Genomic DNA, 72089 nt, shown 5'->3' with positions numbered 1-72089 from the left:
TCACAGAGTCTCTCGCGTGAAGCCAGGCTCACTGAACACGGGCAGTCCAGCTACAGTGACTGTGTGGAGAACGTAATTTGTCTGCAGTGTTCCCAACATAACAGATGACGGTATCAGTAGGAGGGAGAGACAAGAGGAGGATGGGATAAACTGAGAGCAGGAAAGGCAAGCAGGTGGACCCCGTGGGGGCTTCTGAGCAGCGTGGGGTCAGCGCAGCAGTGTCTGATTACAACACCACCTTGGCCACATCTCCCATCTGGTGGGAAAGCATTAGGGACTGTAGTGGAGACAACAGAGACACTTGGTGCAGACAGAAGTTACAAGCCCTGCTCCATGCAAAATTTGTACTTCCAGTCACCAGGCAATTCCAGAGGCATTTTTTTAAATGAAAGGATAATATAAAATAAAGCAAAAATACCTAATAGATCTTTTCCCATAGAGACAGGATCAGAATCAAAGTGTAATGTCAAATATGGGGTGAGCTGCATAGCTGCTGACCATGTTGGGCTCTCTCTGAGCTCTGCACGCCGGGAAAACGGGAATGGTCAGGAAATCCCACCACTCCCACCACCCCTTTGTATTCCACAAAACAACTTTTTGCAAAGAACCATCCTTCCATGTACGACTTATCTAGGACCCACGATGACCCCTCTGTATCTGTGAAAAGTACGGATCCTCCAAATCCTAATCCTTCATCTCCTAAAAGATTATACAGTGGACTCTTTGTCCCCACTGACCAATCTGGACAAAATGACCACAAAACTGACTTGACCAAACTTTAGTCTGGCTTCTCTCCCTCTCTGGGCCCCTGAACTCTTACCCACCCTTGAACTGCAGTAAGCACAGAGGACTTAGGAAGCACTAGACTGCACTGGACCACAGAACACCACCTCAGCAGCCTCTCCTGAGTACCCGCTGTCCCCAGAGGAGCTCTTTCTAGCCTGTTGACCCTTCCCTATGAAAGATGAGCCCGTCCACCCTGACCTCTGAAACTCCTGTAGGCTCCATCAGTGTTCGCCTGTTGCAANNNNTCTTTCCCCGTCGTAATAGTCCCCCTTCCCCAACTGCAATAGTCTTTTCAAATCAGGTCCCTACTCACCTTCTGGATTTGTTTTCTATTTGACACTGCCTAAAGATAGAGTTTCTGATATATTTTAGAAGTATATTTCTCCTCAGTCATATTTGCTTTTATTTATGATTTCTTTTTTCTGGATTTTAAGTACTCATCCCTGAATCAGAAGCCACCTGGGCAGAGGGGGCAAGCCCTCTGAGGGTATTAACAGCTTCCCACATACCTCGGGTTAAACCAGAAATGAATAGACAGGAGGGCTGTTCCCTATGCAAACACCTCCGGATAAGTAATTCTATTCTAAAATCTTGCTAGCTTCAGAATCTTCTTGCTGGTTTCTGGGGCCATTTAGCTCACTTCCAGCTAATGCCTGGGGTGGTGGTGCATAACAAAGGAAAAAGAAAAAATAGATCGAACTAAAATATCCCATTAGAGCACAGCAAGTTAAAAGCCTGGCCAACTCCATAGAGCATCTTGTCTATTATCCCTGGACTGACCCAAATAAAAGGTTTGCAAGTGTTTACAAACCATCAGCTTTGCACTCTTGAAAACATTTATGTCCTCATCTAAGGTTCAATAATATTATTTTCCAAAACAAAAGTAAGGATAGACTGACAATCTTTTCTGACCTGTGAATTTGGTAATAGGTAATAGGTAAAGTCACAGGTAAGTTAAAAACTTGCAAATCGCATTTAATTTGCAAACTTAAGGAATTGTTTTACTCATATGTGGAATATAAGAAACACTGCAGAGGATCACAGGGGAAGGGAGGGAAAACTGAAAGGGAAATCATCAGAGTGGGAGAAAAACCATGAGAGACTCTGAACTCTAGGAAACAAACTGAGGGTTGTTGGAGGGGAGGTGGGTGTGGGATGGGGTAATTGTGTGATGGGCATTAAGGAGGACGTGTGATGTGATGAACACTGGGTGCTACACACAACTAATGAACAGATGAATTATCTACATCTGAAACTAATGATGTACTATATGTTGGCTAATTGAATTTAAATACAAAAAATTCAAGTCAAAAAAGATTATTCTCAGGCAATGTACAGTGTAGTACAGGGGCTACCATCAAAAAGGCTTTGAGGGCCACATCAGAGGCATTCACAAAAACATGAGAGATCGCACTGCGCCTATCATGGTCATGAGTGTACACAGAGACTGAGCAAACGGTCTCATGAAAGAGGGGTCAGGACTGTGATCTTCTCCTGATCTTCACATCTCACTCTACTCTTAAGGACAAAAAGTCTGTCTCTGGGTTGACCTCTGTCCTTGACTGTCCATTTTCAAGGGAGTTAATGATCATGAGCATAAGTGTATGTTCTTCTTTGCAGTCCCTTGATTTCTTGCAGCTGGACAAAGGGAGACAGGAACAGGACCTACTCTTTCCTGGGGGAAAAAATCCACCTGTCCATCTCTGTTTCATTTTGTGCCCCCTTTCCCTTGACGGTGGAGGAAGGGTGAGCATGGAGATGACCCCTTCCTGAGGGTGTCCTCTTATTCACTACTGTGTGCTCTGATCCTGCCATTGAAGCAGAAAGATCTGAGATTCAGTAGTGTACTGATGGAAAAGAAACAGGATGAACTAGTGGTTGTTATCCTCGACTACAGGTAGGTTAGAATCCACCTTGTTAGGTTTTTAAAATTCTGTTGGCCAATCACATATTATACAGATCTAGCCAGTATCTCTGGTGGCAGGGGAGGGAGATCTGAAGCAATAATATACTTTTTTTAAATCTCAGATCAATCCAATGGACAGCTAGTGAAATAAACCACATACCTAGTTTGGTTCTAGGCCCCAGAAATGCCTTAGGATGGAAAAAAAAATAAGTTGTCTATATAGCTAAATATAGACATGAGAGTTCTACAATAGGTTTTGAGTCCAGAACATTTTAAAAAATGCTCCTTGGGGCTACCATATTATTCTATTAATGGTTCCCTTTGGGGACTTTGAATGATTAAACTGGAATATTAGTCCAAGGTTTGGAGTCACATCAAGTCTCACCCTCTTACCCCACATTTCTCACTAATTACAATAGTGTCCTCCCCTTCCCTCAAGTCTTCAACATTGGACTGAAAATTGACTTCTATCTCATTATGATATGATTCCATGAAATACCAGAAATAATTATTTAAAGTGAGGAAGAAATGTTTGCATTTGACAGAAACATAAGAGGTCAGCCAAAACTTCTATTTATGTGCATCATAAAACAAAACTAATGGTTCTGTTTGTCCTATAACTATGAGAAAGACACACTTTATGTTCCACAAGGAAGGTATAGTCATAAATTATGCCCAGAGGGCGATATTAAACAGCAATATCAGAGTAAAATGTCTATCACCGTAGACAGTAGCTCTAAACTTAGTTCATACCTTACAATCTCCTGATGAACTTTTTAAAAAGTAATTAAAGCACAATCCGTACAGATGGTACCCAGGCATGTGTTCTGTTTTGTTTCCTTTTGAAGTTCCCCAGAGGAGTCCAATATTCAGCCAAGATGGGGAACCAACACTCTAAGCAGTGTTTCTAGACAACTACGCACAGCCTAGGTATTACAAAGAAAAAACGACAATAAATGGAGACGCCGCTTTTGAATGACTACTTTTTACTGAAGAGAAAAACAAGTAGAAGAACGCAGGAAGGGGGATAAAACACAAAATATCAAGGAGAAAGCCCCATTCCTGTTTCAGTTCATGTTTCCAAACCCAAATGACTATAGGGTACAGGTAGAAAATGTCAGGAAAAGAAACAGACAAGGTTTTTACACAATGGTGTTATAATTTATTCTTTTGACAAAGACCTACTTTGCATATGGACTACTCTTCAGTTTCTCACACGCACACACACACGCACACACACACGCACACGCACACGCACACACACACACACACACACCACGATGTTATTTAATTTTTCTAGAAAAGCTGTGACCTTCTAGGTCTGGATGTTGCTTTTCCACTTTTGATGGGAAAATATTTACAAGCTATAATTGTGTTTCCTTTTTAATTCTGCTATGAGAAAAGCAAGAGATAATAAATGGAAACTTTGTGGGGCCATATCATGAAAGCTACACAGCACATATGCAGGACGATTTGGGCATATATAACATCAACTTGTAATTAGACGGCATTAACAGAATAATGTAAAATCTATGAAATTTTATTTCTGGCTCACTTCACAACTGAATTCAAATTAATTCCCAGGCCATAATGTGCTATGATTTATGGGATATTTAAGGGAGAGAGATCTCTTCACGATTTATCATCAACTTTCTTACTTCCCAGTCCAATTTTATTAACAAGTTTCCACACCTGGTGGCCTGATCGCTGACGCTCACACAATGCAGAGAACTGTTACAATTGCCCAGGCAATTCATAATGAGCAGGGCATTTGAATAGCATTCAGGACACTCCATTCTCATTTTCATTACAATATAGGCAAATTATTTATTGGAAACCAGATAAAGCAGTGCACATTTATCAGGGAAAACCACAGAGGTGCTATGCAAATATCTCAACCTTTTCTGTCAAATGTGGTATTTCAGTCCGTTAATCACTGAAAGCCCCTTTTATTAAGCAAAGGAGCCTGCCTGCAAAGGCCTGCAGCCAAGCAAATCTCCTTTTATCCAATCAGTCATGAGAAAATAGAAAGTGCCCACATTACCTAACTTATTTATGACTGATTAGTCACTGAAAATCAAAAACAGGAGAGAAATTTGTTTTCTCCATGAATACAGTAAATCATTTCCTTTTTTGGGGGGGAGGACGGTCTTTCAGGCATCTGGTTCATCTTCTCTATGACAATTGACCTTCTGATGATACTCAACTTTTAGCTTTAGAGTTCAGCCTCACAGCGTCAGAAGCCAGTTTCTCAACCCATCCCTCCGCCCTCCTGCTCTGACGATGAGCTTCGTGTACCGCCTTCTCCAAGGAGGGTGGTGAGCACAGGACAAGCTTCTTGTGACTGTGAAGAGGAGGCACGGGAGGCATCACATCAGAAATATCTACAGTTGCCAACAACTCCCTCTCTGAGCTACAGTTACAAATACTTGACTAAATTCTAAAGGAACATTTATGAGATTTTTTTTCCCCCGAGAAAGAATTGCAATCCCCAAAAATATCTGTTGTAGGGGCGCCTGGGTGGCACAGCGGTTAAGTGAATGCCTTCGGCTCAGGGCGTGATCCCGGCGTTCTGGGATCGAGCCCCACATCAGGCTCCTCCGCTATAAGCCTGCTTCTTCCTCTCCCACTCCCCCTGCTTGTGTTCCCTCTCTCGCTGGCTGTCTCTATCTCTGTTGAATAAATAAATAAAATCTAAAAAAAAAAAAAATCTGTTGTAAAGAAAAAAATTTAAGTTTAGGAAATAGGTGTTTCTGGTGTCACAGAACTTTGGAATCTGTGATATAAAAGCCCCAGAGCTCATCTCCCCCGTCGTGCCTGCTGCTGGACGCTGGATGCAAGCCTTCAAGTCTGGGATCCGCCGAGAGCTTGTGTAGCTGCCTTGGTTGAAGACCTCTTTGGTAGATCCTGATTTTTTTTATTGTGGCTAAAAACTGCCCGTTAATTAGGAACTGGAACAAGATCGTTATAAATATTTAAAGCTGAACAAATCGGTTTTCCAAAGCACAGACTTCCGAGGTGGAAGGACCACACGGGTAACCAGAGAGAACCAAATGTTGGGAGCACACAGTTCATCCTATATCCTGGTCTATGTTTGCGTTCTTGGAGCGTAAGAAAGACCATCACAGAGAAAGCACCTTGTGACTACGATAAAGACAGAGCAGACGGCTCACTTAGCATTCATAGATAGGACGCTTTCCCCTAATTGGGACACTTTGCCCTTTGTAGTTGTGTGTGTTTATTGATGTGAAACTCAGGGAGCATAAGTGTAACCATTTTAAAGTGAATGACAGAGGGTCTCTTTCTAGGTATTTTAAAGCCCAGACTGGCTGCCTTTCTAATGTTGAAAGTGAAAGCTATGATCAGTTGGAATTCTTTTGTGCTTCACATTTTTGCTATGTGTATGCCAAATGAAAGTTTGGACTGATTTGTTTTTCTGTCACTGCACTGACTAGTTTTAGACACAATTGACTTAAATTGACTATTTATTCAAAATGTGCTTACCTAACACTAGAATAACAGATCAACCACAGGAAAAATAATTACCAGGTAGATTGTGTTCTCATGCATTTGACTGAGAGATAACATTCTCACTTTTTAATCTACCATTAGAGACACAGCCTCAGCAGTGACACTATGATATCTTGAGACCTCCACAAAGAGTAGCCCTGTGCTCAGACAGAGATGTGACTTCCTCTCTATCACTGCTCAGAAATTAGAACCTGCTTTTGACACCCCTGGGGTCGGCTTCTCCAGTCCCTCCCCGGGAAGAATTAGGCCATTACACTCAACTCTTCAGTGCTTAGCAGTGAATCTGGGCAGCGCACCACAGAATTGGAAAACATAGAAAGATTGCTATGGGGAACGTTGACATCTGCTCATGGGACTCCTTCCCCTGTCTTGTTACACTCTGGCGACTAGTGAATCTCCACGCCTCCCAAAGTCAGAGCTTCCTGAGAGGATGCCAAAATCCTAAACCTTTCTCAACTCTGATCAACCTAGTGCTTTATGCTCGGTGCCTTATTGAGTGTATAATAACTCAGACCTGCAAAGCTGAAGGCTACTAATGAATGACACCCTACACCGCTGCTGTCCTTCAGCCTAGGACACAAAGGAGGAACCATTCAGAAGACACCCAAACGTCCTACCAGCCTGGAGGGGAGAATGGCTATGGGAGCCCCTGGGCTCTTTCTGCGTTGCTGAAACCACCACCGGGGGCTGTTACGGTGGTAAGGCTGATCCAAGAGTGTGTTTAGTTCATGCTTAAGATTACAAATGTTACTCCTTCTCAGAGATTCTAATCATTAGATGATCACTGAGGGCCAACCTGCCTCTGGAGTTCCATCAAGTGCAATGAAACATTTCTCTCTCCACAGTCGTGACGGAAAAGTACATCCCACTGTTTGTTCACTTCGCCTCTTCCAGGACACCAAGATTCTTAGGCAAAGGTTTTTAGTATCAAGCATAGCGTCTGTGTTTAAAATCAGATCTCATTTTTTCCCAATGCTCACCATTATTAAATGAAAGGTCAGTGAGAGGTGGTGGTCCTCCTGACCCCACTCCATTACTGAAATGAATAGAAAGGCCTCAAAAAAAGCATCCCTAGCCAAGCCATCAATAATGGAAAAACATGATCTTCATGGATTGCAAAATCGATGCCTGTCTTGACAAGAATATCCTGTGCGGCCTTGGTGTGTGAGGGGCGACTATTTAATTAAGAGAGCACAGAGTCTCCGCCAGGACAACTTGCTGTCCAAACGCCATCATCAACCCTTTACAAGAGCACGTCTGCCACCCTGTGTTGAAAGCCAGCAGGAAATTCCATCAGCATTCCAGAGGAAGTGGCTTCTTTCCCTCCAGCCCATTTCCATTTTACTTTCTTTAGCTAAGGTCTGTTCTGGGATTCTTGGGGCAATAAGGAGAGGTAGTTATTTCTGGATGAAGCGTATAAAAATACGAACACGTGTACTCGTTACTCATTCACTTACTCGCTCACTGAAGACAACAAAAATCAATCCAAAAGAGTAATGATCCATCTGCTTGACCCTCATTCTCATCAAATTGGTTCCACAAAATCGGTGAGCAGAACTGCACATCTGCAGAGACAGAACCTTGCTGTAGTCAGATAGGTAGTTTCTCCATGCATATCTACCATCTTGAGGAATCTGGGTTGCTCGTTTGCTGAAGGTAGTTGGCCCAGTTACAGTAACTGATATTTCAACAATAACAGTAAAGATTGCTGTGTTTCGGTGCTAAAATTTACATTTCACAAAATATAATTCACATCAAGGTGTTCTGTCCCTGGAGAATGCCTGGACTCACAGCTCAGTGGACTAAACATAAACAGTCCTATCTCCCAGGGTGATAACGATAAAGACACTGAGTATCTTCACCTCAGCTGCAAAATAAGACTGACTTTACTTACAAGGAGGTGTTAAGGAATAGCATTATATGCAAGGGTAAAACATCCATTAGAATTAAAATGCAGATGTACCTTACCTGATATAATGCTTTTTCCCCCAACTAGAGCCAGGGAGGGTTACCAGCAGGCATTCAGTGGGAGGAGCCTATGGGCATGACCAGCCCATCTCCCTCCTGGTTCTACCTCTACCATGAAGTCTATCCTCTTCCCACTAGACTAGGTTAAAGATAAAATAGCTATGGCCTACTAGCAACAGATAAAGGACTAATGGCCATCATGGGAAACTATCCAGCCCCTGCTATGACCGTAGTATAAAAACTGAGTCCTCCCTTAGCTACCAAATTTCACCCAAGGGGAACTAACCAGCATTCATCAGACACATGCAGTGTACCGGTCACTGTGTTTTACCTACATTATGACTCCCATTTACCAGGGAGATCGTATTAACTATCTGACACCAAAGACCATTAAGACCCTGAACCAGTCAGTCTGGAAGGATCTAGAAGTCCTCCCAACATCCAAGGAATCCTTGGTTCCACTTATCCTTCCCACCAAGCCACCAAGGCATTAGGGGAAAAAGTTTTTGAGAACTCCAAATCAATATGCCTCGAGTATTACTTAATCGTGTTTACGTAGTCTGGTACTGATACTTCCACGATCTAAACCCATATGAACAAGAAGTCACTCAAGACCCTTTCACCTCATGACAGGATTTTAACTACCGTCTCCTAACTGATATCCTTCAGTCCATTATTCTTTCTTCCCAATCCATTAGTCTTTAAATTAACTTTTCTACATACCTCCTTCATCAAAAGACATTTGAGCCTTTGTATTTTTCCTGTGGTCTAGGATAAAATCTAAACTGCTTAATGTGGTGGCATTTGAGGTTTTCCTTAACGTTACCACAATCCAGAAGTCCAGCTTTTTCTGCTGCTTCTTTTCGTGCATTTTCCTTTTAATCAAGTGTGGGTACCTATTTATGAGAAAAATGCCCTTGCTTACATTTCTCTACTCCTTCACCTACCATATTCCTCAAATCTGAGTAAACTTGCTAATCTTCTCTGCTCGTTCAGACGCTCCTATATTTTTCCAGTCTCAGCTTTAGTCCCTTCTCTATGAGAACTTCCCCATCGTGTCAGTTCTCAGTGGGGACTCTGACCACAGAACTCCAGCCCTGTCAGCCTCACTTGGTAAAGTGTGTGTGTATGTATGTGTATACGTGTGTGTGTGTGCACTGAAGCAGCATTGGGACAGACAGCATGCTTCCAATTCAAATTTAAAATACATTTATTGAGAAATACTTTGTGCTAGGCACCATGCTCCATGCTACCTTATTTATACTCTTTTTGAGCCCCTTAGTAACACTTGACAGGCAGCTGGATGTCAAGTGGTTGTTCAAGAAATATTTGTAGAAGAAGGAAAGAAAATTAACAGTTATGATGGGCATTAAAGAGGGCACGTGATATGATGAGCATTGGGTGTTATACTGAACTAATGAATCATTGAACATTATATCAAAAACTAACGATACCTTGGCTAATTGAATTTAAATTTAAAAAAAAGAAAATTAACACTTATGAAGGCAAATCTCTATAGTAGATGCTTTGTGTGTGCTCTATTATTTATCCTAAAATTTCAGTTTATTTATCCTAAAGACCACCCTAGAAAGAAGCTCTTTTGCCATTTTTGCATATGAAAAACCAATACTCTAAGACCTTAAATATTTGCAAAAAGTCACCTAAAGTGTGGTCAAGTTTGGATCAAAGCTAGTTGTTCTTGTCTTTAAAATATGGGGTTTTTTTTACTGCATTATGGAGTTATCTTGTCTTTATCACAGTTAAACATATCCTCTGACTTACTTCCACACCAAACTAATATTTGAATAAGTTGAGACCCCACGTAAGAACATCTTTCTTGGGGACAGCTTAGCCTGTCAAACAAATGTTATCTTGTGGGGAGAATCTTTTTGTCGCCAGGCTGTTCCCTAAATTACTCGATATATCTGAGCCTAAGCTATAAATTCGATGGTGCAAGCTTATTACAATAGTTAGAATACAAGCACGAATACTGTGTTTGAATTTTAAGAATGAAATAGCATAAAAAATTTGTTCCTAAAAACTAAACTTCTAGATGTAACTACCTGGTTATGGAAAATATAGGGGTCTAGGGACAAGCTGAACAATGCCATGAATAACTGATCTGCCAAATGCAGAAATGTGGAGCATTTTATGGGACAAATGACCCAATTGGGACAATAGAGTAATGGCACAGTGATCAGTGGCTGAGCCAGGACTGAGTCTAGGCAGACTGCAGCCAGCTTGGGAATCTGGCTCTTAAACACTCAACTTCACTGACCTTTGTAGCACGATGTTGTACATCCTTCCTTGACAGCTTTTTCTCTGGCCAATAGAAACAAAAAGAAACATCTCAATATGATATCACTGAAAGTTAAATCAGAAAGTGAACAACTTCACTTTCCTCAAAAAAAAAAAAAAAAGAAAGAAAGAAAAGAAAAGAAAAGAAAAGAAAAGAAAAGAAAAGAAAAGAAAGAATGAAAGAAAAACAGAACATCTAATTCTCTCCCCAAGGTATAAATGTGCCTGATGGCTGGTTCTTGAAAGCGTGACCCCGGGCTGTGATGAGACATGAAACCACAGAACCATGCCAGGGCCACCACTGCTGACATCAGCAAGCCTGGCGGGCTGTCCTGCTCCAGCTACGGTGTCATCTTGTCTCTCAGTCCTGGTCCTTCCCTGGTTATACAACATGACCCTCGTGCAATAACCAAGCATCCTTTCTACCCACGTCAGATATTGGTGGTGAAGCCACCAGACACTCATGTAAACACTTCCAAACTTTTACAGTTTCTTTGTCAAGCAATTTAAAACAAAATGTTAAAGACAACCTAATTTGATAACTAACTATTTCCTATGGTTTTAATTCCTCGTACTGGGTTTTTTACTCATGTCCTCCCGGCAGACAAAATGTATCCCTGGAATGTGAGAAAGCTTAAGGATGACAGAGCTCCCAGGCTTCAAGTTCGTGATTCAAGACCTGACTAATCACCAGAACTTCCTGCTTAGATTTCCAAAAACATAGGCTCCAGGCTATACGGTGGAGCATCAGAATATGATTTTGGTGAGGCCCAAGAATATGTGATTTTTTAAAGCTCCCAGTGATTCTGATCCCCCCCTGCATGAAAGTCCCAAGGTCTAGACGGGTGCAGGTAACAGGAGGTTCCTATACAGACAACAAAATAGCTCCCGTGTGTTAATTCCCCCCGGGTTCCTAAATCTATGTGCCCACTGGCTCCCCCGGAGCTCCTGGGGCAGACCACCTGACATCAAACACATCCCAGTGGCCCCACGCTGCACGTCACCATCAATCACGAGCTGGGCATGACAAGCTCCAAGGTAGACAAAAAATTGGAGATGAAGCAGGCAAGAATTTTGTGAAGGGTGCCCTCTGCATTGCTTCTTCCAAACCTCGCCTATGGGATTATGAAGTCTGGACTAGGGAATGGTGAAAGGGAGGATGCACAGGTTAGAAATGTAAAAACAAAGGGATTGCAGGGGACAACACAAACAAAGACTCTCTCCCAGTTATCTTTCCCCAGTGGAGCCAGATTCAGCAACATCTGGGGGTAGAGGGCTGATCCTTCCAGCAATTCTTTTCTCTTTCCCGCTATACACATACGCACACACATATACACATGCACACACACACACCCCACACATACACACATTCACACATGCAACACATATACATATGTATATACAGGTATACAAGGTATACACGTATGCACACATACACACATGCACACACGTGCACACCCCTCATTTTTAAGGGCATTCCTATGGCTGGGTCACCTGACCCAGTAAAAACATGTGACTTGGACATGCCATTTTGTGAATGTGTTTCAGTGTGAATTTCATATGTAATTATTGCACAACAGACCAATAGCCGGTTTTTCAAAAGGACTGCTATAAAAAAATACTCCAAACTGATTTCATATCTGCTTTCTGGATACAAACTCCATTACACTGCAGGTAGAAGTGGAGAGTTTTTGTTTGTTTATTTGTTTGTTTGTTTTTGTCACTTACAAAAAAGATGTGCAGGTTTTTTAAGTTTAAAGATAAATACTCTTTGTGGAACCAGATAGAGTTCTTGTAGAGAAGTAAATACATCTTTCAAAACTCTTCAGCCCAAACTGTGTTGGGGATGTTTTTATGAAGAGCTCCAGAGCATACTGGCAGAGTGGCAAAGAGAAAAAGAAAAGTTGGAATGAATCATTACAGCAGGGAGCAACTCAGATGCCCAAAGATAGAACTAATGTTTCAAATTATCTTCCATCAGAATTTAAATAACGTCTATACAATCTGCATGTATCCAGCTTGACTTTACCAACTTGAAATTGATTATAATTCACAGAGTGGCTAATTTTTAAATTTTCTTGTCTATGGGGAGAAAGGGTTTATGAAGAAAATCAATGGTGTTGAGAGCATATATGGGAGAGTGATTCCTAAGTTGTGTGAAGAAGGGAGCTCTCTCGTACAAACCACTCACGGCAGCCTGCATCATCAGCCGCGAGAAGGAAGAGAAGAATTGTTCTGATAAGGAAGGACATTTTTCACATAGGAGCTTATCTCCTGCTTCAAGGAAAAGGAAGGAAGATCCCTGCCTGCCCAGCACCAACACAGTTATCACTGCTTTCAGGTAGTAGGAAACCAGCACAACCCTGAACTCTTCTTCTTCTCCAGTTTTGTTCAAAACAACCCTCTCCAATTTCCTCCTAAAACTTAGGAAAAGCAGACCTTCCTTTTTCTCTTTGGACTTGCCTATGGTTCACCACACCTGGCTTGTTCCAAATTGCAATTCCTCTGCTATTCCCAAATAAACTCATTTTTACTTAAATAAAATTGCTCTTTGCTTTGTTTGAAGTTAACTCTTGAAAAACAAAAAGTGGTCACTTCATATAATTCTTTTGCAAAAACAGTATTCACTTAAGAAGCAAACACGATTGCCTCCTAGCATACAAACATCCAAATGCTATTCTTCAGTAGAACGAGGACAGCACTGATGTGCCGTGAAGAGTTCCTCCCAGCGCAGTGAACGTGATTGGAGTCATTCTCATTTTCCTCCATGAGCCTCCTCCTGACCAATAGGGCATCTGAGGAAAAATGAGACCAAACAGAATAAAACCAACTGACCAATATACAGATGGTCCTGGCCAGCTGAGAACTGTGCCCTGATGGGGTTGGTGTATCATCCCAGTCGAGACTGAATGGAGCCCAGTTCTAAGAGACCTCACTCTTTCGTGTGCACGTGCCTGTGTTCACAGGGCAACTACAGCGAACTGAAATCGGTGGTTTCGGGAACTGATCTATTCATCGAAGTAAGCCTTCTAGAATGCTTTGAGTGCAGGCCAGCCCTTGAAAAAATTCAATTAAATTCATTTGCAAATGTTTTCCTTTCAAATGTATTCAATGTACATAGACATATCAACCCAGTTCCTCTCAATGTGACCAAGAAGCTATAGTGTTGAGTTCGGAAGAATGCTCTGCAGAATGTTTCTCCATAATGAGATAAATTTAAACAGTGCTCTTTGCACTTTCCTTTAACTCAGAGTGATTATATATTGTCCACCTTGCAGCTAATATTTAGAAATAAGCGACCTCAATACATTACATATACGCATATAATATTTATCAGGGTTCACTAAGATTTGATTCTGCCAGTTTTTAATTTGCTTCACATCAAAGGCATTGATATTCTTAAGTGATCTGGCAAGATGACATCCCAAGCAAAGTATGATTTAATTAGATATTTGGAACTCATCCAACTTCATAGTAGAGCGAGGGAAAGAAAACACATTAACTGGCAAATAAAATGTATTTTCACCTATAGGAATATTGATTTGCTCATACGAATGAAGATCATTGATTTACTTTACCAGCAGAAATATCTTTTTTGGACCCATAGGGTCTATTTTGCACTATAATTTCATACATTTGAAAGTTAAATTCTTCCGCCAAGTTCCAAATTTATTCCTTTTGCAATAAAAAATTTATTCCTCTGTGTGATTTTCCCACTGTAGCACAAAAAAATATATTGCCAGATGCCTTTATAAGACAGCAAGAATACGATTACCTCTTTGATATGCTTTTAATCAAAAAATGGACAGGAATGCATAAGGAACTTTCAGTCACATCTAGAGAAAGGAAAATTTAACAAACTTGTTATTTTCTTATGAAAGTGTCAGGAAAGGAATCCTTCTAAATAGCTTTTGCTGTTTGTTAAATCTCTTTTCCTAGAGAAAAAGTCAATAGCTAAGTGATGCTGACAAGAAAAACATATTGTATTCTTACGCTTTTTCTGCATGGCTCATGTGAAGAAGGATAAGAAGGAAAGTGTCAAAGTTCTGTCCCACAGTCAAGAAACAAGGTCACAGCTACACCAACAGTGTGATGTGCTGGGGGCCAAATCCTTGGAACTGTGAAATGTGGACAGACATAAATCAGCATCCTCATCCACTGCAAGATGACGTTCGATCAGACAACTGATATGACATCGTATCACAGCAACACTGAAGGAGTTGTGCTGTTCAAATTACAATGTATTGTAGGGATTTTGATTAAAGATGGTGACAGAGGAAACTACTATATGGAACAATTTCCTGTGGGAAAAATACCCTAAAAACAAGTGGCCAGATAAGGGGAAAAAGCACATGGAAGGGGTAGGAAGGACTGAGACATAATCTCCCCATAAACCACACCCCCAGTACCGAGACCCATCACGAGGAGAGAACTGAAAACCCTGAGCTTCTCCCTGAGGAGCAAAGGGTTCATGCCCCACATTGGGTACCCCAACTTTTAAGACCTGCACCTAAGAGATGATGCCTCCCCCCCAAAAAAAAACCCATCGAGCTATGAAAACCAACAAGGCTCACAACCACGGTGCCAGCAGGCTGTGAAGACCTGAGAGACAACTCTTACATGGGCTTTCGCAGACACAGCACATTGAAGGGTGCCCAGACCTGCTGTGGAAGAGGCTTATTTGTTCATTTTAAAGCATTGCCAGGGCGCCTGGGTGGTGCAGTCAGTGAAGTGACCAACTCTTGATTTCGGCTCAGGTCATGATCTCAGGGTCCTGGGATTGAGCCCCACATCTGGCTCCCTGCTCAGCAAGGAGTCCGCTTGAGTTTTTCTCTCCCTCTTCCTCTGCCCCGCCCCCCTTCACTCGCGCTCTCTCTCATTGAAATAAATAAGTAAATATTTTTTAAAAATATTCTATTCTCATGAACTCAGGAGGAATTTGGGTATATCTGAGGCCCACATTAAGCTGAGTCCTGACACAAGGTAGCCCATAGCAAGAAGAGAGTCTGCCCACAGGAGCCCTGTTGCCTGAGGATTGATTTGTTAATTTATTAACAAACTATTAATTAACAAATAACTAACAAATTTATTAATTTATTATTAGAGGGAGCATGGCCCTGCCCCAAACCTTGAATTCAGAATTCCAGCCTGCAGAACTGTGACAGGGTCAGGATCTCTGTTCATGACAATTTGTTACAGCAGTCTTGGGAAACTAATGCAGATGATTGTATGTCTGGGTCCAATATTTATATTGCATCATCAGGAGGTCATTGCCGGCAGTAGACTCTCAGGGAAATGGAAAAATCTGGCATTGGTCTTTGGGCTGAAGGCAGTGGAAACCATGTTAATGCTTGGAAATGAGACCACAGCAGCCCATAGCATGCTGTGGTGAATCACCTAACTAAATTAACTCCTGGGATCACATGGGATGAATTGATCTTTGAAGGACATTTAGGGAAACTGAGCTCCTCTCTGGCCATAGAAGAGTGTGAAGACCTTGAAAAATTCAAAATGGTGGGGTGGGTACTCCTAACAAAACCAAAATGTTTAACTAGAAAGAAGTTCAAGGTGCCTGATTAAGGGACTGACTCTTGGTTTTGGCTCAGGTCATGATCTCAGGGTCGTGAGATCGAGCCCTGGATCTGGCTCCGTGCTCAGTGTGGAGTCTGCTTCAGATTCTCTCCCTCTGCCCTCCCCCCAATCTCTGTCTCTCTCTAGAAAAGAAGGAAGGAAGGAAAAAGGAAAGAAAGAAAGAGAGAGAGAAAGAAAGAAGTTCACATCCTGAAGTTCTCTGGACTATGATGAACTAAAGACTCTTCTTGATTGTCACCATGGCTGAGATAACTGGGGCCCAAATTCCTTCACCTTGTTGACAGCAAGATTTCTCCTTACGGGGCAGTTATGGCATTGGTCACCAAGGAGTGGGATATGAAGAATTTAAGAATATATGGCAGGATTTAGAAGATTTGGACTACCCCGCATCTTCAACATGCTCCCCTCCCCCATGAACCTCTTCGGCCCTTGCCTGATGGGCTGCACCCACCTTTTTTTAAAAAAGATTTTATTCATTTATTTGAGAAAGAGAGAGAGAGAGAAGCACATAAGCAGGGAAGGGGCAGAGGGAGGGGGAGAAGCAGACTCCCTGCTGAGCAGGGAGCCCAATGCAGGACTCAATCCCAGGACCCTGGGATCATGATCTGAGCTGAAGGCAGACACTTCACCGACTGAGCCACCCAGGCATCCCTGCACCTACCTCCTTAAAGACACTGTACTTCCCTTACTGGAGGGAGTCCCTTTGCCAAAGAAAGTCCCTTCTCATTGCCCATCCCTAATTCTTCCTTTGCCATCACTCTTCACAGTCTTCAGATATTAACTAGAGGAAGTTGACGTCTAGGCTAGGGCGCTGATCCCAAGAAGAAAGGGTTTAATTGTATATATGGCGGAAAGTTCAGGAAAGAGACTATATCGTGGTGGTTAGGAGCACAGCGCCAGACTGCCTGGGTTCAAACTTCCCGAGACACTCACTGTAGGACCTTAGTCAAAGGCCTTTACTTATTTTCTCCTCAGTTTCTTAATCTGTAAAATTGTTATACTGCTAGTTTTACCCTTTAGGGTTTCTGTAATAATTAAAATGAGTCAACATATATAATGCGCTTAGAACACCAAGCATATAATTAGTGTTATTATTGCATGCCATATTAAACTACTTGTAGGATACAGTCTACAGGGGCTGCAGCCAAAAAATCATCCCTCAGTGCAGCTACACTCAGACCTTTTCTGGCACTCAGACTCTAACCCAATGTGTTTCCCATCTTTAGATCACTCCCACCCCAGCACAATCTGCTTATCTTCTATGCTGAACAGGTGCATGTGCCTGAGGAAACAAAGACAGCAAGCTGTATGTACAGCTACCAAATTCATCTCATGTGGTCTGCAACATGGAGAATAAGTAGAATTATGTGCTGACACCCAAATAATAAGGCTGAGATTACAGCTCCCCTTTATATGTAACTACTGTTTATTGAGGTCCTTTGGTGTGACACTGTGTGCTTCACATTTTATAAGCTGTTATGCACTGAATTCCACCCCCCCCCAAATCCATATGTTGAAGCCCTAACCCCAATAAGATGGTGTTTGGAGATGGGGCCTTTGGGAGGTAATTAGGGTTAGAATTAGTGTCCGTGTAAGAAGAGACACCAGAAATCTCTTTCATTCTCTCCCTCTCTCTCCTGCTCTTTTTCCCCCTCCACCCATATACTGTTCTCTCTTACATGTGAGGACACAGCAAAAAGACCAACATGCTGGTACACAGATCTCACACTTACAACTCCACAACTGTGAAAAGTAATTTCCTATTGTGTAAGCTATCCAGTCTATGGTACTGTGATATGGGAGCCTGAGCTAAGATGTAGGCATTATACACGGTCCTCACAGAGTACAAGCCACAGGCTCTGCCCACAGGGACCTTGCAGTTTAGTAATTAGGTGCTAATCTCAGTGTGATTCGATACCGTGATAGGGAAGTACAGCAAGGATAGCTTGAGGGAAGAAATATATAAACTGCCCCCTAGACACACACACCACTCTCTGCCAAATGCAAGGTGTCTTGTGACACCAGAACTAATATGAGTTCACTCCTTGGTGAGTTACAGATAGAGACTACTCCAGGGGGATTGTCACACAAAGGAAACTATTTGCAGCAACGCAGGAGATCATGGGGAATAACTTGCTGAGCAGGGGTGAGGGGATTAATTTTTATTCAGGGTTTAGGATAAATAGTCAGAAAGGGGAGCTTTGTCCTTGCATGAAAAAGTGTTCTGAGGTTGCACAGGTGTACTTAGAAAGCATGTCTCCACGTGTGTTCCATGTTATGGTAATGAAGCTTGTGCTCCTTGTCAGAAATAACTGTCTGACAAGGGCCTGTGGGCAGCTTTCTGAGAGCCAGTAGAAACTAGATGGGATCTTGGGCTCCTTATCTTGGGTAAGGAATGCAGGTCTTAAACGTTTGCTTACTTTTAAAACAGCACTGGGAGTTTTACCATTGATTTATTGTCTCTAATATGGTTAGGCTATTTCCCGACCTGGTAGACACTTAGTTTTTGTACTTCCTTTGTTCCCTTCAAACCCTTAACTACTGAGGTTTTTGTATTTCTTTGTAATTCTGACACCTCCTAGGAAGGTCTGCAAAAATGTGCTTGGACATAGATCACAGAAAATAGCCGGGGGCTTAAAATGACTTGTCTTGTGTCTGGTCTTTCTTTTTCTGGGGACCCCTAAGTCTTTCTGATCATAGTTTGTTTCTTCCTTCCTTCCTTGATGACAGCAAGCAATGTCATTTGGAAACAATGTCAAACACTGTTTCTTCTCACCCCTCACCCAGGCAAATTCTCAGGAGCTTATGCTCTCTCCTTCCCTCTCCCTCCCTCTCCCTCTGTGTGTGTGTTGGTGTGTTCACGTGGACACACATATTTCCCTCCACTTCTACTCTCACTTGCTTCAAAATTGTTGGGAGAAGTTGGACCAGGAATCACGTATCCTGAGGTTTCAAAACAATCTTGCTGTGATGCACAGGGTAGTTTCAGCACCAAGGACAGCACCATACCTTGTTTCCTGTCTACACCCACTGGAGTGGTGTGATCAGTTCTCCCAAGTCACTGGATAAGCCGCACCACTCTAGGAAAATAATACTAATAGTAAAATAAGAGTAGCAATATTAACATTTGTTGAGTGCTTAATATATGGCATACATGTATTATTTAATTTCTATAACAACCCTGTGAACTAGGTATTTTTATTATCCACAGTATACAGCTGAGAAACAAATTCAGGGCAAGGAAGTCAAAGTGTCTTGCCCAAGGTCACACAGATAGTAACAATCAGAGCCAGAACTGGAATCTAAATTAGGCATTTATTATTATTCAACTTGATATCTCTAAACACATAACTCTTTGTCAAGATCATTGTTTCTCTAAGTAATTTTCTTGCAATAAAGCACTGCTTTCTAGTCACATTATCAGAAATCTCTGCATTTCACTATAATAACACTGTTGACCGTGATTTAATTAATCTCGGGACGCTGAGCTCCAATGAAGCCAGGTGGAGTCCCCAGCAAGGAGTCATACTGGGAGGCTGAGACAGGAACCCCTAACTGACCACTGCCCTCAATCTTCCCCTGTAAGCGATGTACTTACTACCACCAATAAGAAAAATAAGGGAATAATTATGGAAAATCACTGTTTTTCAGGGATGTTGCTGGACATTTTTGCAATATTTTGAAATTTGATGTTCACTTTTGAAAATTGAGCTTATTAGAGGTTTTTCAATTATAAATACATACTCAAGAGAAAAATAAAATCAAAAGGAAAAATTCACTCATTTGCCAATCCTGGAGATAACCACTTTTTCTATATTTGTATATTTCTCCAGTGTTTTCTTTACATTGTTAATTGCATCGGGTCAGGGAGCAAGTAGGCCAGATTCCTGCCCTCCTGTCCCTACCTCCAACAAGGCTTTTAAGCATCTATCGCCAAAATGTATTGAAGCCCCAAGTAAACTCTCATTTGAAGAAAGGATATCATTCGCTTTTAAAATTAAAGTTTTAAAAATGTATCTAGTAAGGATCTTCTTAATATTTTGAGTTTGTGAATATTTTCAAGATAAGCTTGTGAATATTTTCAAGTTGAGTTTCAATTATAAACCATAAATATTTGTAGCTGATTTAGTGAACCTGTTAAAGGATCTCAAATCTGAGGAATTCCTAACTCCAATACCAACTTGCTATCTACTTAAACACCACTAGGTGGTACTAGGTGATTTTTCTTCTCTCTTGAAGCAGTAAGAGAGAGAGAGAGAGAGAGAGAGTGTGTGTGTGTGTGTGTGTATGTGTGTGTGTGTGTTCCTCTTGCAGGCCTTTTAAGAATTGTGAAATGTGCAAATGGATTTGAGGGACCATTTGGGGGTGATGGAAAGATTATAAAACTGGACTGTGGTGATAGCTCACAAAGTTAAATCACAAATTTATTAACAAGTCTTGAATTACACTTTAATAAAGCTGTGAAAACAAAAAAGATAAAGATAAAATTTTCCATACGTGGTAATATCTTGAGAGCATTCATATACTTTGTCTATATATTCATGAGAAATCTTTCTGTTTAGCTGCAAGTTAAAATTTTAATTTCATGTATATAATCTGAACATGATTCCACCATGATACTTCTACTCCTTTAATCTGTGTCCTTTCAAAATTGTCTTACAACATCAGAAAACCATCATCATGCTGCAAATAACTAACTAACCTATATATTTAAGTACATATTTAAAATCTCTGTTCCTGGGTTATGTTGTACACTTGGACGAAGAAGAACAAACCGATTTTTAGTTTTGGCCTTTTAATAACGTTAACATGCAGCCATCTCCGTGAAGAGTAAGAGCTCATAATCCCACATTTTAAATTTGGGTAATATTTTCAGTGTTTAATTCGATTATAGATGTTTTTTTCTACAAAGATAGCACATGGTGCAACATACTGTTACTAATCCAGATATCTCTCATCAAGGAAGTCAGAGCTTTGGGAAGCAGGCCAATTCTGTGTGGTAACTGAGCACCTCGGCCTCTTAGATGTAGGTGGAACTCCTCATAATAAACTTTGAACTTGGACAAGTTACTTAATCTCCACATTCCTTTCCCTAATCTGCAGTTTTGAAATAAAACTTTCACAAAAAGATTTTGTGAGGAATAAATGGGTTTGATATCAGTAACATAAAGGGGGAAAATGGTACTAACGCTCCCACGGCCAATTGTGCTTGTCAAAGAGTGGTTATCGTAATTCATTGTAGTAAAACTAAATCTTGGTTCTTCTATTTACAGATACCGCTAGGAAAGAGGGAAAAACAAAGACTGAAAACTCTAGCCAGGGCTGTTAAGTTTAAGATCTGAAGTAGGTAGGTAGCACATGTTTTTAATAAAGACTCAGGTACAGTACCTATTAAAAATTCCAAGAGAGGGGCGCCTGGGTGGCACAGCGGTTAAGCGTCTGCCTTCAGCTCAGGGCGTGATCCTGGCGATCCGGGATCGAGCCCCACATCGGGCTCTTCCGCTATGAGCCTGCTTCTTCCTCTCCCACTCCCCCTGCTTGTGTTCCCTCTCTCACTGGCTGTCTCTATCTCTGTCGAATAAATAAATAAAATCTTTAAAAAAAAAAAAAATTCCAAGAGGGACGTCTGGGTGGCTCAATCAGTTCAGTGTCCGACTCTTGGTTTCTGCTCAGGTTGTGATCTTGGGGTCATGGGATCAAGCTGAGGAAAGGGGACTTATGAAGTAAACAGACATTATTCTTAAGAATTTTCACCCTCACTGGTGTTGTATATACTACTAATAGAAAAATACAGTAGGGAGAAAATGACAGCTAATAAATTAATGTGAAATTCTAATTAACAAAAACTAAAATCCAGTTAAACTAACAATGAAACAGCGCATTGAGGTTCAAATAGTATTTTAGATTTAAGTAGCTCCTGCTCCTAAAAACTGAACCAAAACTACTGGTTCAATTAAAACAACAGTTTTAACATCCACTGGTGAACTGGTAACTATAATATGTAATAGAAAGTACTTTTTTGCATCATTTTTTGGTCATGGAAACATTGTACTTTGTACACACTTGGAAGAAAATCAACTGACTTTCAGTCTTCACCAAGGAAGCTCATGGATAAGACAAGGCACCTTTGGATACCAAACCAGTCCCCGCGGTATAACATAGTACAGCAGATCGAAGACTGCAGCACTGGGAGACTGCCCAGTGGCTTCTACTCAGGAGAGGGAAAGGGTGGAAACCTGGATAAGATAGAAAGAGAGATGATCAAAGAGATTTAAAATTTGCATATGCTGCTTGTCCTGATGCCTCCGTTCTAATCAGTAGAATTAGTATCCACATCGTCTCACTTGATCTGACCTTGCTGCCTGATGAAACCATGGACCATGGCAAGCTAAGACTCAATATTTTGCTGCCCTACAAGAGCTGGTCTGAGATCAGAGCATGTGGTTGATTGGGCTGTGGCCTCCCTGAATCATGGCCTCTTCTCATACCCTCCCACAGTGACTCTGGATTTGGCAATAATAGCAAACCTGACTCAAACAAGCTTGAAATCTGTTTGCATGTTTCCAGGCCTTCTCTTGGATCCCTACTACCCGCAAAAGAAAATGCTGGGGTTAGCCTGCTGAGAGGATGTGAGAGACATGTCTTCCCAGCCATCCTAAACGAGCTCACAATTCACATCCCACTGTAGTCCCTAACTTAGCTGACCCGCCAGCTGATTGTAGAAATATGAGTAAGTCCTGCCAAGATCAACTGACTTGCAAATCCATATAAATAATAAGGGGCAGTGATTAATCCACTTACATTTTAGGGTGTTATGCAGCAATAATTGCTGATAGAGTGGTCAGGCTAGCCCATAGCTGAGATTGTTCTCTCTGCCTCTGGCATAACCTGGATGGGTTACAGTCAACTGTAATAGGGAGTGGTGAACGGAATTTAAGACTGATGAAAACTAAAATTTACAGTGTTACGGGTTATTTACAAATTCACAAAAATAAGGCTATTATTGGAACTGCGCCCAAGCCCTATAAGCTGTAAATTAAGCCTATTGACCTTAAGCTTACAATTTTCAAAATGTATGAGGTGATACTCTTTATTCTTCCATAGACTACCAAATACCCATATGATGCTTCCACATTCATCATCTTCTTTGTACCCATCCCAAATTAAATTAGCTTAATAAATAACAACTATGAATACCTTCCTAACTTCTCTTAGAAACATACAGATTTGACTTCAAACAGTTCAGAGCATTCAAACCAATTGCACCATGTCATTTCTGCCTAAAGCATCTCTAGAATGTTGTTAGGCAGCAAGTACAATGTAATTAAAGGTACATGAAGACTGTTTTCTTCAGTTGGCACAGTGGGCCACACACACACACACACACACACACACACACACCAACAGCACATATAATAGAAGAAAGACAAGTCTATTATTACAGGACTCTGAAGACCTGTAGGAGGAAGGTTTGATGGCCTGACATAGCTGATGAACTTTCCTTCCAATCGAAAATGCCCAGTATTACCTGCTGGCTGTATTTTTTCACATTCTTTTCTTTCACCATACTGTCTCCTGGCTTTCAAACAGCTCTGGTTGCTTCAATCAAAGCGCCCCAAGTTCTATTGCACACTGCACCCCAAAAGGACTTTTTGAAAGTCTTGCTACTCAACGTGTGGTCTATGGGCAGGAGAATCACAGAGCCTATCCAGAGGCTTGCTGAATCAGAATCGGTATTTTTAACAAAATCCTCAAGTGATTACTTTTGCCGTGATTTCAACTTTATTACTATTATTTTTTGCATATTATTTCATTTCAGCTTTTATTTAGTCCTTCCCCGTGGCTATAACTAGGGGACCATGGCAGTGGGATTCCTGGTTATTCTCAGCAGTTAGGCAGGCAGCCCTCACAAGAGAAGAAACTACCACACATAGTACTGCTTTTCATGCACGGTACATAGTCGCAGGCCTAGGAAAGGAGCACCACCAGCCCCCAGAGCCTTGACTCATATCGCTATGAGGCTGTGAATCACAGGACCTCTTCCCCCTCCTCTCCTATGTTATCAGAACTGACTCCCTTCTTTCACAGCCCTGCTGGGTACTGGTAAGTATCAAGCACAGCTCCAGGAACATTTTATCCCACATTTACAATAGTTTTTTCTTTCTACCAAACAATATATATCTAGAGGACAGTTACTGTCTCATGGTGCTTTTCAAAATCTCCAAAGCCAAATAGGGTAGATGTTCAATAATACCGTCTCTTTCTGATTAATGAATGAATAGAATAATTTGGTCACTGGTGAAGTAACTCATTCATGAAATTTCACATACCTGCAAAACTACAATTATAGTATATATTTTCACACCCAAGTCAATTTGTTTCTCCTGTAGTCCACTTCTCTTAAAAGATTGATTCCAAAGATTTTAATCCACATGCTAGAAAAATAAATATTCATGCAAAATTGTTCCATACCTTTTCACTTGCAGTGCATATGCTTTTTTCTGTTAACATTCTGTCTCAATCATTTTTGAATCCCTAGTTATTCCTGTAGTTTCTGGTACACAGCATGCACTCAAATATTTGTTGAATAAGTAAGTTATTTTTAAACTACCATGGGTTCGTTAGCATATTTCAATTAATGAAGAAAAGCACTAATGCAAAACATTTTAGAAGGTTGTCAAATACACAGTAACTAGAATTACCTAAATATCACTTACAAAATCAGTATATCATATCAGACTATAAAATAAACACATCAACCCCTGCAGTCCAAGAATACCCCCCATCAATAGTAGACATCACAAATACATTTCAAAAGAGGGAAATTGTTTAGACATCTAAACCAAAGCAATTTTGATTAGAGTAAATACATTTATTCATCAAGTAAAGTAAATTTAGCACAGTCACTAATAACACAATTTTTTTTAAAGATTTTATTTTTATTTATTTGACAGAGATAGAGACAGCCAGCGAGAGAGGGAACACAAGCAGGGGGAGTGGGAGAGGAAGAAGCAGGCTCATAGCGGAGGAGCCTGATGTGGGGCTCGATCCCAGAACGCCGGGATCACGCCCTGAGCCGAAGGCAGACGCTTAACCGCTGTGCCACCCAGGCGCCCCACTAATAACACAATTTTAGGTGCAATTTCACATGGCCTCGTAAACCTTCTGGTACAGCTCCCTACAGCACAGTGTCTCTGTGTGTGCCATTTTCATTTATATGCAGGTGCATTACATATCACACTTAAGACTATCTCACCTCATAATTACGTTTGTTAGTACATATTGTAACTGAACACCAGGCCAAAACTTAATCTCATGACGACAAAGTTTAACAATTAAAAAAACTCTTCAAAGTATATTTTAATTTGTTTAATCACATGAATGCTATCTCCTCTTATTAGATGCTATCAAAATAAGTAACAAGAGTTTAAACATCAGAAAAATGGAGACTCCAACCTTCCCATATATTAATAAGCATTTTAAGTAACAATACAATCACTCTGCAAATCAGAAAGTAATTTCATATTCATTGCCAAATTTAAAATATCAGTGATTATGAAGATAAGATTGAGGCCGAAAATATTTATACTAAATTGTAAAATACAACTTTAAAAATGGGCAGTAATTTGCTTGCAAATACATAGTGGGATTTTCTCACAGTAATGTTATGATAAAACATTACTCTAAACGAGCATTTAAAAATAAATGTACCTTTACTAGCAAGAAAAGCGAAAAATTAAGGCCTTTTATTCTATCTATAATTACTACCTGAACTTAAAAGTCAAATAGAGGTCACAATGCTGCAAAGTATTTTTTTTTAACCTTTCTAACATATTGTCAGTTGCTTCAGCTCAAATCAATAATAACCACCTTATCTTTACACAAACTCAAGTACTAGTTAACTACAACTAGTTAACTACAACCATCCTTAAATGCATATTTCTCTGTATCTCTATTTTAATTAGGTTCTTAACTCCACCCCATCTAGACAGAATGCTGGGACTGGTTAGGGCTTCGTCTGACGGGGTCACAACTGTATATTCAGGGGCTAAAAACACTTGGCCCATGGTAGACATCCAGGAAACATTCTTTAATTAATTAAGAAGCCCGTCTTCCATAGGCAACTCTACTGATCTTGCTACCTCTTGATCAAATTGACATTTTTAAAAAAGAAACTGATGTCTAGGCTATGAAAGCATTATGGGGTATAACGGAAGGAAGGATAACTGAGGCTACAAACGTATTGAATCAAGGTTAAAGGCACTGGATAAAGAAGATTATTATAAAACATTGTACATAATTTTCAGAGTAAATCAAGTTTTAAAGTATCAAATACCTAACTGCTAAAAGAGTACTAAAATGACAACAATGCTTTAAAATTAATGGACAGGGGCGCCTGGGTGGCACAGCGGTTAAGCGTCTGCCTTCGGCTCAGGGCGTGATCCCGGCATTATGGGATCAAGCCCCACATCAGGCTCCTCCACTGGAAGCCTGCTTCTTCCTCTCCCACTCCCCCTGCTTGTGTTCCCTCTCTCGTTGGCTGTCTCTCTCTCTGTCGAATAAATAAATAAAATCTTTAAAAATAAATAAATAAAATAAAATAAAATTAATGGACAAAATTTCTGTAATTTCACAAATACAATTATGTCATACCATCTTTTTTCATCCTACATGTCCTATAATATTCCAAATCCTAGAAATAAATGTTTTCAGTTGCATGAAATATGAAAATTGCAACTGAAATCTCTCTAAAAATTCCTTTTTCTTAAGTTATATTATAAATTTAATACATAGACATTACAGTGATAATATGAAAGCATCATATTGGAAATCATAAAATAGTAAATTATACTCAATCAAAATCAGAAAAAAGTTCTTATTCAGTTAAACACAATGTAAAGCCCCATAATAGCAAATTATGGTATAAAAAGGTATAGTAAGTACAAGCTTCACAGACACAAAAAACAAAGAATAATGCATACTGAGTAGAAAATGCCACAAACTCCATGTTACAGCCATTTAATATACACATATTTACAACTGTTTCTTGAAAAGCTATTTAGATAAAATATTTAGCATTTATCATAACTTTTTAATTTATGTGAATCTGTGCAACTTTCATCCATATTAAATATCAATTAGTGTAAAGACTTTATTTAAAAATACGATACAATTTAAATTTCTATTAGAGAAATATATTATTCACTATCCACAATTTCTTAAAGTTCTTTTTATGAGTGCGTTCCATAAGAAATACACTAATATCATTATTTATATTTCTTTGGGGAATAATCTATGATAATCCTATTAACCCAAATATATCCTCATTATGCTAACTTATTAATATGTTTAAAAATGCTTGGTGAATAGTGATCATTCAACCCACAGTGGTAAATTTTAGCATAAGGTTAAATGACTGTGTGGGATAGTAAAATATTCACATGTAGATTACATAAACAGATACTTATTCTGTGACATGTAAACTTACTTATAAAATAACATAAAATGGGCATTGGATAACAGTGATAAAAAATGTAAACAAACAGAGTTATATGTTAATCACTTTCCTATAAAACAAAAGATGGAAACATGTTTCCAAAACATGGAAAGATGTTTCCATCTTTTGTTTTAATAAAACAAAACATGATCTAGTGCATCAAAAAGGTAAGACACTAATTTCACAAAACTATACTTCCAAATATGGAGAAAGGAAATCTGGAACAGTCGATTCACAATTTACTGAGCTCAAAATGTGCAAAAATCTTATAATACTTAAATTTATTAAATTCATTGTACATAGGCTGATACCATCCCATACACAGAAAGCCTCTTACAACTCAAGAAGTTAATTATCTGAGCTTAAGATTTAGTGCCTCACTCACTATTCGAACAACAAAAACAACAAGAACAAAAGTCTATATAGTGGGCAATAAAAAGTAAAATTTAAAAAATTTCTAACTACTAATTACAACTGTCGTCACTTTATATCCAAGGACATGCTCTGGAGGCCACTTGTCACTGTCCATGTTAACGCCGGTCGGCTGGCTGCGGCAGTGTTGGTCTGACTTCCCCGCCGCGAAGTTACTCTTTCCCATGTGCGTACAGTGTTCCTCTTGAGCAGGAAGACACTGGCTGAGCCCACACTTTGGGACAGGGGAGTGAGCCCCACCTCCTTGATGGATGGCTGGCTACATCTGTTATTTGGAATTCTGAAAGGAGAGGGCTATTCAGCCCTGTTTGTAGAAAACCTATGTAATCTGTTAATAAAAATGCAACTGAGGGATGCCTCAGTGGCTCAGTGGGTTAAGCAGCTATCTTCGGCTCCCAGAGTCCTGGCCAGGATCGAGTCCCACATCGGGCTCCTTGCTCAGTGGGGAGCCTACTTCTCCCTCTGCCTGTTCTCTCTCCCTCTCTGTTAAATAAAATCTTTTTTAAAAAAAAGAAACTGAGTAATTTAAAACATCGCATTGGCTTTATCGAAGGATTCATTGATCAGATAGTATCCCACCTAGCAAATAGAAAGGAGATCTTTTGAACTGCAGGGATGGGGAAGTTTTTAAAGGCTGAGAGACAATTGAAAAAAGGAACTTACTAGCAAAAGATGTGCTGTTTTAGGAAAAGTTGCCCTCCTAATCGGGCCAGAAGGGGCCAATCAGTACACTTTCCGGGTTGACTGGTTAAAGGTTACATGGGGCACGTGTGTGTGAAATTGCAGTTAGATTAGGCATTAAACCTTGGTTTGCTGGTCTGGGTTTCTTAACATAAGTGACTCCATTTTGTGCCTGTGGCTTCCTTTTTAACCACTCATTCATTTTTACCCACCTGGGTTAATTTTATTTTATTTTACTTTGTTTCTTAAAATTTTTATTTATTTGACAGAGAGAGACAGCCAGCGAGAGAGGGAACACAAGCAGGCAGAGTGGGAGAGGAAGAAGCAGGCTCCTACTGGAGAAGCCTGATGTGGGGCTCGATGCCAGAACACCAGAATCACGCCCTGAGCCAAAGGCAGACGCTTAACAACTGCGCCACCCAGGCGCCCCCACCTGGGTAGTCATTTTAGGCTGCTGGTTATATTCCAGTAGCTCAGTGTTTGGTTGCTGGCTCATTCCTGCTTTGGTGTTTGAGAGCGCTCTCCATTGGCTCCTGTTTTCCATTGACGTAATTCCATCTTTGTGGTTTTTTTTTTTTTTTTTTGGTGCCTCCTTACTTTCTCTTACTTCAAGATTATCCTGTCTCAGTCCTGGTGTCAGCAATTTCTTCAAAGATCCCTGGCTCCTTTTATTAGGGAATGGTATTAAGGTCTCACCTGTGGGGATTGAATGTGCTCAGCAGACAATGCAAGGCAATGCATGCGTGTATTCCAACCCGGGAGAGACCAAGTGACACTCGGAGAAGTAGGAGAACTCGGATTTATTTTACGTGGGCGGACCCAGATGAGCTTGTGCTCCAAATTCTGGGCCCCCGGCAATGGAGTTACAGGGCTTTTATAGGGGACCGCAGGCAGTCAGACTCCGAGGGCTATGCTGACTGCTGGTAGGTGGGTTTGAACTGGGGGAGTGGGGCTGCTTTAGGCGGGAACAGTAGGGCAGGGAGCCTGTGGCGGGAAGCCTGTTTACAGAAGCAGAAACGGCTGGTTATCTCTTGCTCGCAGTAGGGCTTCTGGTTATCTCTAGCTTATTGTTAGTAACTTTCCATCTTCGGGGCCTCCTGGCCTGGGCCTGCTCTGGTCAATTTCCCTCTTCGGTCTGAGACAGATTAACAGGAGAAGGAAAAAAAAGCAAAGTACAATTACATGTCCCCAAGGCCCAATAAAGAAATTGAGACCCAAAGAAATGTCAAAGACAGGCAGGTTTTTTGTTTGTTTGTTTTACTTTTGGGGTAAAGAGAAAGTAAAACTGTGAGGAATTCAGAGCAGAAAGGAAACAATCTTGGAAGCTTCAACTAGTAAGGAGTTCTAAACAGAATTTGGGCTGGGGCAGTAAAATAGTAAAAAATAACAAGGGCTGTTTATACAATCTTCTGGGCTCCAGGTTTCCCATCTCTGGAGATGTCGAAGTCTCTTTACCTGGTACAGGGACATCTTCACATGGAGATAGATTTCCTCCTTCCAGGGGGACAGTGGAGGGTCTGAGTGTCCTCATTGCAGAGACTGTCTCTTAAGTAACTTTTATTTAAAATAATATGACAAAGCGGCACATTTGGTCCTTGGCTCCCTGGCCTTGGTCCCGACACCATCCTGTGATACTCCCACGTCCTAAATAATTTTAGTAGATTATGATTTGTTCTTTGGGATGTGAAGGCTTTTTGACAAATGCACGGTGGCAGGTATCCAGCATGAAGGATAGTGGGGAATGATGAGGCAACAAAAGGAAGCTGAGGACAAAGCAGAAACTGACACCCCGCAACCCCTCCAACCCCCCATGGAATGTATGTGAAATTCCTCAGGCACTCCTGTCTGCCCCAAAGGAAAAAGAAATAGTTAACCTATAGAGACCACAATCCTGCAAGACTTGTCTCCCTCAGTTTACAAATGTCTTAGCAGTTTACAAGAACAAAGCTATCAGTAACCTAGCTTCCAAAAGGGAATGTAAATACAATTAAATGTCTTTACAACCTGCAGGCCATAGACAGATACTTCCAGGAATCCAGGAAATTCCCAACTATCTTCGTGTTAATGCCTACCTAAGAGGAAAAAAACCAACTTAACTCAACAATGGCAAAGCCTCCGGTATCCTGTGAACCTTCTTTAACGTATGAAAATCTTCTTGAAACCTCCCTTTTTCCTTACCTCCCCCAACCCCATAGTATATAATCAGATATATAACCGATATCCCACAGCCTCATCAGGAATACTTCGAACCTGCGCCACTTGATTCTTTCATTACCTTGATGAGGGAGAGCCGGGTTCTTGTCTCAATGATGTAGTTTTGGAATATAGGTGAGGTTCAGTGGGTTGGAGTCTGGAGCCAAAGACCAAGAAAGAATTCTTGAGACGTCTTTGGTACAAAATGGTGGTTTATTAAAGCACAGGGACAGGACCCATGGGCAGAAAGAGCTGCTGCAGGGGTTGTGTGGGGTGGCTGATTATATACTATGGGGTTGGGGGAGGTTAAGGAAAATGGAGGTTTCAAAATGATTTTCATACGTTAAAGAGGACCTGCAAGATACTGGAGGCCTTGCCATGGTCAAGTTAAGGTTGTTTTTCCCCCCCAGCAAGGTATAAGCATTAAGATAGATGGGAGATTCGTGGAGGAACATTACACACTGCCCGCTTCAAGAATCTGTCAATGGGCTGCAAGTTATAAGGACATTTCATTGCATCTACATTTCCTTCTGGAAGCTAGGTTATTGATAAAAATGCTTTGTTCTTGGAGATTGCTGAGACATTTGTAAACTGAGGGAGACTCCTGTCTTGCAGGATTGTGATCTCTATGTGTTAACTATTGTTTTTCCTTTAGGGCAGCCAGGAGTGCCTGAGGAAAGTCACATATATCCCATGGGGAGAGGGTTGTGGGGTGTCAGCTTCTGCTTTGTCTTCAGCCAGGCTTCTGCTCCCTCATCACTTTCACTTAGCAAAATACATGTAAGATTCATCCATGTCTTTGTATGGGATTCATTCCTTTTTATTGCTGAATAGATTAACAGGAGAAAAACAGAATTTTAGTAACATGCATACGTCCTGTTTACATGGGAGACACCGGGGAAGACAGAGTAACTCCTCAAAGTGGCCCAGCCCTCACCCTAAATGCCATCTTCAGCTAAAGACAAAAAGATTTTGGTCGGTGGGAAGGCCAGTTAAAGGACATTACCAGGCCAAGCACAGTAAAGGAGGGTATGGTGGTTATGCAGATTTAAATCTGTGCCTTCTCCTTTGATAAGAGTGTGTTGAGATTTAGTCATTGTTCTGTTCCTGGTACCGAGAGGGAGAAACCCTGACAAATGGAGCTTTCCTTTGTAAGTGTACATTTCACTCACCAAGTGACAACCTCTGCTCAGCTTTCAGAGATTCTCTTGTGTCTGCTATTTATTAAAATTGATCAGCCTCAAATAATTCTTGTGCCAAAGAAGCATATTTAGGGTGGCATATTCTGCACCCCAGTTTGCTTATGGATTCATCTATTGAAGGACATCCTGATTTCTTTAAGTGTTTAGCTATTATGAATAGAGCTGCTGTGCATAACTGCATGCTAGTTTTTGTTTGGAAACAGTTTTTCAAAGCAGTTGTCTAAATATTAGAAGTGTGGGGCGTGTGGGTGGCTCAGAAGGCTAAGCGTCTGCCTTTGGCTCACGTCATGATCCCCCCCAGCGGCCTGGGGTTGAGCCCCGCATCAGGTTCTCTGCTCAGTGGGGAGCCTGCTTCTTCCTCTGTCTCTGCCATTCCCTCCACTTGTGCTCTCTGGCTCTCTCTCTTTCTGTCAAATTAACAAAATCTTTTAAAAAATAAATAAATACCAGAAGTGTGATTGTGAGCTGTTAAGGTGAGACTTATTTAGCTTCAAAAAAAAAAAAAAAAAAACTGCCAAACTTGTTTCCACAGTGGCCACAGGGAGCATTTCCCCCAGTGGGAAGGAGCATTCGTGTCATTTGCCACCTTCCAACAATTGGTATTCTCATTTTTTGGAGTTTAGCATTTCTAAAAGGCGTGCAGCATTATCTCACTGCTGTTTAAATTTGTAATTTCCTAATGATAGAGAATGTCGAGCATATTTTTGCATGCTTATTTTGTATTGGTATGTCTTCTTTCTCCAAGCATTTGTTCAGATATTTATCCATTATCGATTAAGTTATTTCCTTTTTGTTGAGTTCTGAGAGTGTTTGTATATTTTGAATGCAGATCCTTTACCAGATATGTGTTTTGTGAATATTTTCTCCCCGTGTGTGGATTGTCTTTTAGTTTTCTGAGCAAGGTCTTTCACAGAGAAGTTTTAATTTTAGGAAGTTCATGTTATCAATTTTCTTCACTTGTGGACTGGCCTTTGGTGTTGTGTGTTAAAACTCCTCACCAAACCCAAGGTCATGTAGATTTTCCTTTATGTTTTCTTTTTGATATTTTGATAGTTTTGCATTTTAAATTTATCTACAATTTTGAATGAATTTTGGTAGAAGTTGTAAAGTTTCTACCTGCATTTGATTTAATTCCATATAGCTCCCAATTGATTTTTCCTATTTCTGGAGATGTCAGGGGATATTGGGCTCGATTCCAGTCTGAATTTCCAAAATTGGGCTAGACCCGGGGCGGTGACAGGTGTCTCCACTGAACTGAGCGCACCGCATCCTGCACTGCCTCCACCGCCCGCAGGGGGCGCCGGAGTCGGACCTACTCAGGACCCTCTGTGGAGGCCTGGGGTAGGATATGGGGCTGGGACCGTGGTGACAGGACCCGCTGGGGAGGACGTGGGGCCGCGTCCACACCGACAGGAGCCAGGCCTCCTCGGGACACCCCCCCCACCACCACCACCATCACGCTGGAGAAGAAAGTGAGGAGAAGCCTCCTGAGCCAGGACTGCTGAGGGGGTCCGTGTTCACAGGACCCCGCGGAGGAAGGGTGCACTGTGGAGGTTTGGGGGGACGTGGGGTCGCGTCCACACTGACAGGACCTGCAGTGGCGGATGTGGGTCCGTGTGTACACCGAGGAGAGCCCGGCCTCAGGACCCGCCCCAGGGGGAGAAGGTGAGGAGAAGCCGCCTGAGCGGGGACTGCTGAGGGGGTCCGTGCTCACAGGACCCCGCGGAGGAAGGGCGCACTGTGTAGACCGCTGGGTTTCCTTGACTTTGCGGTGACGTGGGGTCCCGCGCGGTGCTGCGCGCGGGGCTGTCGGGTCTTCCCTTTCTGGTCTCGGATCCGCTCCGCGGGTCTGCTGTCCCGCCTCTGTGTTTATGCGGACACGAATTCGGTTCCTGGGGTTTCTCAGGCAGTCTGCGGTCAGGGAGCAGCCGCCTGCCAGGGTGCTCGTGTTCCCTCAGCCTCCGCCCTGCGGGGTCTTCCCTGCGTCCACACCCGCCTCAGGGTTGTCGGCTCCGCGTCTGTGAGGACGCCGCTGGAAGTTCGGTAGCGGCAGCGGGGACTCTGTAGACGGCTTTGGGGAGAGGAGGTATTTTCACAGGATCGGTTCTTCCATGAGCGCAGAGTCTCTTCCCATCTCCGCGTGTCTCCCTCGATGTCTGTCGTCAGTGTCCTACAGGTTTCGGAGAACAGGTCCGTCACCTCCTTGGCTACATGTACTCCTAGGCATCTTGTTCTTTTGGATGGACGTGCGGATGAGGTCGGTCTCTGAATTTGTCTCCCCCCCGCTGGGGCGTAGAAACGCAGGTGATTTTTGATGTTGATTTCGTATCCTGCAAGTTGACTGAATTTCTCAATTCTGTTAACCTTGAACGAAAACTGCTGGTTATTTTACCAGCAAGAATGGGTTTTGGGACTAGCAGAGAATTGCCATCTGGGACCTGTAAGCTACCGCCACATCACAGGCAAGTGCGAGAAACAAAGGAAAGGGACGTTATTTCTAGGAGGAGGGGGAGGAAGTTGGGAGGGTTGTTTTGCAGGCAAGTCCACCGGAGGAAAGCAGGGGTTCGGGGGGTGATGGAGGTTTCTCACTGGCTGGGCTGCAGGGGTGGTGGATTTCGTGGAGGAAACGAAGCGTTCATCTTGCGCTTTGGGGCCTGTAGCTGATGGGTCTGCCCTGCGGAGGGTTCGCTGTTGGGTCTGTAGCTGACACCGAGGGGTCGGCCTCCCCTTCCAGACTCCCCTCCGGCATCCCCAGGCCACTTTGCTGAGGTTTCCCTGCATGCATGTTCACAGTTCCAGCCATTTTTCGGTGCAGCATTGTGGAAAATTGGAATTCCAAATCCCGCCGCTTCTGCACCCGAGAAACAGGGGCCACCGATAGAATCCTGCCATGAGTCTCCCGCTAACATGTGGCCTCCCGCAAGGGCGAGTGGCCTCTCCACGCTGGGTGAACCGAATCTGGGAGGGCTTGGCCTCCATCGCCAAGTTTGATGTCGTCTCTGCTTCTCTGGAGTGGTGCTGACCTGGTTGTTTGGGAGAGCGATTTCCTCTGTAGAGATCTGAAGCGTGCGGTAAACTTGTCGCTGCAGCACAAATGTCATTTCCTTACCCCATTTGCCACTTCACACGGGATACTTCGGTGTGTTTTACCCAAAACAGGGACACTCCCGTGGAACCACCACATAACCCCAAGTGAGGAAATCATTGCGGTTTCCACATTATAACCCAGACCACCGGCCCACCTCAACTGTCACCACCTGCCCGACTGTCTGAGATGTCTTTCTCCATTCTGATCTAGCTTTCTTTTTCTGGAACTGCTTCCGAGACTTTCCCTTATTTGGGTAACTTTGACAGATTTAAGCAAGATGGTTCTAATCTGAGTGGCTTTTTCTGTCTGGCTTCTGTCACTGGGGCTGTTTTCAATGTCCATCCATGCTGTGACATGTATCAGTCCTTCATTCACATAAATAACATCTACCACTGAAAACATGTCAGGTACACAGTTCTATGGCCTTAGCTGAGTTCCCACGGTTGTACATCATTCTCTAGAACTTTTTCACTCTCCCTGAGGGAGACTCTGTATGCGTTAAACACTAACTCCCCTTTGCCCTTGGCCCTGCTGCCACATTCTACTTTGCATCTCTGGATACTTCACGTAAGTGGAATCATACGGTATCTGTCCTGTGACTGGCTGATTTCACTCAGCGAAATGACTTCCAGGTTCAAGCCGTGCTGTAGCCTGTGTCAGAACTCCCTTCATTTTTAAGGCTGAATCATGTTCCATTGTGTGTATACCACATTTTGTTTATCCATTCATCTGTCAGTGGACACTGGGTTGCTTCCTCCTTTTGGCTGTTTTGAAAAATGCTGTCTGTATAAGGGAACATGAATACCTGCTCAAGTCTTTGCTTTCAATTCTTTTGGGTACATATGCTGAAGCGGAATTCTGTGTTAAATTTTTTGAAGAGCCATCATATTGTTTTCCACAGATGCACGATTTTACTTTATTCCTTTATATGGCATAACAATATTGCCATTTATGGATCTACCCCATTTTGTGTATCCATTCGTTGATGGACACTTGGGTTGCATCCACCTTTTGGTTATTGTGAAAAATGCTGCTATGGGTATTTGTGTGCATGTTGTTGGTTTTCTTTGAACAACTGTTTTCAGTTCCAGGAGTAGAATGGTTGAACTGTATGACAATCCTATTTTTGTCTTTTTGAGGAAATGCAAACTATTTTACATATAGGCTGCACCACCATTGTGCATTTCCCAAACAAGGTTAAAGGTTCCAGTTTTTCAACACCCTTGCCAACATCTGTTATTTTGTTTTCTTGATTATACTGATTCTAGTGTGTGTAAAAGGGTATGTCACTGTGGTCTAAATCTGCATGTAACACTGACTAATGACGTTTAACATCTTTTCGTGTGTTATTGATCATTTTTATGTCTTCTCTGGAGAACCGTTTATCCAAGTCCCTTGTCCATTTTTAAAATTTTGTTGTCCTTTGTTAATGAGTTGTAAAAGCACTTTGTATATTCTGGATAACAGACTCTTGCCAGCTAAATAATTTGCAATATTTTCTTCCATCCTGTGGGCTATCTTTAATGCACAAAGGTTTCTAATTTTGAAGAAATTAAATTTCTCTATGTTTTCTTTCCTCGCCTGTGATGTGGTGTCAGATCTAAAAGCATTGCTAAATCCAAGGTCATGAAGATTTATCCCCATTTATTTCTTCTAGAGTTTATAATTTTATCTCTTATATTTAAGCCTTTCACTTATTTTGAGTTAATGTTTATACGTGGTGTGAGTAAGTGTCCAGTTTCAATCCTCTGCACATGGATAACTAATTGTTTAGCACCTTTCATTGAAAAGACCATTCTCTCCTCAATGTAATTTTGTCCACCCATGTCAAAATTCAGCTGACCATAGATGAAGGGGTTTATTTCTGGGCTATCAGTTAAATCCAACTGATTTGTGTTCATACCTTTATGACAGTATCACAATGTTTTATTTGCTGTTGCCTTTTTTTTTATTATGTTCAATTAGCCAGCGTATGGTACATTAGTTTTTGATGTAGTGTTCAACGATTCATTAGTTGGCGTATAACACCCAGTGCTCATCACCACGTGCCCTCGTTAATACCCATCACCCGGTTACCCCATTCCCCCTACCCCCCCTTCCTTCTGTAACCCTCAATTTGTTTCCCGGAGTCCAGAGTCTCTCATGGTTTGTTTCCCTCTCTGACTTCTTCGGTTTTCCCTCCCTTCCCTTGTGGTCCTCCATGCTATTCCTTATGTTCCTCATAGGAGTGAAACCAGATGATAATTGTCTTTCTCTGCTTGACTTATTTCACTTAGCATAATACTTACTGTTGATTTGTATTAAAATTTGAAATCGGGAGGTATGAGCTTCCATCTTTGATTTTCTTTTTCAAGATAGTTTTGGCTATCTTGTGGTCCTTGATTTTCCATACGACCTTAGATTAGTTTATGTGTTTCCTTCCAGAGGCCTCTCTGAATTTTCCTGGGAAAAACACTGAATCTGCACTTTGCATTGTGTACTATTGCCGCCTTATCAATAGTACGTCTTTTCCTCACCATGGGGTGTCTTCACAATTATTAGGTTATTTAGGTTTTCTTTAATTTCAATCAGCAGTGTTCTGTAATTTTCAATGTACAAGACTTGCACCTTAATTACATTTATTCCTAAGTATGTTGTCAATGTTGATGTTACCGAAAGTGGAATTGTTCTCTTAAATTCCTTTTTGGATGATTCATTGCTAGTGTATACAGAGAAGAGAGATTTTTTTTTTAATTTTTTTTTTAATTTTTATTTATTTATTTGACAGATGAGAGAGATAGCCAGCGAGAGAGGGAACACAAGCAGGGGGAGTGGGAGAGGAAGAAGCAGGCTCCCAGCGGAGGAGCCCGATGTGGTACTCGATCCCGGAATGCCAGGATCACGCCCTGAGCCGAAGGCAGACGCTTAACGACTGAGCCACCCAGGCGCCCCCAGCGAAGAGAGATTTTGTGTATTGATATTTTGCCCTGTGACTTCGCTGAATTAGGTGACTAGCTGTAGTCACTTTTGGTGACTCTTTAGGAAGCTTTCTATATAAGATGTTATCATCTCTGCTCTCTGAATAAACATAGTTCTATTGTTGCCTTTCACACGTGGATGCCTTTTTTCTTGCCTCGTTTTTCTGGGTAGAACTTTCAGCACATTATTGAGCAAGAGGTAAAAGCTAGAATCCTGGCTTTGTTTGTGATTTCAGAGTAGAGTTGTCAATCTTCACAATTGAGCATATCTTTGCTGTAGGTATATTGAACAAATTACCCTTTGTCCTACTTTCTTGAGTGTTTAATCATGAACTGACATTGGGTTTTGGTTAGAAACTTTTCTGCATCAATTAACATAACCACATGTTTTTATGTAAAAAAATATCGTGGCATATAACATTGCTTGGATTCACTATGTTGAATAACCTTTGAAGTTTTGGTTAAAAGACACTTGCTGATGGTACACAATACACTTATGTCCTCTTGGTTTCATATAGAAGTTATTCTGATGGGGTTTCGTGTATCTGTTTTATAAAAGTTATAGGAATGTATTTTGCTGATTTTGAGATGATTTGATTTGGGTTGGTGTTAGTGGTTTAAAGAGCATTGGCTGGGACTACAGAAAGGATTATTCAGAGATTGGGGCTGGAGGGGTAGGGATAGATATATTTTCAGGGTAAGGAATAAAATTAAGGGTAAAGAGTTAAGGTTAGTTAGAGTTAAAGACAAAGGGTTAGGGGTTAGAGGTTAGAGAGTTAGGGGTTAGGGTTATGGTTGGGTTAGGGTTAGGTCTGAGGGTTAGGGTCTCCCTGTCCAGCACTGCACAGAGCCCATTCTCCTCCAGTAACCAGAGTGATCTTTTTGGAACATAACCTGTGAACCTCTCTGTGGTCTGCTCCCCACCTGCCTGTCTTCTCCAGCCTCACCTCTCCCATCACAGCCCCCAGCCCCTCATAGGCCCCCAGGTGTGTGGTTGTCCCACATGTGCCTCAGGCCTGACTCTAAGCCTTTGCATTCATTGTGCCCTCTGCCAGGACCACTCTTCTCTCTCCCTGCTTCATGTCTGTCTTCTCCCGCATTGGCTGGGCCCGGACTTGCCCCCTGAGGGGTGTGTGTAGTTGTCCCCTCTTTAAGTGTAGTCCCTGCCTTTCCTGTGTGAGCAATTTATTAACCTACCAGGTATGGGGAAGGTACAGGGAAGTAGCCCTACCTGGTGCCTGAGCAAAATAATCAGTCTTGGGGTGCTCACCATACTTGCTGATGATGGGGGAGCTGCTGTCCCCATGGTAGGGAGTTGCTGTTCCCATGGTAGGTAGCAGGTAGTCCTCTCCATGGGAGACCAGCCACATGAGTTGAGTTGGACAAGACTTCTGACTTCTTGGGACCAGGGAGATACAGACTTGGACCCAGAGGCTTACACCCTTGGATTCAAGGCTGGGGCCTAAGCAAGCCCTGTCTTCTTCCAGGGGTCCTGTTTCCCCTTCCCTGCCCCCAGGCTGCACCTGATTCCTGAGATAGGGGAGTTCAAGGTGACCCCTCCTAGGAATACCAGAGGTTGACCGAGGACCTTGTCAGCAGGATGCCCAGTAGCCTTCAAGGGAAGACCCCACAGGAGGTAGAGACAGCTCTGTGGGGGCCAGCCACAGCCCACTCAAAGTAAAGTGGGGCAGGTGGCTGGCCCTTCTGGTTCTACCCAGTCTGTAGGGCATAGAAACAAGGGCTGTGCCCAAAGGTGCTCCACTCCTGGCAGGTGGGGACAGGACCTGCAGGGGTTCAGTCAGGGGAGGGCATCTTCGGATGCCCCAGAGCTCAGCACTTGGGGAGTGTTCCTGGCTTCAGCATACTGACTGTGTTTCCAGCCTCGGAAGCCTCAAGCTCTCTGTTGTTCGATGGGGTACTGATGGCCCCCATCTCTGGGATCAGAAGGTAGGGAGGCCCCACTGGCAGATTTGCTCAGGACACACCAGAAGGTGGCTATTGCTTAAAGCACCTCAGGGCCTGCCCCTGTAAAGAAGGTGCACGTGTCCATGGCCCCCAGCTCTGGGGTTCTGCCACCAGCCTCTGGCAGTGACCCTCCTCCAGCCCTGTCCCCTGTCCCTGTAGCTACATGGTCTTCTTGGAGCTGTTCCTGCCAATGGCGGAGAAGCACTTCATGGTGGACACAGGGTCACCTACTATGTCTTCACCGACCAGCCAGCTGCCGGCCCCGTGTGCCACTCCGGGAGAGCCAGAGTGTGGTGGTCCTCAAGGTCCCTGGCGCCCCACCCTGGGAGGATCTGTCCATGCATCGCATGGCGATGGTCAGCCGCTCCTGGGAGCAGCGATTCCTCCGGGAGGTGGCTGACCTGGTGTGTGCAGACATGGACATGAAGTTCTGTGACCACATGGGCGTGGAGATCCTGTCCCCGCTCTTTGGCACCCAGCACCCCTGTTTCTATGGGTTGGCCCGCGAGAACTTCAGCTACAAGCACTGGACACAGTCCCAGGCGTACATCCCCAGGGACCAGAGCAACTTTTACTACATGGGGGCCTTTTTTGGGGGGTCAGAGGTGAAGGTTCACCGACTGACCTCGGCCTGTCAGCAGGTGATGATGGTCGACCAGGCCAGTGGGATTGAGGCCGTGTGGCCCAACGAGAGCCACCTGAACAGGTACCTGCTGGACCACAAGCCCTTCACGGTGCTGTCCCCGGAGGACCTGTGAGACCCGTGGCTGCTGGGCTGGCCCCGGGTCATGAAGAAGCTGATATTTGGGCTGACCCCAAGAATGACCAGGACATCTGGAACTCGTGAGGGGCTGCCCCCGTCTCGGTCAGGGGGTGCTGCTCTGAGCGGAGCTGTCAGAGCAGGTTCCTACTTCTGTCCCGTTGAGGGAGACTGTGGAGCCCAGCACTGCCCACACGGCGCGTCCAGGGCTCCCACCACACGGGCTCACGGGAGGCCTGCCTGGGGGCACAAGTTCCTCTCTTTGTGGTCGGTGCATTTTTATCACTTCTGGGTCATTTGCAGCTGTGAACGGCTCTAGTTTTATGTCAGATGTTTTTCTGTGTCAATGCCGGGCAGCCATCTTTAAAAAGAACAATTGAGGGAAAAAGTTTTCTCCTTGGTTCTAAACAGACACCGCCTGGTGGGGCTGGGAGCGGCCCTGCAGCAGCCGTGGAGCTAGAACAGGCCCTGGTGGGGTCTTCCCTCCCAGTACTCGTGCCGCGCTGCGGCCACGGGGCTTCAGGGTCAGGGGTGCGCAGAGCCACCTCTCAGAACCCCAGTCCCCTGACCACCAGAGGCCTCGGCCATGGCCACGAGCTCAGCTTGCAGGGGCACGGAGGCTTCTGGGTTATTCCCGGTTCCTGCCTTGCTTTTAAATGGCTGTTTCTGTGCTGGTGTTTGTGGAACGTGGGCACTGGCTCCGTCTGGATGCACGTCCTATTGGGATTCCTCACTTCCCACGGGAGGGCTTGTGCTTGTGGACTCTCCCTGGAACATCTGCCTGCACTGCGTCTTAGCAAGCATTTACTGAGTGCCTACTGTGAGCTCAGTCACCAGTAAGGGGCAGAGCGTGAGAGCGAGAACTAAGATATAGGATCCTGGCTCCTGGGCCCTCCTGGGACTGGCGATGGCCCCATCCTCTCACTCACTACTTTCCCGTTGTGGTGTAATGGACATAGAACTGATAGCGTTAAGCACGTTGAAGTGTAAAATTCAGTGGCAATAAGTACATTCACTATTCTGCACATGCCACCTCCAACCATCATAACTTCGTCATTATCCCAAACTGAACCTCTACCCAGGAGACCCTAACCCCCCATTCCCCCTCCCCAACCCCAGCACCCAGCAGCTCCTTCCACCTCTATGAACTGGAGTGCTCTCCGTCCCTCACAAGTGGGGTCCTCCAGTATTGGTCCTTTAGGGCCTGGGTTATTTCACATAACACAGTGGCCTCAAGCTCTGTCCCTATGAGTCTGGACCTGACCCACTTTTCCCTCAAAGGAGTGGCTCAGCCCTCTCCTGTCTAAGCCGAGCCTCCTCAGTCCCCTCTGCTCCCCTCATCTTCCTCCTCAGCCTGAATATGATCCCAGCCAATCTGCAGCTTTGAAAACCTGTTCAGTCCAGATGCCAGACACACACCCCGGGGCCTCGGGCCTCACCTACCCTTTCTGCCCACCTCAGGTGCCTGCCCCCCACACCAGCTGGCCACCTGCTCCTCCCACGGGTGTCCCCATCTCAGGAGAGGGAAACACCAGGTCCAGACCCTTGGAGTCCTCTGTGACTTCCTCCTTGCCACCAGCTCTCCCGCAGTGAGGTGGCTACTGGAGGGCATTCACTGTCCAAAACATTTAAAGGCATATGTGAGTCTCTGCTGCCTAGGGCAATGGATAACAGTTGGGGCAAATAGAAACCAAGCAGAATCACTGGAAGAAAGGCTGAATGATGAGGAGCTTTAGGGAAGAAGGGCCTGGAAGCTCTGACTATCCCTAGTCAGACAGCTCATCCAGCAGTACCTTCACTTTCTGGGAGGGGGATTGCTGGAATCCTCACTGTGTCCTGCTGCCCCGCATGGATCGCTTTTTGAAGGCACGTCGTCTGGGCCATCTGAGGACCCAAAACTGTGGGTCTGTGGCCTGGAGGGATTCTGAGCAGAGCTGGTGGGATGGGAGGGCTGCAAGGCACAGAGGCAGGTTTCCAGAAAGCTGTCTGGGGTCCCCGGCATCCTACCGTTTTTGAATCAAAGCCTGAGACCTTTAAAAATGTCAGCAATGTTACAGCATGGGCTAGAAAAACAAATGTTTCTGTGTGCCCAACACCACCTAAACTATTGGCTGTTTCTTGTCACTTGAGCTGAGTATAAACGATTGGGAGTCGGGTTTTGAGGAAGAGTTCCTGGGCCAGACTTTGTGTTTGGGGGACAAAGGCCATCCAGACAGGCTTGTGGTGGGCCTGAGGAGGGGGCCCAGCTGAGGGACTGCTGTCCGCTGATACCCCTCAGCCCGCCCAAGTGCACCAGCCACTGGGGGAGCGCCTGCCCCCTCCTCTCTGTGGAGTGCTCTCTCCTGCATCAGTGGTGCCCCCTCTTCTGCCAGCCACTGACAAAGAACACAGGCCTGAAGCCCTGCAGGGGACCTCCGCTTCCTCACGTTCTCCCCAGGGCTGCTGGTCCCCAGACTAGACAACTGCTGCTGGTCTGAGGGTGACCAGCGCTGCCTCCATGGGGTTTCCTTTGCTGGAGTCCTTCCCCCGGAGGTCCCCGCGTCTCTGACATGTACTCCCCGAATGCCTATCCTCCCCCTTGGACTTGCATGTGTTTGGCCTCTGTCCCTGTGGAACCCAGTGACTTGGGTCATGGTTTGGACCAGAAGCATGGGAAACCTTTCTCTGGCTTTGGGTTGTGAGCAATAATTTTGCCCTTTGTGGTATGTCTTCCAGCTTTCTGCATTTCCCTGGTTTCTGGGTGGGCCACAGGAGGAACCAGCCATGTCCTGTCTGGGGCCAGGCTGTGGTGTCCCAGCAGTAACAGGGGCCTTGGCCCCAAGATTGTGCCCATAATTCCTAAAGAGGCTTTTGTGATTACCTCTCATCTGTAATCCATCGGGGATTTCAACATCGAGTAAGGGAAATTCTAGTCAAATAAACACAAAAAAAACGAGTCCCCTTTGAAAATAGGTGGGCAGACACAAAGGTCCCTATTGCGTGATTCCACTTACAGAAACATCCAAAATAGGTAAAGGAACAGAGAGAGAAAGCAGCTTAGGGGGTTCCAGGGTGTGGGCTGGAGGAAAAATGGTCAGGGAGGGCTCCTGATTCAGGGATTCTTTTGGGGAATGAGATATTCTGCAGCAGTGTTCTGTGGTGTGGTGGCAGAGCGTTGGAAATGTACTTAATGCTCATGATTTGGTCAATCGAAAACAAATAATTTTATTTAAAACAAATAATATACAGTATATAGAACATGAAAAGATAAAATAGGGGCGCCTGGGTGGCACAGTGGTTAAGCGTCTGCCTTCGGCTCAGGGTGTGATCCCGGCCTTATGGGATCGAGCCCCACATCAGGCTCCTCCGCTATGAGCCTGCTTCTTCCTCTCCCACTCCCCCTGCTTGTGTTCCCTCTCTCGCTGGCTGTCTCTATCTCTGTCAAATAAATAAATAAAAATCTTAAAAAAAAAAAAAGATAAAATAAGTTACTATACCAGAGAAAAGAACATGGGGGGGGGGATGAAACTGTCTGGGGAGGGGGGTGCGTCGGGATCGGGCTTTCCCTGCAGAGATTCAGGCTCTCCCTCCTCTGGTGACATCTCTCCCTGCAGAGGCTCAGGCTCTCCCTGCAGGAGTTCAGGCTCTCCCTCCTCTGGTGGCCTATCTCCCTGCAGAGGCTCAGGCTGTCCCTCCTCTGGTGGCATCTCTCCCAGCAGAGGCTCCGGCACTTCCTGCAGGTTTTCAGGCTCTCCCACCTCATTTCTCTCTGCACAGGTGTGAGGTCAGTTGCTGGCTCCCGGTCTCCTGCAGGAGTCACTCTGGACACCACCTCTCCCTCCAGAGCTGCTGATGCTGAGCAGCTGCTGCAGGTGGCCCTCCTAGCAACAGTTGGACTGTCCTCCGGCTCTGGGGGTGCGCTGGCTCCCGCTCCTGCACAGGGCTCCTCCAAATCCGTGAAAGGGGCAGTTGGAGGCAGCTCTGAGGCATCAGATGGGTTCACACTTGTGAGAGGAGAAAAGCTCACCCACGTACGTGCCTGCCTGTCCTTGTGCCTTTGCAGAGACAGAACCCAGCCCAGGGCCTCCCAGAGAAGAGGCAGCCAGGAAGGAAGCCTCACTGGGATGCCTTCCCTGACTACAGTCCACCAGCTGGGTGCTCTGAGTTCAGCCTTTGCTTCTGGCCCCACACCAGCCTCTGGGGGCTCCTCCATGCGTGATCCAGCACCGACCCATGTGCACACACCCACATACACCCAGCCCCAGCCTTCTCCCCCTCAGGCTCGGCCTCTGTGGGCTCCAGCTCCCAGACCAGAGTCCAGCGAAGGCCCACCATGGGCAGTGGTCTGGGTGGTGTCAGAGGACTTCCCCAGGCAATCCCCAGCACCTGCTCCTGGAGAGCTCTCTGCAGTCACTCCGTCTGTCAGGGAGATGGAGTGGGTGTCCGTCAGCCTCTTACCTTTGTCCTCTGTGGCACTCTGCAAAGACAGGGACCGGTAGCTGGACCAGAGCCATCACAGCCCTGCCCGGCCATCCTCACTGTCCTCTTGCCCACTCCCCCTGCTGCTCCCAGATCAGGCCCAGAACTGTGTGTGCACAGCCCTGCCCCCAGGACAGTCCCCATACCTGCAGGACTCTCAGGATAAACTCTGGGCAGAAGGGCACAGCCCCAGCACACCCCGTCCCACCCAGCCAGCCTTGACCTGGGGTGTGAACATGACCCAACTATCAGGCATCTGACCCCTCATCAGCCTGCACCCGCTCAGGGTGGCCCCACCCTACATGAGCCCTTTTTACACACACACACACACACACACACATGTACATGAGGAATGGACCTGGGGCTGCACAGGTCCGATCAGAGCGGTGTGGGGCCGGGCTGGCCAGCTCTGGGCCTCCAGGTGTCACCTTTTGGTCCTTCCTGCCGAATGGCCAGAGGCGTCAGGGAACCCTGACACGACATCCAAAGTGAGGGAAAATGTTTGCAGGGTGCATTTCCTCAGCCTGCAGCCTCTGGACTTTGGGATGCAAACACAAACGCGTTCTTGTTCAAGGATCTCCAACGAAATGAGCCGGGTAGGGGGCTGTCTCTGGAATGTGGGTGCCTGGTTACCGAGGTTCCAAATTCCGTTGTCAGGGAAGTGAGGTCACCACTGTCTGGGGTCCCCTTATGCAACTTCCTCCTCACACAAGAGCCTCCAAGGGCTCCCTTCTCCAAGCTGCTCAATGCTCACCCTCCACCTCATGCCCCATCCATGGAGTGACACCCACACAGCCACGCACAGCCCCCAGGAGGCCTGGGTGCAGCTGGTGTTCCCGCTGTGAGGACATAGAGCTGGGTTCAGATCGGGCTCCTGCTCATGCCCAGAGCAGTGACCCTGCACAGACCCTGTGCCTCTCAGCGCCTCCCCAGGCTCCTCGTCTGCACAGTGGGGTGTCTGGCTTCTATTTCTAGGGATCCATCAGGGGTAGAACCTCTGGATCTGTTCTATGCCCGCTGTCACAGGAGGCTGGGGCACACACTGGGCAATGCAAGGATGAACCAGAGGCTGGGCGGGGCATGGAACACAGCTCAGAGGGTCCCGGGTCTGCTCTGGGGTCCAGCAAAGCCAACCCTCTCCTGCCTGTCTCCCAGCCCCCATGGGAACCTTGCAATGAACTGATTCCAACCTTGTCCCCTTGCGACATAGACTTCCAGGGGCTCCACTAGGTTTAGGCTCAGGCCCAGGGCCTCGTCTGCGCCCATGTGCTGGGCAGTCCCCACAGTGGTTCCCGGCATTCCTGAATCCTGGTCACACATCCCTGTGGAATCCCCTCCCTTCCCGGGTGGATGGCCTGTGTAACTCTGCTATCAGTAATAGAATGGGGCAAAATGATGGGATGTCATTTCCAAGCTGATTGAGGAAAGTCTGTGACTTCTCCTGGTTCCCTCTCTTCTGTGTTCATTCTCTGTCTCTGTCTCTGTCTCTCTGTTTCCGTGTCTCTCCAAGGAGCAGGACCTTGGGCTTTGGGGGTGATGTGAGAAACCTCAGAAGCCTCCCTTGTCCCCGTTTCCCTCTCCTGTCCTGGTGCTCGGTTCCTTTCTAAAGTCTCCTCACCCTGGCCAGAGCACTGACTCTGGAACCTCTTCCAAATGGGGACCCTGAGGCTGCAACAAGGAGGGTCTTGACCATGGTCCCCAGACCAGTAGTCCAGTGCTGTGCCACGTTCTGCATACCCAGGTCCTCAGCCCCCCAAGCCCCCAGGCTGCCCTCTGCTCAGAAGGACCTCATGGGAGTACAAAGCATTTTCCCAGGACTGGGAACACAGTGGGTTAGGGATGAAGATCCAAGGCCAGCAGGCTCTTCTACAAGCCTGTGGGACCCTAGGTACTCCCCCCTCTACAGCCCAATTGACAGAAGAGTAAGCTGAGGCCTTTGTGCTGTAGACCTGTCCAGACTTGGGGGGTCTCTTCTTACTTCCAGGTGCCGAGGGTGGTGGTGGACACTGGACCCTGACCCTTCCTCTCCCAGTGCCCTGACAATCCGCCTGGACCCCTTGGGGACCCCCTCACTATCAGCCCGGTGTGTCTCCCCTCCCCATGCTATGGATCTGGGTTATTGCCCGGAGTCCTGATGTCCCTGCTCCGTGGCCCAGCTGTCTCTGACCTCTTTCTTCTTTCCTCGTCACCCACCCCCCCTCCCAGGGTGTCCTTCCCTTCTGTCCCCCAGCTGTGCAGTCAGAGTGCGGTGTGTGTGTGTGTGTGTGTGTGTGTGTGTGTGTGTGTGTGCACGCAGGTGCACATGCCTCTACGTGCCAGGGAAGCCCAAGGTTGTGTCCTCACAAGGGACGAGGTGGGAAACTATTCCAAGGATCTTAGGGGCTCTCACCCCTAACGTGAACCTCATGGGAGGGTTCAGGCTGGCCTAGGACTGGAGAGCAGCCCTGCTTCTTGGACTCTGCACCCCTCATTTGTCTTAGGCCAGTCCCTGCCTCTCTTGACCTCAGGTTCCCAACTGTCCCTGAGGGTTGGACATGGAAATGCATGACAGTGACCAGTCCTCCAGGGTAGGTGGAGGACAGGTGAACCAGTCACACAGGCCTCTCCACCGAGAGGGCCAGCCGGGTGTGGCAGGCCAGGTGTGCACTGGGGACCTGCCCACAGCCCCTGTGCCCTGACCCAGCCCTGCGGCTGATGTGCACGAGACCGATGGCTCCACACCTGACCAGTTCCGCATGTTCCCTCAACACCGCCAACTGCTCTGTGGCCCCAAAGTCTGCTGAGCCCCAGAACCATGTCCACCCTGGGGCGGCAAGCCTCAAGGCGCCAGGCCAGGTGGGTTGGACATCTGGGGATGTGAAGGTCACTGGATACCCCCCACCCAGCTGGCCTGGAATGCAGACTCCCTCCCAGGGTCCAGCGAAGTGCATGGCTGGGCCAGAGGACCTAGCGGCAGCAGTGGAGGCTGACTCAGGGCAGGGAGATCATTCAGCCCCTTCCCCTTCTCCTCTCCTCCTTCTGCCACATCTTCCTGGCAGGACCCCAGACAGAGGTCTAACCTGTCCCTGGCCAGAGCCCTGGCTGGAGTCAGAGGGGCAGGAAGGAGGCCCGAGGGGCGGGAGAGGAGGGGCCCGCCACCAGGATGCCCAAGTGTGAGGGGGTTGTTATGTAACGAGCGACCCCGTGGGCATTCAGGGATTTCAGCCCTTTTTAGACAAGAGCAAGGGCCCTAGGACTGAGCCCCTGCCCCATCCTGCCCCCCAACGAGGCCCCACATCCTCCCCAACCCAGTCCTTGTCTGTAGCCAGTCTTCCTTCCAGCCTCAGGACATCCAGCTGCTCCAGGGGCTGCAAAATCATTACAAGCTGGAGCCTGAGCAGCCCTATGGGGCCTGGTTCCGGGTCCTGGAGCCCCACGGTGAGGAGAGGTGTGGCCAGGCAGGAGTGGGGAGAGGGCAGAGTGGACTCTCCCTGGGGGCCATGGTTCTCTGGTCAGCACACCTGTTGCGTGCTGGCCCTAGGACACCCAGATTCCCGCTCCCGGCAGGCTCTGGGAGCGAGACTAGAGTGTGGCTCTTGCTACCTCAGACGTGTCACTCTGTCCTGTAGCTATAGCCTGTCCTGCCAGCTGGACTCCCCCTCCTAGTTGGCCAGCAACACCTTCAGGGCCAAGAAGAACAGGCCATCATCAAACTCAGGGGCCAGTGGGACTGGGCAGGCAGGGGAGGGCTCACTTTCGGCTCAGGGAGTCTGTGGCTGGACAAGCAGGGGCTTGGGAGGGCTGGCCTTCCAGCTCCTCTGCTGACCAGCCCTGTGACTGGAGCCATTTGCCTCCCCTGTCTGGGCCTTGCTCTCCTCCTCTGTGCAATGGGGTGATGCTGAATGATCCCTCCCATGGCAGGAACATGTGGGGTGCTGGTGATTGACCGAACACTGGGCTCAGAGCCTGGATTGCAGAGTGCAGTGGAGGATGGTGAGTGGCGTCGCCAGTGAGTATCCCCCCGCCCCCAAAAGCAATCTAGCCCTTCCATGCAGCCACCAGGCCCCTGGCTGGGAGCCTAGGAGCAGTGGCAGACCACACTCCTGACACCAGATTCCAGTGTGTGACTCTTCCACAGCAGTGAGGATGAGGTGCGGGCCCAAGCAGAATGAAGCCAGCTCCTCCCTCTGAGGGAAGGAGAACAAGGAACGCTTTCCCTGGGGTCGCCCAAGGCCACATAAGAGGGGAGGAGGCTGTCCCCAGGCCTAGACAGCCCTTCCCCTGCTCCCACTTACCTGGTGGCGAGATGCAGTCATCCTTGCAGCACACAGTGAATCTGGACTTGAAGAGTACATGGAAATTCTGCTTCTCTTGGAAACTGAGCGTTGGGGCTTGGTTCTTTCACTTGCTGGGGTGAAGAGACACACAGGCTGTCCATGACTCCTCCTCGAGTGAAGAACTCTTGCAGGATCCCAGGCCTCCTGGACCCTGGAGGTGGAGAGAGGGGCTAGGCCCCTGCCTGGCTCTTGAAGGAGACCCGTCCTCCCTCTCACAGGATGGTTTTGAGTTGTGATCCTGGGCCAGGGCCAGAGACAGCCCCTTACTGCTCCTAATCTAGGGCTGAGGGGGCTTTCTCAGGCACAGCAATGCCCACTCAATGCGGGGGCTTCAGAAAGAACACATGCCTGGACCAGGTGCTGTCCCAGGATTGTGGCTGCCTTCCCCAGCTCCAGAGGAAGAGGAACATCCTTTGCTTCTCTGGGCGGGGGTCCTCTGACCCACTAGCAGACACTGGAAGGTTTCTAGTCTGCCTCTGGAAATGCACCAGCACTGAGTGGGCTAATCACTGTCTAGACATGAACACCATCAACATGCTAAGGAAGCGCTGGAGGTGATCCTGTGCAAATGGCCTGCGGGTCTGCGGGGCTGGCAGCTTCAGTGCCCTCCAGGGGCTGTGGGTCCCCTTTCCCTGGATGGGAATCCTCCTGGAGCCTCTGTCCTCGCAGCTCCATTCCTGCTTGTTTCAGGACCAAGGGAGAGACTGTGGTGTGGCTGGGAAGGCTCCACCCTGGCCTCCCTCCTTCTACACACATCACTGCTCCCCAAGAAGCAGGGGCTGCTGCTCCTACATGTCCCGTGCAACGCTGGCTTAAGGCACTCATTACCTCCAAGGCCCAGCCGCTCTGGCTCCGTCATATACACTGTGGCCTCGGTTCCTTGCCTGGGCAAGGAATCCCAGGAGAGCTCTCCTTTTTCAGGGTCACGGTTCATAATCCTGGCTGGAGAAAGATGCCCCATCTGTCCTCTGTTTGAGAAGGCAAATTGCTGGGCCGAGTGGCCCTGAGGTGCCTGAGGACATGGAGGCCCCCGCAGGTCCTCTGGAGAGAAGGATGACAGGCACCCCCGTCTAGGAGAACAGTGAGCAGCACCCATCCCAGGCCGCAGGTGCACCCATCACCTAGCATGCTCATCCTCGGACTGACCCCTGGAAGCTCTGGCCTGGTTTGTCAAAGGGGAGTTTTCAGGAGTGTTCAGCACAATGGTGGTGGAGATAGCAGGGAATGGAACACAAATGCCCACGGAGATGGAAGGTGGCTCAGTTGGTGAAGCTACTGACTCTTGATTTCGGCTTTGGATGTGTTCTCGAGGTTGTGGGATCAAGCCCCATTTAGGGTCTGTGTTCAGTGCAGCATGGGCTCACAATTCTCTCTTACCCCTCCTGCCTCTCGCACCGCTCTCCCGTCACTCTCACGCCATACTCTCTTTCTCTAAAATAAATAAATAAATGTTTGGTAGAATTCCCCATCTGGCCCTGGACTCTTGCTTTTTAGCAGGTTTTTCATTACTGCTTCAATTTTGTTACTGGTTGTTGGTCTATTCAGATTGTCTCCTTCTTCCTGTTTGTCTTGGTAGTTTATAAGTTTCCAGGAATGCATCCATTTTGCTTAATCAGTTGGCATATAGTTACTGATAATAATTTCTTTTTTTTTAAAGATTTTATTTATTTATTTATTTATTTGACAGAGATAGAGACAGCCAGCGAGAGAGGGAACACAAGCAGGGGGAGTGGGAGAGGAAGAAGCAGGCTCATAGCGGAGGAGCCTGATGTGGGGCTCGATCCCATAACGCCGGGATCACACCCTGAGCCAAAGGCAGACGCTTAACCGCTGTGCCACCCAGGCACCCCTGTGCCACCCAGGCCCCCCCTGATAATAATTTCTAATAATTGTTTCTATTTCCTTGGTGTTAGTCGTGATCTCTCCCCTTCATTCATGATTTTATTAATTTGGGTCCTTTTCCTATCCTTTTGGGTAAGTCTGGCCAGAGGTTGATCAATCTTATTAATTCTTTCAAAGAACCAGCTTCTAGTTTTGTTGATCTCTTCTAGTGTTTTTCTGGTTTCTATTGCATTGATCTCTGCTCTAATCTTTATTATTTCTCTTCTCCTGATTGGTTTAGATTTTGTTTGCTGTTCTTTCTCCAGCTCCTTTAGGTGTAAGGTTAGCTTGTGAATTCAGGAGTTTTCTAATTTTTTGAGAGTGCCTTGGATGGCTATGGATTTACCCCTTAGGACTGGCTTTGCAGTATCCTATAGGTGTTGGACCTATGTGTTTTTGTTCTCATTGGTTTCCATAAATTCTTTAAGTTCTTCATTAATTTCCTGGTTGACCCAATCATTCTTGAGCAGGACTCTCTTTAACTTCCAAGTGTTTAAGTTCCTTCCAAATTTCTTCTTGTGCTTGAGTTCCAGTTTCACAGCATTGTGGTCTGAAGATAGGCATGGAATCATCTCAGTCTTTTGGTGTCAGTTGAGACCTGATTTGTGACCCAGTATGTGGTCTATTCTGGAGAATGTTCCATGGTCACTCGAAAAGAGTGAGTATTCTGTTGTGTTAGGATGGATTGTTCTGTCTTTATTTACAGTCTGCCTGTACAATGTGTCATTCAGGGCTCTTATTTCTTTGTTGATCTTGTGCTTAGATGATCTGTCCATTGCTGTGAGGGGAGTGTTGAGGTCTCCTACTATTAAAGTATTAATATCCAGATGTTTCTTTACCTTGGTTATCGTTTTCTATCATTGGCGGCTCCCGTGTTGGGGTCATAGATATGGTCTTAGATCTTCTTGTTGGATAGACCCTTTAAATACAATATAATGTCCTTCTTCATCCCTATGACAGTCTTTGGTTTAAAATCTTATTTGTCTGATATGAGGATTGCTGCTCCAGCTTTCTTTGGAGGTCCTTTAGCGTGGTAGATGATTCTCTATCCCCTAACTTATCATCTGGAGGTGCCTTTAGGCTCCAAATGAGTCTCTTGTAGACAGCATATGGATGGTTCCTGCTTTTTTCTCCAATTTGCAACCCTGTGTCTTTTCAAGGGAGCATTCATCCCATTTACATTCAGAGTAACTACTGAAAGATCAGAATTTAATGCCATTGTATTGCTTGTAAAGTCTCTGTTTCTATAGATTTTCTCTGTTTATTTCTGGTCTCTGACTCTTGCGGTCTCTCTTCACTTAGAGTATCCCCCTTAATACTACTTGCAGGGCTAGCTTGGTGGTCACATATTCATTTAGTTTCTGCTTATCTTGGAAGCACTTTATCTCTCCATCCATTCTGAATCCCAGCCTTGCTAGGTAAAGTATTCTTGGCTACATGCTCTTTTCACTTAGTGCTTGCCAGCCCTTTCTGGCTTGCCAGGTTTCTTTTTTTTTTTTTAATGTTTTTTTATTATATTATGTTAGTCACCATACAGTACATCCCTGGTTTCTGATGTAAAGTTCGATGATTCATTAGTTACATATAACACCCGGTACACCATGCAATACGTGCCCTCCTTACTACCCATCACCAGCCTATCCCATTCCCCCACCCCCCTCCCCTCTGAGGCCCTCAGTTTGTTTCTCAGAGTCCATAGTCTCTCATGCTTCATTCCCCCTTCTGATTACCCCCCTTTCTTTATCCCTTTGTCCCCTACCGATCTTCCTAGTTCTTATGTTCCATAGATGAGAGAAATCATATGATAATTGTCTTTCTCTGCTTGACTTATTTCACATAGTATTATCTCCTCCAGTGCCGTCCATGTTGCAGCAAATGTTGAGAACTCGTTCTTTCTGATAGCTGAGTAATATTCCATTGTATATATGGACCACAACTTCTTAATCCAGTCATCTCTTGAAGGGCATCTTGGCTCCTTCCACAATTTAGCTATTGTGGACAATGCTGCTATGAACATTGGGGTGCATATGGCCCTTCTCTTCACTATGTCTGTATCTTTGGGGTAAACACCCAGTAGTGCAATGGCTGGATCATAGGGTAGCTCAATTTTTAACTTTTTAAGGGACCTCCACACTGTTTTCCAGAGTGGCTGTACCAACTTGCATTCCCACCAACAATGTAGGAGGGATCCCCTTTCTCCACATCCTCTCCAACAATTGTTGTTTCTTTCCTTGTCAATTTTTGCCATTCTAACTGGTGTACGGTGGTATCTTAGTGTGGTTTTGATTTGAATTTCCCTGATGGCTAATGATGTTGAACATTTTTTCATGTGTCTGTTAGCCATTTGTAGGTCATCATTGGAAAAGTGTCTGTTCATATCTTCTGCCCATTTTATGATTTGTTTATTTGTTTCTCACGTATTGAGTTTGAGAAGTTTTTTGTGGATCTTGGATACCAGTCTTTTATCTGTAGCATCATTTGCAAATATATTCTCCCATTCCGTGGGCTGCCTCTTAGTTTTTTTGACTGTTTCCTTGGCTGTGCAGAAGCCTTTATCTTGATGAAGTCCCACAAGTTCATTTTATCTTTTGTTTCTCTTGCCTTTGGAGATGTGTCATGAAAAAGGTTGCTTTGGCCGAAGTCGTAGAGGTTGTTGCCTATGTTCTCCTCTAGGATTTTGATGGATTCCTGTCTCACTTCGAGGTCTTTCATCCATTTGGAGTTTATCTTTGTGTATGGTGTGAGTGACTGGTCAAGTTTCATTCTTTTGCATGTAGCTGTCCAATTTTCCAAGCACCAATTATTGAAGAGACTGTCTTTTTTCCACCGGATGTTTTTTCCTGCTTTATCAAAGATTAGTTGCCCAAAGAGCCGAGGGTCCATTTCTGGGTTCTCTATTCTGTTCCATTGGTCTATGTGTCTGTTTTTGTGTCAGTACCATGCTGTCTTTGTGATCACAGCTTTGTAGTACAGCTCGAAATCCGTGGCTTGCCAGGTTTCTGTGGACAGGTCTGATGTGATTCTGATGGTCCTCCCACCATACGGAAGGAACCTCCTCTCCCTGGCTATTTTTGGGATTCTTTCCTTGGCTGTAAAATGTGCAAGCTTCCCTATTAGAGGTTGGGGGTGTTGATCTCTTTTTATTGATTCTGGGAGGGGTCCTCACTGCCTCTTGGACTAAAATACTTGTTTCCTTCCCCCAGATTAGGGATGTTCTCAGCTATGATTTGCTCAAATATACCTTCTAGCCCTCCCTCTCTCTCCACCCCCTTGGGGATCTCAATAATTCTGACATTGGAACATTTTATGCTATCATGAATCTCTCCAATCCTTTTTTCATGGGCTACTACCAGCTTATCTCTGTTTTTCTCCACTTCCTTCCTTTCCATCGGCTTCTCTTCTATGTCACTAATTCTCTCTTCTGCCTCATTTACTCTGGTGGTTAGAGTATCCAGTTTAGATGGCATCTCATTCATAGCATTTTTTAGTTTGGCCTGATTAGATCTCATTTTTGCTCTTAGAGATTATATCTGGTGACTAACGTTTTTTTTCAAGCCTAGCTATTGACTTTAGGATTGCTTTCACGAATTCTGTCTCTGACATCTTGCTTCAACACATACCCATTAGTTCTGTGGCAGAGGACATTGTTTGTTTCTTTTCTTTGTTGAGGGTTCCTCCTAGAAATTCTGTCAAGCGATGGCTGAGTGAACAAGCAGAGTCCAAACTATCAACCACAACCCAAGCAAGATGCCCCGGAGTAAAATCCGGAGTGGTCTGACGCCACCACTTGCAAAAAGCAGTGTCTTTTCTGCTTGTAGAGATCCAGATAGATATTCTTACATCTCAGGCATATTCCTAAGCAATCCTATGGCTGGGATTTCTCCCGACATGCAGCACGTTCTCCACCAAGCTGCTGTCCAGCAGATGGATTCCCCACAGAACCGCAGCCCCTCGCTGCCACAGCTCGACGCTCCTGCTGCTATGCAATCATTTAATCAATCTTTTAAAAAAATTACCAGTGCATTTAAGGACAAGACAAAGGCAGAGGGGCTATTGTTCTAAATTGAAGTAGACTAAAAGGCATGACAATAATATAAATTCTGGATCCTTTTTGGATCCTAGGTAATAACAAAGCAAAACAGAACAGCTTGAAAAGACTTTTGAAACAGTTGGGAAATTGGATGCGGACTTTATAGGATTGTAACCAAATTAGATTCCTCAGGTGTGACGTTGAGTCACAGTGAAGTCTTGAAGGGCAAATTGTCATGCTTGCTGCAACTTTTTTCTAAGTGGTTCGTCCACACAGGCAAACGTGTGTGTACCTGGAGGCCCCACACTCTGCCCTGCAGTATCTGTGTCTCCTGGCTCTTGTCTGAGGGGGCTGCGTAGCCTCCACATTCTTCTTCCTGCCACTTCAGGTTTGGAGTGTCCTAGTCCGGCTAGGCTGGGCTGCAGTTGCAGACAATCCCAAGCCTTCGCAGCTTAGCGTGGGACAATTTCCTTTCAGCACGCAGTACTCCACCCTTCCCTCTTTTCTTCCTTCCTCTCCTTATCTCCCTCCCTGCCTCTCTGCCTGTCTTTTGAATGAAACGTTGTCCGTTTGGAGGTACTAAGGTCATTTGGGGGCCAGTGTTTCAGAGGAGCCCCCACAGAAGAAAGCAGAGCCCCATTTCACATATATATTTTCTCATTGGATCCACTACTATTCTCAATTACCTAAGTAGATTTTATTTTGCCTTTTTCATAGCCTTAAAAGTCATGGCAACTTAATGAACCTGTATTTACTTCTCCCTGCAAATCCTCTGCTTTTGGCTTTATGAATGTCGATACTTGTTATTTGGTACGTAGATATTTATCTTTGCTCTATCTTCATTGTAAATTTTATCCACTAGCATGATGAAGTGCTCTTCCATTTGATATTTCTATATGTATGGTTTCGGTTATTTCATTTGCTTAATGGACACTTGGTCACTTAAAAACTTCTGATCTTGATGAACCAGTTTGTTTTAGATCTCTTCTAAACATAGAACTGAGTTTTGTTCCATGATCCCATTCGAAGTCTTTCTTCCAATAGGTGAGTGCAGCCCAATTATGTTGATTTATGTAATAAAAATTTAATCTTAGTTGCATTATTATTTTATGCTACAGTTTCTGCTTTTATAGACTCAAATGCTACAGTCTTTTAAAAACTTTAATTTATTTTGATACATAAGTCTGAACATGCACATCTTTGATGCATAAACGTGAACAACCACCCCCACACAAATATTTTTAAATGAAGTTTTTTTTATTCCTCCTATTTTTGGATAGCTCCTCCCTTCCCCCTCCTCCCTCCAGAGCAGCTTTCTTTCCAGTGGAGGCAATTCATGTGAACAATCTTGCATGTATCCTTTTATACATTTTATCTGCTCTCTCCCATCACAGAAATGATTTGCTATTTTTTTAAACAAAATATGAGGTGTTTCATATACATTTTGTGTTTTGATTTTCCTCCTTAGTAACACTTCACAGAAATCATTCTGAGTCACTGGGACTAATAGGTACGTATATATTTATCTATGTATTTGGCTTGATTTCATTTCCCTATTGATGATTATTCACCGATGAGTAGTTATTACCTGTTATAAGTACTGCTTCCATAAATATCCTTTATATGTCAATTTTTGTGTATGAATATTTTTATTTTTATATTTGATTCTCAAGAATGGAATTGAAGAATATATTTTTAGCTTAAGTAGATATTTATGTACCTTTTCCAAAAGGGTAACAATTCACATTATCTTTAAAACATTTTTGTTCCTTTAGAATTTGAAGTACCATAAAAATTGTATATATTTAAGGGTTCTAGATTGATGATTTCCTATACATGTAAATTATGAAATAATCACTCCAGTCAAGCTAGTTCACATATCCATTACTGCACATAATTTGCATCTTTTCTTTCTTGTGGTCAGGGCACTTAAAATCTACCCTCTTAGTAAATTTCAAGTATACAATACAATATTGTTAGCTATAGTTACAGTGTTGTCCATTAGATGTCCAGAATACATTCAGCTTGCATCACTAAAGCTTCATTCCCATGGGCCAAGATCTCCCCATTTCTCCGTTCTCCTAGCCCCTGGCAACCACTACTCTACTTTCTGCTTCTATGAGTTTGACTATTCTAGGCTCCACATAAACGAGATCATGCACTATTTGTCTTTCTGTGTTTGGCTGATTTCACTTAGAGTAAAGTCCTCCAAGTTCATCCATCTTGTCACAAATGGCAGGATTTCCTTCCTTTTTTAAGGCTGAACAATATTCCTTTTTATAAATATACATACATAGATACAATATATATAATATGTATATACATAGTATACACTTATATACAATATAAAAAAATATGTGTATAGATTCCTCTGTTCACAGACATGTAGGTTGTATCCATATCCTGTCAACTATGAAGAATGCCGCAATGAACATGGGACTGCACATATCTCTTGAGATTCTGTTTTCATTTTGTTTGGATAGAGATCCGGAAGTGGGGTTGCTACATCATATGTTAGTTTTACTGTTAATTTTCTGAGAAAGCTTTATACTGGTTTCCGTAATAGCCATAGCGCTTTACATTCCCACCAATGATCTACGAGTTTTCTTTGCTCCACATCCTCATGAATACTTGTTCCTTTTGTCTTTTGGATAATAGCCATCCTAGAGGTGAGGCGTCATCTAAGTGTGGTTTTGATTTGCATTTCCCTGATGATTCGTATGTTTAGCACCTTTTCATGTACCTGTTGGCCTTTGTATGTCTTCTCTGGAAAAAAAATGTTTATTCAGATCCTATGCCTGTTTTTAAAATCAGATTGCTTGTTTTATTGCTATTGAATTGTATGAGTTCCTTACATAGTTTGGAAATTAACTCTACCTGATAATGGTTTGCAAATAAGTTCCCCCATACTATAGGTTGCCTTTTCATTTTGTGGCTTGTATGTATATCTTGTGTGCAAAAAGCTTTTTAGTTTGATGTAGTCCTATTTGTGAATTTTTGCTTTTGTTACCTGGGCTTTTGGTATTAAATTTAAAAAATCATCACCAAGACTAATGTCAAATTCCCCCTGCTTTCTTCTACTAGTTTTATGGTTTCAGGTCTTACATTTCTCTCTTTCTTCCTGTTTTTTTTTTTTTAAAGATTTTATTTATTTATTTGACAGAGATAGAGACAGCCAGCGAGAGAGGGAACACAAGCAGGGGGAGTGGGAGAGAAAGAAGCAGGCTCATAGCGGAGGAGCCTGATGTGGGGCTCGATCCCATAACGCCGGGACCACGCCCTGAGCCGAAGGCAGACGCTTAACCGCTGTGCCACCCAGGCGCCGCTCTTCCTGTTTTTTTCTTTTTCTTTCTTTCTTTTTTTTTTTATTTCTAGTTTCAGTCCAAGGTCATGAGAAAGATAGTTGAAATGATTTCAATCTTCTGAAATTTGTTAACCCTGGTTTTGTGAACTAAAAAGTAATCTATCCTGGGGAATGTTCCATGTGCATTTGGGAAGAATGTGTATTCTTTTTCTATTGGACAGAATGTTCTGTATGTTTCTGTCAGTCCATTTGAAGTATAGTTGAAGTCCATTGTTTCCATATTGATTTTCTGTCTACATGGCTTATCCATTGTTGAAAGTGGGGTCATGAATTCCCCTAGTATTATTGTTTTGTTGTCTATTTCTCTCTTCAGATCTGTCAATATTTGCTTTACATATTCAGGTGCTCTGATGTTGGGTGCAAATATATTTATAATTGTTCCATTTTCCTGTTGAATGGACCCATTCTCTATCGTACAGTGGCCTTCACTGTCTATTGAGACAGGTTTTTTTTAAAGATTTTATTTATTTATTGGAGAGACACAGTGAGAGAGGGAACACCAGCAGGGGGAGTGGGAGAGGAGAAGCAGGCTTCTGGCTGAGCAGGGAGCCTGAAGCCGGCTCGATCCCAGGACAGCGGTGAGCCTCAGTCCTCAACAGTAGACAAAGCCGTGACAGTGCATCTTGCCATCACTGGAGCCATTGATGAGCGGCAGGCCGCCAAAATGGCAGCAAGCTGTGACAGTGAAGCTTGCTGCCTCTGGAGGTGGTGGTGAGCTACGGTCTGCCACAGCAGCAGGAAGAAGTCACAGTGCCTCCGATACTGGAGGCAGTGGTGGGCTGCAATTGGAGACACCCAGGAAGTCATTGCATTGCAGCTTGCTGCCATTCGAGGCAGTGGTGAGCTGTAGCGTGAGACGCTGGCCTACGGTCCCTTGAAGGTTGCCACCACTGGAGGCAGTGTGGAGTTGGGGTGCACGTCCATGGAAGAAGTGCCAGTGCACCTTGAGACCACTGGAGGCAGTGCAGTGTGAGATGCTTGAGGACCTGCCAGTGCAGCTCACAGCCACTGGAGGCAGTGGAGGGCAGCAGTGCGAGAAGCTGGACGACATGCCCATGCAGTTCGCCACCGCTGGAGACAGTGTGGAGCTGCAGTGCGAGATGCTAGATGACATGCCCTTGCAGGCTGTGACCACTGGAGCCAGTGGTGGACTGCAGCATGAGACAATGGAACTTGTGCCAGTGCATTTTGTTGCCAATAGAGGCAGAGGTGAGCTGGAGCGCGAGAGAAGCTGGAAGATTTGCTAGTGTAGCATGCCGCCCCTGGAGGTAGAGGTGAGCTGCTGTGTGAGACACTGTAAGACATGCCTGTGCCTCTTGTTGCCACTGGAGGCAGTGGTGAGCTGCAGTGAGCCAAAGAACAGAAAGCCATCACAGTGCAGCTTGCTGTCACTGGGAACAATGGTGAGCTGCAGTTGGACAGACCCAGGAAGGCGTGACACTGCAGTGTGTTCTACAGGAGGCAGTGGTGAGCTGTAGTCTCTGTTCCCCCAAGCAGGTGTGGCCATAACAACCCCCAGAGCGGGCCACCGAATCAGGATTGTGCCCCGTGTCCCTGGGTTGGTGGTAGTTGGCTGTTAGAATCATGCTGGAAGGTCCTCCAGGTGGGGGCCTGGAGGCAGGCATAAACCAGACCCCACTCAAACTCCATTTGGAAGAGATGAGTTGAGGGTTTCTTTGGAAGAGTAATTTCGCTTTCCAGAAAAGGCAATGTCATTGGTCTACTTTAGAATGAAGATAATTACTACTAAGTAATAAGTGTGTGTTTCCTTTTCTCCAGAAACTGAAGCAGGTGTGCAGTCTATAGATCATAGGTGCCTTCTTCTCCCCAGCTGACAACACTTCTCTGCTCTGGCTCCACGAGACCTGAGGTTTTGAAAGAAGCGTCTGAGTCAGTGATGCAGCTTGTCACAGGACGTCAGCGTTCAGAGAAAGCTGGAGGTACGTGTGGCTCAATGCCATATCCATGTCAGGACTGGAGGTAAAACCTCTCATTAACCAAAACCTCCTGGGCTTTTTCTCTTTTCTCTGGTCGAGCCATGAATTCAAACGTAAGTAGCTTTCAGTATTCTGGATTTGGTGTAAGAGTTACATACTTTCCCTGCAGGAAGAGCACTGCAGGGGATCACATTTTCTCTGTTTATTTATTGTTTTTGAATGTATTTTGAATATGTTTCCTAGGAAAACTCTTTTACTAGAAAGGGAAGATGCGATTTACTGTGTGTGTTTGTAACATATAATTTGTTCCTTAATGTAACAGTGTTTATAGTGGGACGGGGGAGAGTGCAAATGAGGGAACAGACTCAGCCGTAGAGCACAAACCGAGGCACAGCTGGAGAGCTGGCAGAGCACCTTCTTCTGTGCCGCCAGCCTCACACAGCACAAACAACCTCACCGTCTGTCCCTGTCACTCCAATTCAGACTCCTCAGAGTTGCCAGGTGGAGACCTTTGCTGGTGCTTCTTTCTTTGCATGTGTGTCAAGTTTCAAAAATTAGAATACGGAAATGACATGTCATCAGAACCTCTGTTACTCTTTTATGTCCTGCTCTTCTTCTAATCAGTGAAGTGAGTTGGACCTGCTAGTGGAAGGGGCTGTGTGTTTTTATTTCCTGGTTTAATTAAACAATGGGAAACAATCTTCTGAAATATTAAAAGAATCCTTTGTGGGTGTTCGTGTATTTCTCTTGCGTGAACCACATGCCGATATTAGAAATTATTTTTTAATGTAAAACACAGCATCAGAGCTGTAACAGGGTGTGGTGCCCTTTGTGAGGGGGACACATGGAGAAGGAGTGTAGGTTCTTTAGGAGCTCAGGGAGTGGCTCATTGTGCTCCCAAAGGAAACTGAGCCCCGGATAGCCTTCCCTGAGGGGGCTGCTTACCTGGTAGTCCACCCTGGGTTCTGGAAGCTTAACCCAGTGAGTCACTTGCTGCTTGAACTGGGGAATTGATGAAGAAAGCAGAATGAATGCTGGAGGTTGTCTGCATTCTTTGGACTCGACAACTCTGTGTAACAAAGAAACTCTTCACCTGTGAGACCTGTTGGGATCTCTGAGTGTGTGGGCTTTGCTTCATGGGCTGAGGTTGTGTCTTCATCCTTACCTGAACCCTAGCCTTGTGGTCTGGCTGTGGAGATCTAGACCCTTATGTGACCATGTCATTATTATTTTTGTTCTTTTAAGAAAGCAATATAGACATTGACTTCGAGATACACATATCGAAAGGAAAAACACAAGGTCAAATATATATATATATGATGATTGAACTTGTGATAACTCTCATTAGTATGGGTCACGTAGGGCTGCCCATATGAGAAAGACCAAGGAATTCTATTTTGATAGAAGTGTGCTGTGCACACGGAGTGTTTTATTCTATCGTTCGACTTCTCCCTCTGAAGAGAAAATAGAGCGGTGACTGGAGCTTGGTTTCTGATTTTAAGGAAGGGGAGACCAGTGAATTGAAAGAGCAGTGTTTATGCTGACATGGTGCTCAGTGCCCAGAGAGTGAAGGTTTGAAGCTAGGACCTGGAAAGCGTCGATGTTCAGGGAGGATGTTGTCTGAGTTTCCAGCACATCAAGTCACCGGGCCGGTCTGCCTAATCAGGCCAGTTTCTGCCTTTCTAAGGGCAGCTTATAAGTGGCTTGAAACCTAGGATATTTGCAGAGTGGTCTGGTTGAGACACCTGTGTGGGCCAGTGTAGACACAACCCAGGAAATTCCAGAAGTAATGATGAGCACATTTCTGAGGCTGGAGTTTGCTTCTCTGTGAGAAGGATTGAGCTGGAGTGGAAAGAAGTCACTGGGTCTTATGACTCACTAAGCAGGTCCGAGCCTGGCCGGGTAGTTGGATAAGATAGCTGGGAGGTGGTGACACCATGGTCGTGGACCATTGCTCTTGATGGGCAGGCCAGCTTGCTGCAGGGACAGGGACTGGGGTCTCGCCTTCCCCCTCTGCTGCGGCTAGCCCTCCTGCTGCAGATGTGATAAGACAGTTGCTTCCGGTTTATGTCTCAAGCCCTCAGCTCAGCAGGGTGGTTGGTGGGAAGCTGCCCACAGGCCGCAGTTTCGTTTCTTGCCCAGTGTGCTGCCTGCTTCCTCGGAGACACACAGAGATGTCCTCTGCCCGGTGTCTGTGAATTCAGCCAGCAGAGCTCTTCTCCCAGAGCCACATCCCTGAGAAATCCTCCTCCATGGTCCTGTGCGTGTGGAAGAGGTCACTTCTCATTTAGAACTGAAATCTCTGCTCTTGCTGTTAGGTTCTGAGGCCACAGAGGACCCCAGTCTCTGTGAAGGTCCAGTTCTGCATGGGGCCTGACGTGTGAGACTAGGGCCAAGCCTGGGCGTGTGCTGATGCTACCGCAGGATCCTTCCTGAGAACTGTGCAGCAAAGCCTGGTTTATGAGGAAAAGCCTGGTTTGTCACAGGAAAGAGGGACAGGTGCACTGCTCTGCCTGACCACAGGAGGATTCCGGGCATCAATCACAGGTGGCAGTGCAGGGAGGAGAGAGGTCTGTTTCCCAGGACCTTGGCCAGAGGAGAGGTGGACCTGGGGATGCATCTCTGCTCAGCTTTCTCAGATGAGCACCTCAGGCAAGAGGAGGAAGTGTGTGTGCTCACCTGTCATCGAGGAAGGTGTGTGGTTTCAGGTTTCATGTGCAGGTGGATTCCTCATATGGCTCGTTTTCCTGATGGAGTTCAGGGTGCAGGAGGTGGACCCCTTTTGTCCCGGGCATCCTGGCTGTGCAAGAGCCCTGGGACAGCTTTTCCCCTGGGGATTTGGACCAGGACATCGGAGGGAGTCAGTGGTGAAACCATCAGTGGAGGCCTCCGTTTCTCTCCCGCTGAGATGGACTGGTGACTGTGATAACTGCTATGGAAATGTAAAGCAGGAGACAGGGCAGGGGTGCTGAAGGGGACGTGGGGGTGATGTTTGTTCTTCACATAGGGGCCAGGTGGGACTTCGCTAGGAAGGGGATCCTTGAGTCAAGATCTAAAGAAGGTGAGTGATATCACATCAAGAGCATTCTGCATGGGAGGTTAAGCATGGGCAAAGGCCCAGGGCAGGAGCATAGCAAGTATGTCCAGAAGCAGCAAGAAGGGTCCTTTGGCCACAGGAAACAGCTTAGGTCATGACCTCACGGAGGTGACAGAAGATGACAGAAAGCCATTGCAGAGCTATGACCCCATAAGAGCCTGTTTCATTGGGCCAGCCTGACTACAGTGTGGAGAACAGATGACACAGGGTTGAGGATGGATAAGGGAGGTCAATGATGAAGCTTTTCCAGGAACTCAGGCAAGAGATGGGCTCCAGTGTGGACCAGACTTGTGGCCTTGGAATCAGTGGTTAGTCCTATTCTGGGTAGGTATTGGAGATGGAGCTCACAGGCTTGTGACCCAATGGGTTAGATATTGGGAATGAGAGAAGGGAGGAATTGGGGTAAATCCCAGCTGTTGTGGGTTGTCCTGAATGAGGGGAAGGAGAGGTTTCTGGGTGTAGGGTGTGGTCCATGTTCCACATGCTGAGGAAGATGCCTTTCCTGGTGGATCTACTGATGTTTGAGTCCGGGAGAACATTTCCCATCTACTCCCTTAGCATCTTTCAAGTACAAGTATCCCCACTTTCTAAAAGTTCCTGGTACGACACTTGGCCTTTTGGAAAGATCTGTGTTATCACCTGGCTTCCGTAACAGGAAGAAACCTGAGGAGGATTTCCCTCTTATGAAAAAAATCAAAAAGTGAGCATCGCATTCAGCATCTGTTTTGTGGGGAGTCACTACAGAGGTGGCGTGCACCCCAACCAGCTCCTTCCTGGGACCCGCTCTCCGCGTCTAGCCACCAGTACTTTGAATCGTGTCTGTGAGCATCTGCTGTGCTTATCTCCGTCTATGTTGGGCATCCATTGGGAGGTTGTGTGCTGAGGCCTACGAAAAGCCAAAGAGAAGTAATTTTTGGAGTCTGAGCATGCTCACTAATTTTTCTGTATAAATAAGTGGTAATTCCCTCTTTGGTTTACATCATTTCTGTTGTGAAAGGATTCCTAGGAACACTGTACTTTTAAACAGTTGGAGAATCTATACCCCATCCTGCAGGGTTAGCTTGAGTCTCCATGTTGCACAGAACATTCCATGACTTACGGATTTTATCACTCACACATTGCGCCTTTGACCACCTTGACCTGTCCCCCCGCCCCTTCCCTGAATCTGGCAACCACCAATCTGGTCTCAGGATCTGTGTGTCCGGTATTTTTTTTCCCATGTGGAATGGACACGAGAGCATCTGGTATACTTCTTTCTGTGTCTGAGTTACTTAGCATAATGCTCCCAAAGTCTGTTTCTATGTCTGCTTATTGTGAATAATGAGGAAAAACCTGAATGTGCACCTGGGCCAATCCCAGCGAAGCCCCACTTTCATTGCCCCACTGGCCGACAACCCTGACCATGACACTCACCCCAACCCATGACCTCATCGCAGCCCCCTGGGAAGGTTGCGACACACCTGGCAGATCGGACCTCCCATGCTCCTAGGACTTCAACTTCACCCTTGCATGGGCTCTGAGGGGTCCCTTCCCAGAGGCCTGGCTCCAAGGCCACAGTCTGCCATACAGAAGGAAAGTGTGCCATTTGGGACTGCAGGAGAAATCTGAATGTCCACCTGAGTCAATCCCAGTGAACGCCCAGTTTCACCGGCCCCCTGGCCATAAAACCTGTGCCTGACAATCACCCCCACCCAGGCCCTCCACTCAGCTCCCCGGGAATGTCGCTACATAGGCGGTAGATTGGACTTGCCATGCTCCTAGGCCCTAATCCTAACTCTGGGTTGTTTCTCAGAGGTCACTATCAGCGGCCTGGCTCCATAGACCCAGGGACTGGGGAAACATGAGCCACACCTGGGGATTCAGCATGCCACACAGAAAGAACCTGTGACATTGGGATCTCCAGAAAGGATTCAGGGCAGGAGAAATCTGCCTGTCCACCTGAGCCAATCACCGCAAAACCTCATGCTCGCAGGCCCCCTGGCCGCAAACCGTGAGACTGACACTCACCCCAACCAACGCCCTCAACTCAGCCCTCAATAAGGTCGCCACACAGCTGGCAGATCGGAGCTCCCATGCTCCCAGGCCTGAACCGTACCCCTGTGTGGGGTTCCAAGAAGTCCATTCCCATGAGTTTGCCTCCAAAGCCCCAGCGAACGGAGACCACCGAGCAATGCCACAAGAATTAGCCCACCACACAGAAGAAAACCGTGCCATTTGGGACTCCAGAAAGGATTAAGAGCAGGAGAAATCTGCATACCCACCTGATCCAATCCAAGAGAACCCACACTGTAAGTAGCACCCTAGCCTCAAACACTGAGCCTAACACTCACCCCAACAGATGCCCTCAACTGTCCCCCCAGGATTTCGCCACACCCAGGATATCGGAAGCCCAAGCTCCTAGGCCATGCCCTAAAGCTAGGTTGGGTGCTCAGAGGTCATTCCCAGTGGCCTGGCTCCAAAGCCCCAGGTACTGGGGACACCTGAGCCATACCTCAGGATGCAGCATGCCTCACAGAAGGAAACGGGCCATTTGGGACTGAAAAAGGGTTCAGACCAGGAGACGTCTGAACGTGCACCTGAGCCAATCCCAGCAAACCCCTACATTCACAGGCCTCCAAGGCCCTTGCAAACCTTGTGCCTGATACTCACCCCCAACCGCCACCCTCCTCTCAGCCCCCTGGGAAGGTTGCAACACAGCTGGCACATCAGACCTCCCATGCTCCTAGGTCCTAACCCTACCTAGGTTGGGTTCTGAGAGGTCCATTCCCAGAGGCCTGGCTGCAAACACCCAGGGATTAGGGACATCTGAGCAATTCTAGAGGCTTCAGCCTGCCACATAGAAGAAAACCTGCCATTTGGGGCTGCAGAAAGGACTCAGAGGAGGAGAAATCTGAATGTCCCACTGTGCGAATCCCAGCCAAGCCCACATTCAGGGCCCCCTTCCTGCAAGCCCTGAGTCTGACACTCAACCTACATGATTGCCCTCAACTCATCCCTCCAGGAACGTCGCCACACAGCTGGCAGGTCAGACCTCACATGCTCCTAGGCCCTAACCTGAATTCTAGGTGGAGTCTGAGGGATCCATTCTTAGAGCCCTGGCTCCAAAGCTCCAAGGACTGGGGACACCTGAGCAAAAGCAGAGGACTCAGCCTGCCACACAGAAGGAAACTGTGCCATTTGGTTACTCCAGAAACTTTTCAGAGCAGGAGCAATCAGAATGCCAACCGTAGTCATTCCCAGTGAACCCCACATTCAGCGGCCCCTTGGCCCAAAACCCTGAGCCTGACACTCACCCCAAACAATGCACTCAACTCTGCCCCCCAGAAAGGACAAGACACAGTTGCAGATCGCACCTCCCATGCTCCTAGACCCTAATCATAACCCTAGGATGGATTCGGAGAGGTCCATTCCCAGAGTCCTGTCTCTATCCACAGTTATTGGGGACACCTGAGCAATACCAGAGTAAGCAGCCTGTCACACAGAAGGAAACCATGCCATCTGGGACTGCCAAAAGGACTCAGAGCAGGAGAAATTTGAATGCTCACCTGAGCCAGTGCCAGGAAACCCTCAATTTCACCGGCCATTTGGCCAAAAACCCCAAACCTGGCACTCACCCAACACAGGCCCTCACCTCTGCCCTCAGTAATGTCACAACATAGCTGGTAGTCGGACCTCCCATGTTCCTAGGCCCTAATCCTAACCCTAGCTTTGGTTCTGAGAGGTCCATTCCCAGAGGCCTGTACCCAAAGCCCCAGGGATTGGGGACACCTGAGCAATGCCAGAGGACTCCAACGGCCACATAGACGGAAACCTGCCATTGGGAACTCCAGAAAGGATTCAGAGCAGGAGAAATCTCAATGTCCAACTGAGCCTATCGCAGCAAAACTCCACTTGCAGTGGACCACTGCCCACAAACCTGGACCCTGACATTCAGTGCAACCCAGGCCTTCAACCCGGCCCCCTTGAAAAGTTGTAATACAGATGGAATATCGGGCCTCCCATGCTCCTAGGCTATAACCCTCACCCTAGGTTGGGTTCTCATGGGTCCCTTCCCAGAGGCGTCCCTCCAAAGCCCCAGGGACTGGAGACCACTGAGCAATACCAGAGCACTCAGTCTGCACACTGAAGGAAACCTGCCATTTGAAACTCTAGAAAGGATTCAGAGTAGGAGAAATCTGAATGTCCACTTGAGCCAATGCCAGCGAACCACCAGTTTCACTGGCCCCCTTGCCGTAAACCTTGTGCCTGACACTCACTCCAACCCACGTCCTCAACAAAGCCCCTGAGAAGGTCGCCACACAGCTGGCACTTGGAACCCACATTCTCCTAGATCTCAACCCTAACCCAAGATGTGGTGGGGAGAGATTCCCTCCCAGAGGCTGGGCTCCAAGCCCCAGGGAATGGGGATCACGGAGCAATGCCAAGAGAATCAGCCTGCCACACAGAAGAAAATCATGCCATTTGGGACTCCAGAAGTTATTCAGAGCAGGAGAAATCTGAATGTCCAGCTGAGCCAATCCCAGGAACTCCCACATTCAGTGGACCCCTGTCTCCAAACCCTGAGTCTGACATTGACTACAACCCACACCCTCAACTTAGCCCCCCAGGAAGGTCGCCATGCAGCCGGTAGGTCGGACCTCCCATGCTCCTAGGCCCTTACCCTAATGCTAGGTTCAGTTGCCAGAGGTCCTTCCCACTGGCCTATCTCCAAAGCCCCGGGGACTGGAGAAACCTGAGCTATACCTGAGGAATCAGCATGCCATACACAGAAGAAAACTATGCCATTTGTGACCTGCAGAAAGGATTCCCAGGAGAAATCTGAATGTCCACCTGAGCCACTCCCGGCACACCCCACATTAACGAACCCCAGGACCACCTACCCTGAGCCTCACATTCACCCCAAACCATGTCTTCAACTTATCTGCAGGATATTTGCCTTACAGCCTGCAGATCAGAACTCCCATGCTCCTAGGCCCTAACCCTAACTCTAACCTGCGATTTGGTTTGAGAGGTCATTTCCAAAAGCCTGGCTCCAAAGCACCAAGGATAGGGAACACCTGAGCAATATCAGAGGACTCACCTGCCACACAGAAGAAAACCTGACATTTGGGACTCCGGAAAGGATTCAGAGCAGGAGAAATGTGAATGTCCACCTGAGCCAATCCCAGCGAACCCCCACTTTCACTGCACCACTTGCTGAAAACCCTGAGCCTGACACTCACCCCAAACCATGCCCTCAATTCAGGCATCCAGGAACGTGGCCACACAGCCGGCCGATCAGACCACCTATGGTCCTAGGCCCTAACCTTAACCCTAGGTTGGGTTCTGAGAGGTGCATTCCCCGAGGCCTGGCTCCAAAGCCCCAGGGATTAGCTACTGCTGAGCAATGACAGAAGACGTAGCCTTCCACACAGAAGAAAAGCATGCCATGGGACTCATAAAGAATTCAGAGCAGGAGAAATCTGAATTCCCCGAGACAATCCAACTGAACGCCCACATTCAGCGGCACCAGAGGCACAAACCCTGAGCCTCACACACCCCGAACTACACCTTCAACTCACCCTCCATGGGAAAGTAGGCACACAGGCGGCAGATTGGACCTCTCTCAGAGGCTCTAAACGTAAACCTAGGATTGGTTCTGAGAAATCCATTCCCAGAGGCCTGGCTCAAGAGCCCCAGGGGCTGGGGACACCTGAGTAATACCAGAGGACTCAGCCTACCACACAGAATGAAAACGTGCCATTTGGGAATCCAGAAAGAATTCAGAGCAGGAGAAATCTGAATGTCCACCTGAGAAAATCCAAGCGGATCGCAACTTTCAGAGGCACCCTAGCCCCTGTCCCAGAGCCGGACACTCAACCCAACCCACACCTTCAACTCCCCCCGCCCCCGGCCCCGGGACTTTTGCCACACAGCCAGCAGATCAGAACTCCCATGCTCCTAGGCCCTAACCTTAACCAAATTTTTGGTTCTGAGAGGTCCATTTCCAGAGGCCTGGCTCCAAAGCACCAGGGATTGGGGACACCTGAGCAATCCCCGACAAATCTGCTGGCCACACAGTAAGAAACCATGCCATTTGTGACTCCAGAAAGGATTCAGAGCAAAAATATCTGAACGCCCACATGAGCCATCCCAGGGAGACCCCAAGTTCAGCCACCCCCTGGCCACAAACCCTGAGCCTGACACTCACCCGAACTCATGACCTCAACTTAGCCCCCAGGACGGTCACCACACAGCCAGCAGATCGGCCCTCCCGTGGTCTGGGCCCCAACCCTAAACCTAGGTTGGGTTATGAGAGGTCCATACCCAGAGGCCTGGCTTCAAAGCCCCAGGGATTGGGTACACTTTAGCAACACGAGAGGACTCAGCCTGACACAAAAAGAAAACCATGTCATTTGGGACTCCAGAGAGGATTCAGAGTAGAGAAAGCCTGAATGCCCAACAGAGCCAATCAAAGCCAACCCCAACTTTCCGCGGCCACCTGGCAGCAAACCCCAAGCCTGATCCTCACCCAAACCCACACCCTCAACTTACCCATCAGCTAAGGTAGCCACACAGCCTGCAGATCAGACCTCTCATGGTCCTAGGCCCTAACCTTAACCCTAGGTTGGGGCTGGTAAGTCCTTCCCTAGAGGCCTAATTCCAAAGCCCCAGCTGTTGGGGACACCTGAGCAATACCAGAGGACTCAGCCTGTCCCATAGAAGGAAACCATGCCATTTCAGACTCCAGGAAGGATTCAGAAGAGGGGTAATCTGAATGACAACCTGAGTCAACCCCCCCCAACCCCCACATTCATCGCCCCCTGGCAGCAAACCCTGAGCATGACAATCACCCTAACACACACCCTCAACTCACCCTCCTGGAAGGTAGCCACACAGCGAACATCAGACCTCCAATGCACCTAACTCCATCCCTATCGCTATGTTGGTTTATGAGAGGTCCATTCCCAGAGGCCTGGCTCCAGTGCCCTGGGGATTTGAGACACCTGGGCAAAACCAGTCGACTCAGCCCATCACACAGAAGCAAACTGTGGCATTTGGGACTCCAGAAAGGATCCAGAGCAGGAAAAATCTGAATGCCAACTGAGATATCTCAGCAAACCCCCTCATTCAACAGCCCCCTGACCACAAACCCTGAGACTTACACTCACCCTAACCCACACCCTCAGCTCACCACCCGCCAAGGTGCCACACAGCCAGCAGATTGGACCTCCTATGCTCCTAGGCCCTAACCCTAACCCTAGTTTGGTTTCTGAGAGGTCCATCCCCAGAGGGCTGGCTCCAAAGCCCCAGGGATTCGGGACACCAGAGCAATACCAGAGGACTCAACCTGCCACACAGAAGGGAACCATTGCATTTAGGACTCTAGAAAGGATTCTAAACAGGAGAAATCTGAATGCCAACCTGAGCTTATCACAGTCAATCCCCAATTTCAGCCGCACCGTGTCTGCAAACCCTGAATCTGATATCAAGCCTAACTCATGCCCTCAACTCAGCCCTCCCAGAAGTGGGAGGAGTCAATTCCAGACTTCAAGTTATACCACAAAGTTATAGTCATCCTAACATTATGGTACTGTCACAAAAATAGACACAGCGACCAAGGGAACAGGATAGAAGCTTAGACATAAACCCACAATATATGGCCAATTAATCTTTGACAAAACAGGCAAGAATATTGTAAAGGAAGGACAGTCTCTACAACAAATGGTGTTGGGTAAACTGGACAGCTACACACAAAAGAATGACATTAGACAGCTTTCTTTCACCATACAGAGAAACTCAAAGCCGTTTCAAGACCTCAATGTGAGACCTGAAGCCATAAAAATCCTACAAGAGGGCACAGATGGTAACTTCTCTGACATGGACCAAACCAACATTTTTTCTAGACACGTCTCCTGAGGCAAAGGAAACAAAAGCAAAAATAAACTACTGGGACTACATCAAAATAAAAAGTTTCTGCACAGCAGAAGAACAATGAAAATGTATTTATAAGAAGACAACCTACCAAATGGGAGAAGATGTTTGCAAATATCATATGCAATAAAGGGATAGTGTCCAAAATAGATATAACTGAAAAAACTCAACACCCAAAAAACAAATAATGCACTTAAAAAATAGGCAGAAGACATGAACAGACATTTCTCCAAAGA

The 72089-nt window shown here is 45.8% G+C and overlaps 1 pseudogene; it reads left to right on the top strand.

Annotated features, from left to right (window-relative positions):
• Window positions 1–33410: 33410 nt before the first annotated feature.
• On the top strand, window positions 33411–42181 carry LOC103661988 (annotated as a pseudogene).
• Window positions 42182–72089: the final 29908 nt, after the last annotated feature.

The sequence above is a fragment of the Ursus maritimus genome, unplaced genomic scaffold (assembly GCF_017311325.1).
Source record: "Ursus maritimus isolate PB19 unplaced genomic scaffold, ASM1731132v1 scaffold_7, whole genome shotgun sequence".
Lineage (NCBI taxonomy): Eukaryota > Metazoa > Chordata > Mammalia > Carnivora > Ursidae > Ursus > Ursus maritimus.
This window is presented reverse-complemented; position numbering and strand designations above follow the sequence as displayed.